Source organism: Elaeis guineensis, chromosome 5 (assembly GCF_000442705.2).
Source record: "Elaeis guineensis isolate ETL-2024a chromosome 5, EG11, whole genome shotgun sequence".
In the NCBI taxonomy this organism is placed as follows: Eukaryota; Viridiplantae; Streptophyta; class Magnoliopsida; order Arecales; family Arecaceae; genus Elaeis; species Elaeis guineensis.
This window is the reverse complement of record NC_025997.2, coordinates 29662278-29734366: the sequence shown is the minus strand read 5'-3', so window position 1 is coordinate 29734366 and position 72089 is coordinate 29662278. Positions and strand designations below refer to the sequence as shown.

Below are 72089 nucleotides of genomic sequence, written 5' to 3'. Positions count from 1 at the left end.
ATACCAATGTCACCACACTCATTGGTTAAGAGGACAACCAACCTATATGGCACACAATGATCTCCACTCGATAAACATCATCATCCTATAATGACATATCATTTGATCACGAACATGTTTAAGAACTATACGATAAATCCTCTTTTTATCGCACACTAGCATAGTTCTAAGGACTTCATCACAGTACAAGAGTTCAAGGAAGATGCAACTTTATGATGAAAAATATCAAAATAATTTTTATTCAATAATCAATAATTCATATACAACGATGAACTCAATCATAACATGATTGATTTTAGGATACAATTCTCAACAACTCTGATAAGTAGTATATTTTTATATTTATTGGAGGTATTTTTGGTAATTTATGGTGCTAACATCTTCTTAAAAATTTTAATTTCATGAATTTATTGAATTTTTCTAAAAAATAAAATGATTTAAAAAAATATATAAATTAGATATATTTATAAAAAAATAGATGTTAATTTAATTGAGTAATTTAAGCACCAAAATGAAGAAAAATTTTTAAAAAATTTAATATATATTTTTTCCAATTTTTCAGGAGAAAATCGGAGCATAAATGGAGCTAAAATACCCTTAAAAATAAAGAAAATAGCCTTCGGTGTACGGTGGAACGGTCGGTCGGTCCACAGATCCAGAGTGCAGTCCACAGGAATAGTTACGCGGTCCACAGGCATGGTTCACAGCGAGAATAAGATCTTGGGCGCGATCCAACGGTTGCGATTCAATCCGACCTAGATCCGACGGTTCAGACTCGATGCCGACTTTGAATAGGACTCTTTTGCGTGATCCGACGGCCCAGAAGCAATCCATCACGCGATCCAACGGCTGTTATCGCTTCCGACTGTGTTAAGGACTCTTTTGCACGATCCGACGGCCAAACTTCATCAGAACCCAGATCGGATGGCTGACATTTGATCCGACCCTGATAAGGATTATAACTCTGATTTTTGAGTAGATCTGGGCGGTCCGAAGCTGATCCGATGGTCAGGAATATTCCTAAGGAGATTTATATGATTTCTAAGGTTTTAGGACTCCTTTTCCTACCAAAAAATATGAAAAATTCATCTATAAATAGGGGTCCGGGAATAAGCTTTGGAGCAGAAAAATTGAGTAGAGAGTAAAAAAAATAGAAAAAAAAATAAAATAGCTTTAGGGACTCAAGGAAAAGAAGGAGAAAAGCCGGTTCACTCTACGGAATACGACGGAAGACGGAGAGGTCATCAACCATCTTCCTGATGAGGCTTGGCTGATCAACTTCAGATCCTTGTTACAGTTTTATTTTTTTTATTTTATTATTCATTTTAAATTTTTGTACTTGAATTTCAATTTTAATTAATGCAAAATTTATTTTCCTGCACTTTAAATTCTGTCTTTTATTTTTTGCACGTAGATACTAGGATCTAATTAGTAGATCTTAGTACCAATTTATTTTTATATTTTTTAAATTTTTATTATTTATTTTTATTGCAAGTAGATGCTAGGATCTAGTTAGTAGATCTTAGTACCCGATTTATTTTTCGTACTTTTAATTTTATTTCCGACTTAAATTACTTTCTTCAAAATTTTATTTTTTTTTATAAAATCAAAGATTTCAAATCAAAATCCTGCTTTCTCTGTGGATTCGACCCGACACACTACTTTCTACATATTTTTAATTTTTATTGAAGTCGAAATTTGATTGATAATCACGGTGTCTTAACGACAGCATCTTGATCCTATCAATATGTAGAAAGTAGTGAGTCAGGTCGAATCCACAGAAAAAGCAGGATTTTGATTTGAAATCTTTGATTTTACAAAAAAAAATAAAATTTTGGAGAAAGCAATTTAAGTCAGAAACAAAAATTAAAAGTGCAAAAAATAAATCGGATACTAAGATCTACTAACTAGATCCTAGCATCTACTTACAATAAAAATAAATAATAAAAATTTAAAAAGTATAAAAATAAATTGATACTAAGATCTACTAATTAGATCCTAGCATCTACGTACAAAAAAATAAAAGACAGGAATTTAAAGTGCAGGAAAATAAATTTTGCATTAATTGAAGTTGAAATTCAAGTACAAAGAATTTAAAAGGAACAATAAAATAAAATAAAAATAAAACTATAACAAAGATCTGAAGTTGATCAGCCAAGCCTCGTCGGGAAGATGGTTGATGATCTCTCCGACTTCCGTCGTACTCCGTAGAGCGAACCGGCTTTTCTCCTTCTTTTCTTGGGTCCCTAAAGCTATTTTATTTTTTTTTCTATTTTTTTCTACACTCTCTACTCAATTTTTCTGCTCTCAAAGCTTATTCTCGGACCTCCTATTTATAGATAAATTTTTCATGATTTTTTGGTAGGAAAAGGAGTCCTAAAACCTTTAGAAATTGTATAAATCTCCTTAGGAATATTCCTGGCCGTCGGATCAGCTTCGGACCACCCAGATCTACTCAAAAATAAGAGTTATAATCCTTATCAGGGTCGGATCAAATGTCAGCCGTCCGATCTGGGTTCTGATGAAGTTCTGACATCGGATCGCGCAAAAGAGTCCTTAACATAGTCGGGAGTGATAACAGTCGTTGGATCGCATGATGGATTGCTCCTGGACCATCAGATCGTGCAAAAGAGTCCTATTCAAAGTCGGCATCGAGTCTGAACCGTCGGATCTAGATCGGATTGAATCTCAGCCGTTGGATCACACCCAAGATCTTATTCTCGCTGTGAACTGCGCTTGTGGACCGCGTAACTATTCTTGTGGACCGCGCCCTGACTCTGTGGACCGACCGATCGGTCCACCGTACATCGGAGGCTATTTTCTTTATTTTTTAGGATATTTTAGCTCTATTTTTGCTCCGATTTTCTCCTAAAAATTGAAAAAAATATGCATTAAATTTTTCAAATTTTTTTTTCATTTTGATGCTTAAATTACATAATTAAATTAACATCCATTTTTTTATAAATATATCTAATTTTATATTTTTTTCAAAATCACTTTATTTTTTAAAAAAATTCAATAAATTCATGAAATTAAGATTTTTAAGAAGATGTTAGCACCATAAATTATCAAAAATACCTCCAATAAATAAAAAAATATACTACTTATCACATTCCCAACTTGAACTTTGCTCGTCCTCGAGTAAAGAAAGAATTTAGAATTAAGTACCGTTTAACTTAAAGTTTTGAATTTCACCAAATAATTTTTAAAAGATCATTGATATTCAGTAGAGTGTAAATGAGATATATCATTGGAGTATTAATACTAGTTAATATGAGAGTTAAACTAAGAACACTAAATTTTTTTGAACTTTTTAAATTATCTCTACCTTTATCTCCAAATTATTAATTTCATATGGACAAGTATATTGTTACTTCTGTCCTTCATTTATTGATTATTTTTTTTATTATTTTTTTTTTAACATTGTACCGCTATTGAGTGTCTTAACCCCTTAAGCTTTCTGTTTGACCCATGTAGCGAGTTTTCAGTCAATGACTCCCAAACCAGATGACTTTAGGGCACTAGGTATAAAATACTCCTTGAACCTACTTGCTCGAATCAAACAGGCTACGAGTTAAAACTAGCTTTACAACAAAGCTTCTTTGCCCTTCATACCTTTTGACGCGAAACTCAATGCTTGTTTAGGCAAAGAGACCTGATTACTCAGCATGAAGTACTAAGAAACTTTTTTTTTAAATATATGAAGAAACATATAGTTACTCTACACAAATCCATAAAAAGTAAACTCTTCTTTGATGCTGGTAAAAAAAAAATTTAGAAATGCTCAAAGAAAACTGTTTAAGTTTTAAACTTAACTCTTTATTGAGTTTTCTTAATACTTGATCCCTCAATATCTCACAAACTCTCTGATCTGTACATCAGAAAAATGCTTGGTTTAACTCAATTCTTAAGTATAATCAGATGCTTAAATACTAAATACTAACTTACTTGAAACTTTAAAAATTTAAAAATTTTTATTATCCCTCCAACTTAATCGATATTGTCCTCAATGGAGTAGAAAAAATGAACGATGCATGTAAAGAGAAAGAAAAGGAGAGATATCACCTGATCCATAAGTCTTTTCAAAACTGATTCTCTCCCCAACTTAGCCAATATTATTTTCAGATCCCTACAAAAGACACAAAGCAAGACTCGATTGTCCTAAACAAAATATAAAAGAAAGCAAAGGCAAAAGCAGAAATTGAAAACTGGGTTGCCTCCTAGGAAGCGCTAAGTTTACCGTCTTCAGCCAGACCATATGAAGATTCTCTCACCTATCCCGTGTCGAATATTGGATTGATAAATTTCAATGGTTTTGGATTGCCAATCTCAGAAAGATGGCCTATAATAAATTTCAGTAGTTTGTTGCCAATCTTAAGAAAGTATTTCACATCTCTATTTTTAATTTTAGAAAGATAATTCACAAACCCATTCACAGACCATTGTTTGTTGAGAATTTCTCCTATTTGTTCTTCTAAAATGCTCATGAATTGAGTTTTTGGGTTAGGAGTTAAGTTTGAAGTAATGGGTGCTGAAAGGGTGTCTTTTGATTTTAAACATGTGTACTCAGATGTGACCAAGGGTAATTTCAGTTCTGGAGGAGATAATTTTAAAGTGGAAGAACCAGCTTCTGGGGCTGAAGGGAATGGAATTTTTGGTGAATATAGCTTGGGTAACTCATCCACTCTCTTCTTTTCTTCAATCAGCATCAGTACTAAGCTCAAGTTCTTCTATTGGGTTAGCTTCAGTACTAATCTTTTCTTCTAAATTTACATTTTGGCTAACATCAATACTAGCCTCACTCACCTAGTCTTGGTATAGGTCATTAAGAATCTTTTCACTTTTAAGCTCAAAAATTGCATTGTCACTTTCAAATTGGAGATTCTTAGGTGGGACATTGCATTGATGACTTGGTCCAGATAGTTGGTGGATGGGTGGGTCATTTCCAAAATTCGGTATTGGTTCATTTGGTAATTGACCTAGTTCTCTCCTCATGGTAGATTCAGTTAATTGATCCATTTGTGCTTCTAGCCTAGCGAGAGATTGCTGTTGGGTTATGATCATTTGTTGAAGTTCGTTCAATCTATCATCAGCTAGATTAGTCTGTTGAGGAGGTGGGTATGACGACTGATTGTAATAGGATGGTTGGATAGGTTGACTAGGCTGACCACTATTATAGGCATAGTTTTGGTATTGAGGCCTACTCTGAAAGTTTTGCAAAGAAAAAATTTGAGTCTGAGCCTGAGTCTGTTGGGATCTCCAAGAAAAATTAGGATGGTTCCTCCAATCTTGGTTATATGTATTTAAGAATGGGTCATTGACAGGATTGGAGTAACCTTGAGCAGTTTGAACTTGTTCTTGAATGAAAGGTGAAACTGTGCAACCGTGGGACATTCGCTCACATGATGGGCCGAACTAGCACAGATAGAACAAATCTCCTGATAATTAGGTGGTGGTGTGTATTGTGCAGGAGATTGTTGATCTAATGCTAGGAACTGATCAAATTTCTGGAAAAGAAGGTCGACTTTATCTAATCTTTGGGCTATTAGGTTCAGATCGGCCTTAGGACTGGAGTTTGAATATTTGATCTCATAGAATGATGGAAACATTGATGGATTATAGGTGGAAGAAATAAAATATTCTTTCATCTGCCTAGATGGTTCTTAAAATTTTTAGCCATTTGATTATCATGTTTAGCATGGATCAGTCGTTCAATTTCAGAATTAGGTTCAACTAGGTCAAAAAAAATTATATCGTGCATGTATTAGTGCAAACCCTATTATGTGTGTTGTTGAGAATTTTTTTTTTTTAAGAAAGAGGAGAAAAAGAAGAGAAAAGAAAGAAAGAGAAATATTTTAAAGGTGAGATCCTTAAGAAAAATCTTAGACCTAAAGACGTAAGATGAGAAGAATTAGTTGTGGTTAAGTGTTAATTGCAATCAAGTTAGCTAATAGTTAAACCTAGACACCTACAGGTTTCTTAGACCTAACAGTTTGATGTAGAGTGGCTTAGTCTAGATACAAATTGGGTTTGTTCTCACTTTTTCAACTAGCCAGGTAAGAGGTGAGATCGTGGGGGTCCCTCCGTTGCTTGTCTTAGACACCAATTGAATTGGCCAGGTAAGCTAATGGACCCAATTAAATAACCACGAGTCCACTTAGGCAGAGCCTTTGTAACCTCTAGCCTTAGACACTAGTTTCAGGGGTGAGTTTGAACTTACTTTGCACTTGACTTCACCACTGTTCTCAAACTGAACTCAATTGATCCTAGGGGTCAATGTCTACTTGATTTTAGTTAGGTTTGGGTTAATGTGGGATGCTGGTTGGTTGTTTTTGGGCCAAAGAAGGGTGATGAAATCTCCACCTTACCTTGTTATGGGTGTTGCCCTTAAATTGATTTGAGATGAATATGCACAACCAATTTCAAACAAGGAGTTCTATGCAACTAAATTAGATGCATGAAGCTAATAAAACTTGAAAGCTTACCTTATCTCCAGCGATCACCAAAAATAAATCTACAATGATGAATGCTCCTAAAATTAAGTTTCTACTCTTGTCATGTAATTTTTATTAAGTTTATGTGGATAAATTTTAAGTTAATTAAAAAAAATAGTAATTAATACTAAAAAAAATTAGTTAAAGCCAGCGTTAGGATTGATCTCACCAAGCAAAATTGAAAGCTTTCTATCTCTTTTTTGAATTTTTTTCTGTACAAAGATAAAAAAAAATAGAAAAATTAGTAAGTTAAATTTATAAGAAAATTAAAGAAATCAAATATTAAAATTGTTGCCTTATCCGACAACGGTGCCAAAAATTGATACGATCAAGATGCTGTCGTTAAGACACCGTGATTATCAATCAAATTTCGACTTCAATAAAAATTAAAAATATGTAAAAAGTAGTGAGTCGGGTCGAATCCACAGAGAAAGCATGATTTTGATTTGAAATCTTTGATTTTACAAAAAGAAAATAAAATTTTGGAGAAAGCAATTTAAGTCGAAAATAAAAATTAAAAGTGCGAAAAATAAATCGGGTACTAAGATCTACTAACTAGATCCTAGCATCTACTTGCAATAAAAATAAATAACAAAAATTTAAAAAGCATAAAAATAAATTGGTACTAAGATCTACTAATTAGATCCTAGCATCTACGTGCAAAAAAAAAAGATAGGAATTTAAAGTACAGGAAAATAAATTTTGCATTAATTGAAGTTGAAATTCAAGTACAAAGAATTTAAAAGAAATAATAAAATAAAATAAAAATAAAACTGTAACAAGGATCTGAAGTTGATCAACCAAGCTTCGTCAGAAAGATGGTTGATGACCTCTCCATCTTCCGTCGTACTCTGTAGAGCGAACCGACTTTTCTCCTTCTTTTTCTTGGGTCCCTAAAGCTATTTTATTTTTTTTTCTATTTTTTTCTACATTTTCTACTCAATTTTTCTGCTCTCAAAGCTTATTCCCGGACCTCCTATTTATAGATAAATTTTTCATGATTTTTTGGTAAGAAAAGGAGTCCTAAAACCCTTAGAAATCGTATAAATCTCCTTAAGAATATTCCTGGCTGTCGGATCAGCTTCAGACCGCCCAGATCTGCTCAAAAATCAGAGTTATAATCCTTATCAGGATCGGATCAAATGTCAGCCATCCGATCTGGGTTCTGATGAAGTTCTGGCCGTCGGATCGCGCAAAAGAGTCCTTAACACAGTCGGGAGCGATAACAGCCGTTGGATCGCGTGATGGATTGCTTCTGGGCCGTCAGATCGCGCAAAAGAGTCCTACTCAAAGTCGGCATCGAGTCTGAACCATCGGATCTGGGTCGGATTGAATCTCAGTCGTTGGATCGCGCCCAAGATCTTATTCTCGCTGTGAACCGTGCCTGTGGACCGCGTAACTATTCCTGTGGACCGTACCCTGGCTCTGTGGACCGACCGACCGGTCCACCGTACACCAGAGGCTATTTTTTTTATTTTTTTAGGATATTTTAGCTCTGTTTTTGCTCCGATTTTCTCCTAAAAAATTGGAAAAAATATGCATTAAATTTCTCAAAAATTTTTCTTCATTTTGGTGCTTAAATTACTCAATTAAATTAACATCTATTTTTTTATAAATATATCTAATTTCATATTTTTTTCAAAATCACTTTATTTTTTAGAAAAATTTAATAAATTCATGAAATTAGAATTTTTAAGAAGATGTTAGAACCATAAATTATCAAAAATACCTCCAATAAATATAAAAATATACTACTTATCAAATTTCTACTTAGACTAAAGCCAATCGGGGCATTATCTTATACCTATCTTTTATTCGAAATCATCGAACTCTTTGATCCCAAGAGCTTTAGTGAAGGGGTCAGGTAGATTCTCCTTTCTATCGATCATCTGAAGTTCAACGTTACCACAGTTCACGATCTCTCACACCAGGTGATAGTGACGCAGAACATGCTTGGTGCAATGGTGCGACTTAGGTTCTTTCACCTGAGCTATAGCACTGGAGCTGTCATAGTACAGCAATACAGGGCCATCAATGGAAGGTGTAACTCCCAGCTCGCTGATAAACTTCCGCAACCACACTGCCTCCTTTGCAGCATCCAATGCAGCAATGTATTCCACTTCGCATACAGAATTGGTCACAGTATGTTGCTTGGAACTCTTTTAGCAAATAGCTCCTCCATTTAGAGTAAATACGTAGCCCAACACGCTTCTGCTATCATCATAATCTGACTAAAAATTGAAATTAGTATATCCCACAAATTTTAGGTCAGTATCTCCATAGATAAGCCATTGATCTTTAGTATTTCTCAAATACTTAAGAATTACTTTCACAATCTTTCAATACTTTTCATCCAGATCAGATTGGTACCTACTCACTACCCCTAGTGAATAGGCCACATCCAGTCTCGTACATGTCATAGCGTACATGATAGATCCCACTATCGAAGCATATGGTATTCTACTCATGTACTCTCTCTCTCCTCAGGAGTTGTCGGACAATCCTTCTTGGAAAGAGTAATTCCATGGCCTATCAAAAAATAGTCTTTCTTAAAATTATCCATATTGAACCGCTTCAACAGGATGTCGATGTACGTGGTTTAGGACAATCCAAGCAACCTTTTAGATCTATCCCTATAAATCTTCATCCTAAAGATATAGGATGCTTCTCCTAAGTCCTTCATAGAGAACTGTGATGATAACCACAGCTTCACACTCTGCAAAGTCGGGATGTTATTTCTTAGTGACAGTATGTCATCCACATACAGCACAAAAAAAATGACTACAGAATCGGAAGCCCACTTATAGACGTAAAGCTTTTCTCCGTTCCTAACGTAGCCAAATATTTTGATCACCTTATCTAAATACATGTTCCAACTCTTAGATGTTTGCTTAAGTCCATAAATAGATCTTTTCAGCTTGCACATTTTCGACTCATCTGTGGATGTAAACCCTTCAGGTTGTATCATATACACCTCTTCTTTCAGCTCTCCGTTAAGAAAGTGGTTTTGATATCCATCACTAGATCTCATAATCTGTGTGCAGCAATAGCAAGTATAATCTGGATAGATTTGAGCATTGCCACAGGAGAGAACGTCCCATCATAGTCAATACCATAACACTGATGATAACCCTTGGCAACTAGACAGGCTTTATAGATCTCTATCTTTCCGTCTGCTCTTCTTTTTCTCTTGAAAATTTATTTACATCCTATGGATTTTATCCCTTCAGGTGGATCAATTAGTGTCCATACACCATTGATCTCCATGGACTCCATCTCGGATTTCATGGCCTCAAGCCATTTTTGGGAGTCGGACCTTTGCATGGCCTCCATATAGGTGATCGGATCCTCATCGTTCTCATCAAGTTTGATAGGATCACCGTCCCAGACTAGAAAATCATAGTATCTATCTGATTGATGCAGTACTCTATCGGATCTCCTTAATGGTGCCTCTACTGGCTCTGGATTCGATTCACCAATCAAATCTAATTCTATATGTGTCGGACCTTCTATCTCATGAACTTCATCAAATTCAATTTTACAAATATTAGCTCCTTCACCAAAGAACTCTTTTTTCAAAAAGACTATCCAGCTGCTGACAAACACTTTTTATTCTGCAGCGAGGTAGAAATAGTATCCTTTAGCTTCTTTTAGGTACCCTACAAATAAGCATTTGTCGGACTTCAGTCCAAACTTATCTGTCTTTAAATGCTTGACATAAACTGGACACCTCCAGATCTTAAGGTGTAAGAGCACCGACTTACGTCTAGTCCATATCTTATATGGAGTTTTATCAACAGACTTGGGGGGCATCTTATTCAGAATGTAGCAGGCAATTTCTAGAGCATATCTCCAAAAAGAGATTGGCAGACTCGCAAAGCCCATCATGGATCTGACCATGTCTAATAAGGTTCGATTTCTTCTCTCCGACACTCTGTTATGTTGCGGTGTTTCAGGAAGGTTCCACTATGAGAGAATCTCATTCTCTTCCAGATATGTTAGGAACTCACTGGTGAGGTATTCACCTCCTCGATTTGACTGAAGGATCTTAATACTCTTCTCAGTTTGTTTCTCTACTTCAGCACGAAATCGTTTGAATATTTCAAATGATTTTGACTTATGCTTCATAAGATAGACATATCCATACCTTGATAAATCGTCTATAAACGTAATAAAGCAGTAGTATTCTCCTCTGACACTTATATTCATAGACCCGCATACATCAGTATTTATTAGACTTAGGACATCGCTGGCTCTTTCATCTTTTTTCTTAAAGGTAACTTAGTCATCTTAGCAAGTAGACAGGACTCACAGGCAGACAATAATTCACAATCATTTATCTCAAAGACATGTTTCTTGATCAACCTGTCAATCCTATTCTTATTCACATGACCAAACCTACAATGCCAAAGATAGGATTCACTGACATTATCTAATTTAGGACACTTACTGGATGTGTACATTATACTAACAGACCGTGATATTATGTATATGTCATGTTTTAATTATCTACGCATAATTGTAGTATCATTCATAATGATATCACAAAAATCATCTTTTATTATAAACTTGTAACCAAGTTTGGCCAAAAGATCTGCAGAGATGACATTCATAAAAAAGGAGAGACAATAATGATAATCATTTAGCATGACACTACTGGACTCGAAGACAAGCTGTAAAGTTTCTAAGGCCATAACTGGAATAAGACTTCCATCTCCAACGTTAAGGAATCGCTCATCCTCTTGAAACTTCCTACTTATCTGCAGTCTCTGCAATGAATTATTTATATTGATAGAACTTTCGGTATCCAATACCCAGATAGTAGTATCACAAACAGAGAAATTACAAGGTGTTATCATATAAGTACCTTGTGAAGCAACTGCTTGCTTTTTTCTCTTGTTTTTAAGTCTGTTTGGGTCAAGGGCGGCTATATAAGCAGGATAATTTTTTTTTCAATAACCCAGCTTCTTACAGAAGAAGCACTCTACTTGACTCTTATCAACTTTTGATAGTTTGCTCTGCTTGGGATCAACGGTATGAAATTTCTACACCTTTTTCTTCTTTTCTCTTCTAGAAGATCGATGCCCTGCAGATGAATCTCTCACTAAATTCACGAGCTCCTTCTGGAGCTGGTGATCCTTCTCAAAAGTCTGCAATAATCCCAACAAATCATGATAGTTTATCACAGGCTTCGTCATTCTATAATGACTGAGAAAGGATAAGTAGGATTTTGATAGCGAATTTAGAATAGCATTCTTGCCTAACTGTACATGCAACGAAAATCCAAGTTTGTTAAAGCATTCAATCTGCTAAATCATGTACAATACATGATCGATGACTGAAGTCTCCCCTTACATACAGACATTGAACACTATATAGGAGATTTTGTATCTCTCTGCATCCTCAGGAGTGTCGAAGGACTCATTCAATATTTGAATGATCTCCTCTGACTGCGCATCCTCGAACTTACGACTAAGTTCATAATTCATGGTTGCCTTCATCATGCAATGTACAGTCATATGGTCATTGAGCCACTTCATGTAAGTGTCTCTCACGGCACGAGGAGCATTGACTGCAGGTTCTTCAGGTGCCTGATCCGTAAGGACGTACAAAATTCTCTCGTGCTCCAAGATGATCTTCAACTTTTGATACCAGCTATCGAAGTTGGGTCTAGTGAACTTGTCGCTGTCCAATAGCGTACGAAGGGATAGTGTGTAGCCATAACTGAAAGAAAAAAATATTAGTCTATTAGTATATGAATTATTTTTGATCCTGAAGATATGGACTTTAGTCTAAAGGTTCTCCCACTATTTTTATGAATTGGTAATCTCTACCTATAACTCAAGAAATTACACTAATTTTTTAGCGGGTACTAGAATCCACACGGATTGCATTCGGGCTCGAGTGCGGTTCAACCAACCCTAGCGCATCCATGGGTAGGTTCATAACCAATTATTTCTTCAAACAACTTCTAGCAATAAGTTTTGCTCCAGACTTTTCTTCAGCAAGCGTGTGGTGCCTCTACTAAAAATCTCGATTAGGTCCAACTATTAACATGACACACCAAGTGCATCCAACAAATGGATGTCCAGACCCGAGTGTGGTTCGACCAATCTGAGCGTTGATCTGAAGGTACATCATGATGGTCATATGATGAATGACAATTTCAATATGTAATAGACACCAGGCATGTAGCACCTCCAATACTTATTTGGAATATTGGATTCATTATCATGCACCTTAATGGGAGGAAATGATTAAGTTATCTCATAACTTTATTACTTTATGGATCTAATAATTTAGAAGATTTGATTTTATTAATCTAAGAATAAGAGAAGAAATCGACCTACAAGCTGCAAATTCTCCCACCGACTTCATCAAGTCATGTAAAAGATTAGACACAAGCTAGTCTAAAGACATCTAAATCAGTTACACTGATTCACCTTAATGGCATGGGTCTACACGAATTGACTAGTGACCTAATCAAAACATAATCTATTATATTGGCCAGATAAGTGAGATCAGTGGGAGGGATATGTCCTTAACTCACCGTAGATGCATCTAGGTGAATAGCTCCCAATTAAAAATTACTTGATCGAATCTGCCAAACTTATCTTAGACACCAACTGATTAATTAGTTTCAATTTGATTTATCAAAAGATTCGGGCTCAACCACGGAGCCATGATCATGATCCATTTATTAGGGTCAAACGCATAGATTTGATCAAACTATAACTATTAAGATTAATTTAGAGAAATACTGACCTGATTTAATTCAACACTTGATTAGATTTAATCAATTTTTTTATATAGTCCATATGTATTTCTAACCCTAGGTCTAACACATTAGAAGGACCTGATTCATGCTAACCCTTTGCCCATCGTGTTATGTGGTGTCTTAATGATCTTTAATTCTCAAATCTAGATTATTCAAAAACTTAATTCATAATTAAGTGTGTGAAACGTATGTTTCAATCTGTAAAACTATTCTACAAAAGTTTCAGATAAAGCATACCATATATTTCAACATATAAAAATAAATTTTTATAATATGTTTAATAATTAAACATGCATAGGTATGATCTAAACTTCATACATACATCTCATGTATCATGACAACCTTTAGATCAATACCGATTACATCATATGTAATATACAATTTAGATCTAAAATAATTTTATATCTAAATTTTATCTTATTATAATGAATCATAAATCACTTTAGATCTAATCTAAATATATTTATAATCAAAATAATATATAAAAATCTGTTTGCTTTTCTTCTTCATAAAATCGGATCACAATAACACCCCTACATGTCATAAGAAAATCCATCGAATAGGCAAAAGAGAGATTAATCTCTTCAATCTCCTATAACCGAATGATCTGGTGATCTCATCAATCTGAGTACTGAGTTACTAAGATCTGAAATTTAATTTCATATATAATTACATCAACATATAATTATTGATAAAACTATTTTATGTCATGAATATATCCTTGATCTTATCAATTATATTCTTCATCTAATCTAATTAGATTTAATATATCATATATATCATATCAAATCTGAAATATATCTTATACTGATTATAAAACATCAATTTTAAATTTGATATCATATAGAAAATTAATTAGATGCAAATATGAATGCATAAGGAATAAATTTTTGATAAAATTTGTTTTCCCGCAGTGCTGAATTCTAATAGGATTCAGATCTAAATATTCATCAAAATAGATTCAATTTAAATCTAAAATAAATCTCACTTTATAAGAGAAATAATAATATTAAAATTTTATTAAAATAAATTTAAAATAAATTTTAATTCATATTGTTATTCTATCAAAAATTCAACAACAGCAGAATTTTGTTATAACAGACTTATAACAACCTCAATCAATCATTGATTAGGCATCTCTAATCCAATCAAAATCAGATAAAAATTTTATATAAATAAATTTAAATTAGATTTAATGTCACATAAAAAATTTTAATTATATCTTATATAATTAATCTTAAAAAATTTTATTATGCATGCATATATTTCAGGCCTGCTCTGATACCAATTAAAGGGAAAGAAACTGTTTCTCCTCAAAAGGCCCAGGTTGCATCTAAAAATTTTTTTATTTATCTATATGATTAAGAATCAAATTCTTACTTGATTAGCAGTAGAATCAAAGATCAAATCTTAAATTATCTAATATAAACCTTCACGGAGATTTGGATGTACAAACTCTCTACTTCGTATGCACGTCAGATGCCACAGGAAAGCAAGATGAACTCCAATCCAATTGCCTTCGCAATCCAATCAAATGAGAGAGGAGATATACTGGTATGACACCTCACACCAACAGGTGGGATGCCCAAGATGGATCCACGCCCAAGAAAAGAGGGGTGGCAATAAGAGGAGATGGCAAAGGAGAAGAAGGGACCTCTCTCTCTTCTCATGCCTCTCTCTTTTTCTCTCTTCTCTCAATTTGATTTGTTTGCTATGCATCTATAGGTAGAGACCATCTCTATTTATAGATGATTCTCATGACCCAATAAGTATAAAAGTCCTAACTCAAATCTGATTTGAATCAGTCCAATACTCATGAAAGAAAGATTCCTATATGAGATACAATTGACATCACAAATGACAATCAATTTGCACCCACTCTCTCACCCACATAGGATGCCCCAAATGAGCAAAGATCTAGGTGTTGGTCGGCCCATAATAGAGGGAAATCCCAATGCAAGTGGGAATACTCATATCTCATCAAAAAATGAGTCTGATTCGAATCCGATTTGAAGCTGGTTCGAAACAATTTTGAAAGGCTGTCAATCCCAAACTCTTTAAGATTTTTGTACCAAGTCTAACTTAGATTTTAGATCCAATTAAGACTAATTAATTTAGATCTAATCTAAAATTAGTTAGCACTTAAATTCAATCTTTCATATGCTCCATGGATCATAGATCAGAAACTGTTCACCTCTAGGATCGAACCTGAACCTCATGTATAGTACTAGCTAGACATAGTCAACTCTTCAATTTCGTTTAATCCATAACTTAATTCTCAATAAAGTTAGCTTGTATGTTCAATTAAGTCAAGTACTTTCAAATTAAACATATAAATATAGGCCAATTCCTTCCTACTTTGTCTGACTTGTATTCGTGACTCCATAGGTTCAAACACTAAGTCAGTAGTACAGAAATCAATTCCTGTACTAATCGAGATATCATCTAATAATGGTTCTTGATGTCTAGATAGATCGAAGTATCGTAAAAGAATATTTCAGAACCCATACACATGATTACTACATAACTCATCCTTTTGATCCTGAATGCTCTAGGATGGTCTCAGGTTAACTGTCAATCGAGATTGCTTCATCCGCATTGTATTTCAATCTTTCAAATCTATCTCATGGATTATCCTGACCAAGGCTTTGCTAAATTGAAATACAGTGATACATCAACTTCAATAATCTGGAGAGGTCAATCCCATCTTGATTCTCACACAGACTTCGTAAGTACTTGACTATATCCAGTAGCCTTCCATCACTGTATTAGAAATCCAGATAGTCCGACACCAAAGCACAGTAAGTTGCTTGCAAGTTATTATGGTGATCTCATATCTGAAGGACACTTATACCCATTGTTTCGTGAGCAACTTTTGACAGCAAAATACTCTGCAGGTGAGTCACTTATTTAGTGACAATGTACCCTTACATCTCATCTGTATGCTATACCAGTGTCACCTCACTCTTTGGTTAAGAGGACAATCAATCCATATAACACATAATGACCTACACTCAATAAACGTCATCATCCTGTAATGACGTATCATTTGATCGCGAACATGTTTAAGAACTATACGATAAATTCTCTCTTTATCGCACACTAGCATAGTTCTAAGGACTTCATCACAGTACAAGAGTTCAAAGAAGATGTAACTTTGTGATAAAAAATATCATAATAACTTTTATTCAATAATCAATAATTTATATACAAAGATGAACTCAATTATCACATGATTGATTTTAGGACACAATTTCCAACAGTTGGGGCCGAAAGCTAGGATAGGCTCGAGAACTGTTTCTGACGGAATGTCGGATTCCCTCGTCAGTACCGATGGAGTAGCGAACCGACTCTTCTTCGATGGTCGGAAAGATCCAGCTTCAGCTGCTGCCTTCTTCTTGACAGTGTGCAAGCGGATGTCGGTCGTTGAAACTCGAGCCCTTGTCTACATAGCTGCAATAAAAAAGAAAGATCAGTATAGAATTCAAAAATAAACAAAAAGAAAAAGTGAAATGGCCGACTATGTTATACCTAAGAAGGTTACCGAACTAAGTCCGACATCATAGAGAGCTTGTTCGGTCATCAACTCTCGTTGTGGTGGAATTTTCATATCTTTCAGTCGGATGAAGTCTTTTCGATCATCGGCATCCATCCGACTATTCTCGTTGGGGTCAGTTCTTGGATCGCCCCAGCACGAAGAAAAGCCCCAAGGAGAAGAAGAAGAGGCAAAGAAAAATTGGTTCTTCCATCCATGAATGGACGATAGAAGATCGGAGATGAAAGAAAGACCTTTTCTCGGGTTGAAGAACCACCAACCCTTGATCTTGGGATGAGGACGAAGAACAAAAAAAGATCGAAAGAGAGAAGGACGAGATTCGGTCTGGATAAACAGACATAATAAAGCAAAACTAATGATCAGTCGGATGAAATTTAGAGCTATTGAGTAGGACAAAGATCATAGTAATCAAGAAGATTCCGGACGAACTCTGGAATCAAAAATTGAAGACCGATCCGAAGATCCTCGACATAAAATATGACCTGATCCGGAGGAGGAGAATTCATCCGACCGTCTGGATCAGGGGTGGAAAGTTGATACTACTCTGGGATACAATACTATTCCCGGAACCGTTCAACATTGGGCCCAGATAAGAAAAAAAATTTTATTTTCGGATCCGAAAGAGAGTCATCGACCGGATTCTCCGACCGACTATCTCGAGAAGATGAAGTCTTCTCACTGGCCATCGAAAATGAAAAACTAGAAAAGAGGAGAAAAAATCCTAAGAGAAAAATCTTAAGAGAAGGAAGGGAAACTCGACTTGGAGCTAAAGATGGTGCGAAAGACAACCTAGAAAGCTCCTAGTACTAGGACAGCAAAATCTTCTATTGTAGAGAGGCGACAAATGCAAAAGTCAAGCCTAGATGAAAGCGACTTTATATATATAGGACCCCTCAACAGTCCAAATGAAATCAGTTAAATCAAGATCTCTTCAAATGTCGATACGTGGCAACATCAAGACCGACTGTTGGTCGGACGGTTCGACGCATCTGCTTCCAGATTATGCCACCTCACTATTATCCACATGAATGACATAGAGCCAATGGTATTTGGACACGTAGCTAAGACCTATTAGTCAGAATCAAATCGTTCAGATTTTCTAGGCACCGAATTATCTTCTTGAAACGACAGTCCAATGATACTTTCACAGTTATCGAAATAATAAAATAGCTGGAAATCTCTCATATTTCAAAAAATCATTAATGCCAGCAGCCGAATCGGGATCGAGGCAGCACGTGACAACTCCCTACGTCCAATGCGATAAACCACGTGACAGCATGCACGTCAGTCCACCTTGAACTTGGGAGTGGGGGGCAACTGTTGGAATAATTCAACCAACCCCCGATTCCAACTATAGATCGGCCTCATAAACACAATATGCCAACTGACAATCAGTTGACTGACCGATGGTCAGCTATTTTCAACCATCAACGAACAATCATGATAACTCAATTAATATCTGATCGATGACCATCGACATATCAGAGTTACCGACCGATACTCATTCGAATCTCTACGACTACCGACATATAGTTGGCTTATCTTTCCACGATCACATAATGCCGAAATGTATGGAACCTACATATCTAACCATTATAAATGGTTATCAACTATGTGTCGCGATTATTAGTGGACATAAACAGTCCATTAACTCCATAATTATGGCCTGATAATTGGGGTAATTGCCTTTTAGTACCATAAAAAATGGGACCACGTGCTCGACGGTTATATCTGAATCATCTATAAAAGGAAGATAAATGAACAACATTAATAAGACAATTCTGGACTGAGACTCTGTCATTTCAAATATTCTTCATCTGCTGTTCACCACTCCCCACTGACTTAAGCATCGGAGAATCTCCGTTGGATACAATTTCGATCAGTGTGGACTTCATTTTGCAGATATTCTTCACCGACGACAAGTGCAACAGGAGATTGACTGTAACACCACCATAACACTTCCCAACATCGATCTCTTGATAAATGGCAAGGAGGGCTTGATTCTGGACTTCTGAAGATGGGATAGTCATGGTCTCAGAATAGGTCAGCCTTCTGTCTCTCGATGAGAAATCAGCATAAGGGAAGAAGCGATGGAATTAGATCAGGAGGAAGCCCCAACAATCGTGATACTCATATGGCGAAGGTGGCAGCCATTTCAGCCAACTTGAAGTGGGCCAGAAGGTTGGGCACCCCCAAGGCCCAGCCACATTAGTTCAACGCGAGTCTGCCGCCTGATCCAAGCACTCTTGGGCTACTGGGCCCAAGCCCAAGCAATGCAGTTTCCCCTCCCAGTAATAGCCTCGGTCTGGTGCCTAGCCGATGGAGACGGACAAGTGACATGAGATACCAGATGTACTTGCTGAGGGCGTTTCAAATCTCCCAACGTGCCGGTCTGATACAGAGGATGGTGTGGCAACCAAAGTACAAGAGCCTAAGACCTCAAATACAAAGGAGAAGCACATTGTCAGGTTGCCACCTTGGCCGTCAAGGGAGCTATCCAAGCGTGAGAAGGTGGCCTAGCTTGTGAGGAGCACCACTGGCTTTAATAAAGACCAGTTGAGCATTTTTAAAAGAGGGGTCTAGGTGAATGGGTGGAGGCAGACGACAATAAGCGAGGCCACCAACTAGACTAAGGTAAATAAAAGGAATCTGTTGTAAGAGAAGGGCATCTTTAATCCCACATTGATTATGAGTCAAGAAAAACTTTAGCTTATATAGAATGAAACTTTTTCTCTCCCATGAGGTATCTTTTAAACGACAAAATCGTGAGGCTCAAAATGGCCAAGACCTGAGTGGCCCAAGACAGCCTAAGTTGAAGCGGACAATATCTCATGTATGTAGGAGCGGAGATCGACTCAGCTATCCGAGCCATCCGACTCTTGACACCAACAGAATGGTGCAACAGAGACTTATATGAAATGGGACCTTCTCTTCCCCATGAGGTGTCTTTTAAAGGGCAAAACCGTGAGGCTAAAAATGATCAAGATTTGAGTGGCCTAAAATAGCCTAAACCGAAGCGAACAATACCTCATGCATGTGGGCTTCACTTGTCCTAGAGAAAGATGAATATGCTATTGTGGAACTATAGATGGGCTGGTAAATCCTCCTTTATATCTAAATTCAAAAGACTTGCTCAGCTTCACAAACCAGTCGTCCGTGTGTTGTTTGAAACAAGATTCTCTGGAAGAAGCCTTCAACAAGCCTGACGGTGTCTCTTGAGTAGGTGGGGGTTTTATGCTATTGAATCACAAGGACTGTCAGGTGAGATCATTGCTCTTTGGACGGGAGAGTTAGTGAATGTGGATGACTTTCACAATTGTTATCAAGAACTCTTATCAACCATTTCTGAATGTAATATGAATCCTTGGGCTTTTGGAGCTATCCATGCAAATACTCAATATGTGCAACGAAGGCAGCTTTAAATGAAGCAATGACTGTAATCCAAATTGGTATCCCCACCCTCATTGCTGGAGATTTCAATTGTATTGAGGGGCTAATGACAAGAGGTGGTAAACCCTTCTCCTTTAACAAGATTGAAGTTAGGGAGCTCAAAAATTTTGTCCTCTAAGGGATTCCAAGACTTGCGGTTCATTGGCTCTAGGTATATGTGGTACAACAATCGAATGGGTTAAGTCAGGGTACAGGAGAGGATTGATGGAGCATATGCTCTGGGGAACTAGATCTTGCGATTTCCTAATTATCAAGTGCGCCATCTCCCTCACATAGCTTCAAGCCACTATACTATCCTGATCTTTACTGATGTTCTATGTGATTGCAAGTCCCCATTTCGATTCAAGGAGATTTGGCTAAATTATCCATACATAATCTTGGAATGTGGTGAGGGATGCTTGGAACACCCTTGTATGAGGTGGTGTCTGTATCACATGATTTATACGTTGGAGTTAACCAGGAGATGGCTCAAGAGGTGGAACAGAGAGGTTGTGGAGAACATTTTTAGAAGGATGAAAGAAATTGAAAAATTTATCCATGAACTTCAGTTGAAGAAAGAGAACTAAGGAAGTCTTTCGAATGATGAGATGGTGTCCTTACGGCCTTGCTTTGAAAAGCACCATGAACTTGACACTATAACATTTTTTGGAGGCAAAAATCAAGGATTATATGGATCCAGGATGGCTATAGTCACACAAAGTTCTTCCACCAGTCCACCATTGTCAAAAGACATAAGAATTGCATCAGACTTTTGAAGGATAGTGCCTTGACAATGACAGATGATACCCAGATTATTAGAAGAGAGCTTCTTTAGTTCTTCAAGGCCAAGTGGACAGATGATGTGGGGAGGACTACCCCCTCTTTCATACCACCAGACAAAATTCTTTCAACCTATGAGAATGCAACCCTCATTGAACAAATAAAGGATGTACAAATTGTGCAAGATATCAAGTGATTGGCACCTGACAAGGCTCCTTGATTGAATTGATTTTGTCCGGTGTTTTTCAAAATGTATTGGGGAATCATTCATCGTGAGGTTATACTAGCTATCTATTAAACAATTTTTTCTCACCTTTGCTATGCCTCTTTCTTTGAAGGATACAGTCATCATGTTGATTTTGAAGAGACCTGATGCAACTGAGCGGAGCCATTGTCACCCCATCAGTCTCTGTACCACCTTTTACGAAGTCATTGCTAAGATTTTGATAAGTAGAATGCAACCTATTTTGCCCACTTTGGTTAGTCCAGAATAGGGTGCTCTATTAGAGGCTGAAGCATATTAGATAATATATCCTTGTTGCTGCAAGAGTTGCAGAGGCCCCTGGCTCGATGAGGACTAATTGCGATCAAGATTGATTTGGAGATGGCTTATGATCAAGTGCGTAGGGAGTTTCTTGATTACACCATGAGACAATTTGGGTTCTATATGAGATCTGGATTTGCTGGTTTATAGGATGTATGCGGCTATCTTTCTTCACTATCTTAGTCAATGGTACCCCCATCGAGTCCTTTTCCTTGACTGTGGGCCTTCATCAGGTCTGCCCTTTTTCTCCCTGTATGTTTATATTGTGTGTTGATGTTTTATCCAGAGCTCCAAGGGTGGGGGTCCTGAATCATTTGTTTGTTGCATATCAGCCAACTGCAGAGTCTCCAGCCATTTCTCTTTTATTCCTAGCCGATGATTGCCTCCTTTGTGTCGATGCCATGATACAAAATGCAGGTTCGATAGAGGCTTCTAGAGAGGTATTGCATGGTATTTGGTCAGAGGGTCAATTTGCATAAATCTTTCATCCGTTTTAGCCCCAAATTAAAGCCACTTGTGAAGAACTCTATTAAAGAGCGTTTGGATATAAGCAATAGAAAAATTCTTTCTATACCGCATGCGGCATAAAAAAAATATACCATGCTATCTGATTGGACCATATATCTATCGCTTTTCAATGCGCATTTAATGCCAGCAGTTCCATTTTTTTGTTTAAAATTTTGAACGATAAAATGCTTCTCTTTTTCTGAAAAAATTATGGCATCCTATGTCGATATTATGATATCTTGTATCGATATTATGACATCCTGCACAAGATGTCATAATTTTTTCACAGGATGTCATAAATAGAAAAGGATATTTTAGTCATTGAAAAATTTATAAAAATTTTAAAGGATGAAAATATTCTTATCAAAACTATGATATCCTATGAAAAAATTATGACGTCTTGTGTAGAATGTCATAATATTGACACGGGATATCATAATTTTTTTAGAAAGAAAAATATTTTCGTCATTCAAAATTTTAAATAAAAAAGTGGAACAGTGAGCATTAAATATGCATTGGAAAGTGATGGTTATGTGACCCGATCAGATGGCATGGCGTATTTTTTCTACACGGAATGTGGTGTACAAAGAATTTCTCATGAGCGGTATGGTAATTGGATCTATTTGGATGTTCCCTTGACCAGCAAAAGGCCAAGTCTGAGTGCAAACCTTTGGGGCAGAGCATCATGAAGAGGCTTTAGGGCTGAAAATCTAAATCGCTGTCCATATTGGGGAGGGTTATTTTGATCAAATCGGTATTAAGTGCAATGTCCACCTTCCTTATGGCAAACATGATCACTCCAAAGGGGATGGTGGCATGGATGGAGCCACCAATGAGGAGCTTCTTTTGGGGCACAGCTGACGAAACTTGGAGGGTCCATCTTCTGGCCTGGGATAAGGCATTTCAGCCGATCTAGGATGGTGGTTTGGGAATACAATCTTTCAAAACAAGAAGAGATACATTAATGGCTAGAACGCAGTGAAGTTCATGGCTGAACTGGATAACCTGTGGTGTGTGATCTTGAAAGCGAAGTATGGAGCATGGGATGTATGCTCCACACTATCAGCCCCTCACAACATCTCCTCCCTTTGGAAAGTTTTATCCAATCATGCTCCTATCGTTTTGTCTAATGTCAGATTGGAGATTAGAAATGGGAGGCAAATTGACAGGATGAATGCCCATGGCTGTCCTCGGTTCCTTTGTCTTGCTGGATAGCACCTATCAACTATGAAGTGCTTGTGAATCTAAATGTGAATAACCTACTTCTTCATGATGGTAGAATATGGAATGTTGAGCTTCTTCATAGTGCTTTTGATGACACATGGGCTGAGAGGGTGTGTGCCATCGCCATGCCAGGCAGCGATACTCCGGGTAGACGAAGCTGGGGGCTTTCATGCGATCATAGAGTTAGGACTAGTGGTCTCCATGAAGCATGCTGTAGAGAGGTTTTGATGAGGCGGGATGTTGCATGGGTGTGGAAAGTAGGGTAGCACCCTGGAATGGCACTGTTTTTTTGGAAAGTAGCCTGGGGAAGAATGACTCTCCAACACATACTATTAAGGTGGTATGAGATTGAGTTGTCCTTCACTAGCAAACTGCTTGACTACCAAATAAAATAACTCAATGAAGAAGAATTTTACTCTAATTTTCTTATTTTGCTTGAGAGAACAAGTTTACCTTGGTTAAAAACAAAATTTGAGCACATCTAAACATTTTTTCACTTTCAACCAGAAGTGAAATGTTTCATACTTCCCAACACACTAGCCAAAAACCAATTTTTAGCAGAACAGGAAACTCAATTGCTACTAGATCAAGTCCTATCAGATGAATTCATCTTCATTTAGAAAGCTTTTCAAATCGAGGATCTAACAATACTGCTTTCACTCTGCAAACTTCACCTTCCCCCCTTGATATCCTGCCATCATTGGTGACTTCAACATTATCACCTCTAATTCTTGTTATGAAATCAAAGTTCATACTGATCGGATGAACATACATGAAGATGTCATTCTCTCCAAATTTATGCAATTGATCAGGGTGATGAAAAGGGCTCACCATGTCTTGAAATATGTGACATACTATGGGATGACCAGGCTCAATTATAGTTACTTCTTCAGTCACAGAGTCATAAAGAAATTCTTCTTTGAATCTTGGAAAAAGATCTCGTTCTTGTTCTCAAAGCCACAACAACCATCCAGCAATTCCAGCAATAGGCATTAGCCAGGGTATCTAGTAGAGTATGCTTATCACCGACACGGCATAAACTTATCTATATGGTCGGAGGGATAATGCGGTGTACGATGAAGGTGGTGCAATCTTTAGAAGTAAGAAGAGATGAGAATGTGTAGAGATGACCAATAACATCTGTTTTTGGATACTTTGGGAGTCCGATTATCTCCAAAGAGAAAGGATTGTAGAAGAAAAGTATACCGTTTCGATGAGCAAGTAGCATCCTGACTAAGATTCTAGGCAGGCAGCTCCTTGGAGATGGGGAAATCGAACACTGCAACAGTTGGGATGGGAATGGTCGCACAAGTAGCATGTACTGTTCTCATTGTTGTTGGCTCTGTACAGCATCAACCATGGCTTGTCCTTGGAAAATTTGGTTATATCAAGCAGCTTGACAGAGCTAAGCACCATCTTTTGCAAGTGTCACGAAGTGCAGGGTAACATTTGAGAGGTAGGTGGTCGATGGATTGCAGGAGATCTGGTTGCAAATCGGTTCATCTTCTTTCGAATTCCTCCGATGTCTTCCAACGTTTTGAAGATCTCATCCTCCAATGTGCAGTTGTTCTTCTCGAATTCCTCCTCTAACTAGTCGAAGACTCATGCATTACACAGGGTCGGATGTACGAAAATAATTTTTCAGATATTACTGTATTTTTATTATTATTCAAATTATTATTAATAATAAATTAATATTTTAAAAATAATATTTTTATTATTATTTTAAAAATAATATTTTTAAAATAATATTTTATTATTAATTTTTAAAATTAATTTTTTAAAAATAATATATTATTATACAAATAGTATTTTTAAATTAATAATAAAAAAATTATTTTTAAAAATAATATTTTAAAAAAATAATATTTTATTATTATTCTAAAATTAATATTTTTTTCTTCAAATTATTATTAATAATAAAATAATAATATTTTTTTTCCTCCCTCTCTCCAAATATTTTTTTTTCTTCTTTTTACTTTCTCCCGCTGCCCCTGCCCCCCAGGTCATGGCCATCTGTGCCGCCCTCGCCCTAGCCCCACCCTACCATGGTCCGCACCGAATGCACGAAAATAATTTTTCTGATATTGTTGTATTCTTATTATTATTTAAATTATTATTAATAATAAATTAATATTTTAAAAATAATATACTTATTATTATTTAAAAAATAATATTTTTTAAAATAATATTTTATTATTAATTTTTTAAAATAAAATTTTTTAAAATAATATATTATTATTATTAATAGTATTTTTAAAATAATATTTTAAAAAAATAATATTTTTATTATTATTTTAAAATTAATATTTTTCTTTCTACTTCAAATTAATAATAATAATAATAATAATATTTTTTTATTTTTTCTTTTTTCCTCTCCTCCCCAAATATTTTTTTTAAATTAATATCCTAAGAAAATAATATTTTAAATTATTATTAGTAATAAAATAATAATACTTTTTCTCCTCCTCTCCAAATATTTTTTCTCCTTCCTTTTCTCCCGCTGTCTCCCCTCCCCCCACCCCCACTGCGTCCCTCGGCTCTGACGCCATCAATCCCCCTCCTCTCCCCTCTACGGCCCCGCCCCGTCGCCGTCCCTTCTTGTTCCCTCCCTCGGCCTCGTTGAATCCGATCCTCCGCGGCTCCGCACGAGAACCGACGACCACCCCTCCCCTCTCCTAACTTCGACACCACCAACTTGGCCCCACCCCACCACCGTCTATGCCGCACCCGTCGTCCGTGCGGCATCTAGCTCCGTGCGACCACTAAACCCCCTCCCCTCCCCTCCCACGGCTCCGATGCCACCAACCCCCCTCCCCTCCCCTCCCCTCTGCGGCCCTGCTTCGTCGCCGTCCCCTCCTATACCCTCCTCCGACCCCAGTAAATCCGAGCCCTCACAGCTCCACACGAGCACCGACAACCACTCCTCCCCTCCTCTGGCGCGACGTCGCCAACCCCCCTCCCCTTAGCACCACCAACCCCCCTCTCCGGCCTCGGCCGCGAGCGATCGTCAGTGCTCGCATGGTCGCCAACTTGGAGCGGCCGAATAGAGAAGCTTGGACGGTGGCTGGGGTTCACCAGTGCTCGCATGGAACCGCGAGGGCTGGGGTCGCGGCAATTCGTAGGGGGTTTCCTTAAATTGGTGGAGGTTTTCAATATTTTTCTATTCAGGTGGTACAATCAAACTCATTTGAGGAGCTAAGTTGGCAACATCCCAACACTTTTTCTTTGAATATATATATATATATATATATATATATATATATATATATATATATATATATATATATATATATATATATATATATTTCTTAAATTGATGGAGGTTTTCAATATTTTTTTGTTCAGGCTGCACAACCAAATTCATTTGAGGAGCTAAGTTGGCAACATCTCAACACTCTTTCACAGAATATATATATATATATATATATATATATATATATATATATATATATATATATATATATATATATATATATATATATATATATATATGATGTCTTGCAACGTTTTGAAGATCTCATCCTCAAGTCTGCTGTAATTCCCCGGCAAAGAGTGAAAGAAAGGAACAAAGAGAAAATTAAGTGATTGTAGAATATATTTTTTCTCTACATTATGTAGCACATGCTATCTGTATATTATTATTATTATATTGAGGACAATCTCTTCTATATATTTACTTGGATTAACCTGATACCTTCAGTTTGTTGAATATTGATCTAGTTGTATCATGTTACTTCTTTTTTGTCTCTGATAAGAAAAACAGTGTTATATAATCTCAATTATATGATTTATGAAAGAGGTTTGGATAATCTAGCATCAGAGATGTTGTAAAAGGAATCGATAGATACGCTTGCTGGGATTCTCTGATGGTTTTAAACATTTAGAATGGATTTAATTAGTGATGAAAATATACATGTCTCCATGGAGTCTTAGACAGTATCATGGTAGAGGGTGCTAACTAGTTTAGTCGGTGAAATCATTGGGATTGGCATCCATAACATTGATAGGAGTACTGCGCTCACCAGCATCTTGATGCCAGTAATCTAACAGGTCTGATATACATCAGAAATTCTCAGTGTAGGTCATCATGCCATCCAGCGAATATGTTGTCATTTATATAACAATGTATAAAATGATCTGCATTAATGCTTCATGCTTTTCTTTTCCTTTTTTTTTTTTTTAATTTTGGTAATTTGCGTGGTTTATGCTTCAAATCATAATAGTGAGAGCATAATGCCCAAAGTTATTCCGGTCCTTTCTTGTTGCTGTATCTGGACTGTTGAGGAACCAAGAAGACATAGATATCCTGTGCATTTGAAAGATTATAAATATATTAGAAATATTAATTGTATTAGGATGTTTCAAAATATAGAAACAAAATTAGTCGAGGGTTGGTGTGGTTCTTTTTATAGAGAAGGCATGTGGATGAGAAAAGCAGCCCCAGTTGTGAGATAAGCAAGCAAAATTTATCATTTGATTCACAACATAAAATTGCCCCTTTGAGCAGAATGGCTTTTGATTGGTACGAGTTCTCTCCTGTGACAGAAAGAATAGGTTTCTATCACTTCAACCTGATGGAAATCTTCGGTCCAATTATAAGAGGCTACATATGAACCATCATTTACCATACAATGTTAGACTTTAAGTTTTCATTCAAAAGTTTTAATATCTTTGTAGATTCTGTACCCAGCCATAAGATGCAATCAACTCTTTGCTCAAAAAGTTATATTTGATTTTCTCAAAAAAAAAAAAGAAAAAAGAAAAAAAAAAAACCCTCCTCTTATCTCATTTTCTTATGTATATACCACATGGCTTCATTCCTAGAGGAATTAAAAGAATACAAACAAAAGAAATAGAGTGTACAAAGCATCCCTTACTTAAAATATATATTATATAAAGTGAAGGGGAGAAAATTACTCCAAATGTGAGTTCCATGCAAGGTTTTCATCTTGACATATATCTCGGCTTATAAACTTCATTTGTATTGATACTGGGTACTAGTTGATGCTATACAAAAAAAATTTCATCCCTTGCTATCTTGCATGGAACTGAAATTTTCTCATATGATTAGCATGGCGCACTCCCATATGATGCATATGATACAGAGTCATGCCATAAGTGCCACCATTAATTTGCTATAAATTCCAAGAAGAGCACCAACAGAGCTAAATAACAAACAATAGCCAGTGTCATGTGCAACGTACATACATGCGCATCATGTGGACTTGGACCTTTTCTACCTACCCACCAGTACATGACCGACCAATTACTCATCCATTGTAATGTAGGCCATGCGATCTCTGTGATTTGTGGTGCAATCAAGAAAAGGCTTTTGCAGTTAATGTTGGGTCCTGATGAGCTTACATCAAGCAAAAGTTTCCAAAGGTACACTCTGTGGGGTCAATGTTCAATACTCATCCACAACAGCCGTACCAACTTACTTGGAGCTTAAACTATCCTGGTTTAGGCCAGCACTAGCATGGTTTAAATTACCAGAAAAAAAAAAAAAAAAGAATATAAATGAAATGAAATAAACTACTCTAATTTTGATTTTCCAAGAAAATGATGAACAATATACTTTAGCATAATGCAAATATCCTTCCACTTCAACATTGGTAAAACATTTATGCTAATGACTGGAGGACAAATGTAGGTCTTTTGGGACAAACCATACTAGAACAAATAACCCCAAATGAACTATTCTTGACTTAGAAAGCTTTTCTGAATCGAGGATCGAGCCATACTGCTTTCACGTTGCAAAATTCAGTTGTTGTCCCGCCATCACCAGCTGAAACTGCTTACATATTCTCGTGAATCGAATTTTCCAATGAAAGAACATGAAAACACGATGAAGCCCTTCTCTCCAAATTTATGAAACCATTCATTTTGATGGAACCTCTTCATCTCCTTAAACGTCTCGGATTTTTTCCACTTAACCAAATCCTACCTCGGCAAGCTCCTTCACAACTACTTCCTCCTTCACAAAATCACAACACAATAACTTGTTACGATCCCACATAAAGATCATGCTCTCGCAACCACAGCTACATTGACCATCACCACAATTGCAACGACTGACGACATGAAAGGTACCGAGCGAAGCATCGACACTGTTAAAAAAGCATCCTTGAGGCCCACTTCTGGTCACCTACACAGCGTAAACTTACCTTTTATGGTCGAAGAGTAAACACGGGACACGGCAAAGATGGTGCAATCAGGAGAGGTGGGAACACTTGAGAATGTGTATAGACCTGATTGGCAATATCTACTTTCTTCTTGTTGCTTCAATGATATATCCATGCGTCTTTTTTTTTTTTCTTGCTTCAGTGATCCATCTGTCCATCTTCTTTCTTCAAGTGCCATACCTACCTAACAAAATAGTTAAAAAGTGAAAAAGAGAGAATTTAAATGATTGTTAGATGATATCTTAATTAGCAAACATGATTGTGTTCTGTTGTCTGAGAATAATGCATGTCGGGTATGTATATCTATTGGATAGCAAACATGTCGCTGTTCTTCACCTTCGTCCTCGACCTCCCAATCTCCCCCCATGGCGATTTCTGAGCTCTGGCGACCCTGCTGGCGGCGGCTGCGGAGGGGGAGGAGGTGGTGGAGCAGAGGAGCCGGTTGGGAAGCTCGGGGTTCTCCTCCAGAGCGGGCGATTCCAGGCCTCTCTAACCCTCGCCAAAGCCCTAATTTGCTCCCACAAAACGCTATTCCCCTCTCCTTTCCACCTCTACCAAGCCCTCTCCCTCTCCTTCCCTTCTCCAATCCCCTCCGCCGCCAGTCTCCTCGTCGCTGCCTGCGCCCACCTCAAATTGCCCGACGACGGCCTCCATCTCGTCTCGCACGTCGCCGAGAGCCACCACCCCTTCCCCTCTCTCACCTCCTGTAATCTTCTTCTCGAAACCGTCGTTTCTCTGGGAAGATACTCCGATGCCCAATCCCTCTTCTCCCAGATCGTGGCCTCCGGGACTAGTCCCGATACTTTCACCTATAACAAGCTTATACAATCGAAGGTCAAATCGGGCGATCTCAATGGAGCATTGGCATTGTTGGAGCAGATGGAGAGGAAACATCAGCTAAAGCCCAACGCTTTCACATACAATGTCTTGATCTCTGGTATGTGGAAGGAGCGTCGAGGGAAGGATGCCGTCAAGCTGTTTGACGAAATGCTTGAGAGAAGAATTTCGCCGACCCGAGTCACGTATAACACTATGGTCGATGGATACTGCAAAGCTGGAAATTTGGATGCTGCTTTTGGTTTTCGTGACCAAATGTTGAATGCAGGATTCAAGCTGAACATGATAACCTGCAATGCTTTGATTTCTGGGCTCTGTCTTGCCGACCGTATGGAGGAGTGCAGAAAGGTGTTGGAAGAGATGGAGGCAAATGGGCTCGTGCCGGATGGGTTTACTCATAGTATTTTATTCAACGAGCATGCAAAGTGTGGGAGTTCAGAAGCCTCTCTGGCGCTCTCTGAAGAAATAGCAGGGAAAGGTGTCAAGATAGGGGACTACACATGTAGCATTCTATTGAATAGGCTTTGCAAGGATGGGAAGGTTTCAAAGGCAGAAGAGATCTTGGAGAGGCTGGTGGAGAAGGGGATGGTTCCAACAACGGTGATATACAATACCATTGTCGATGGACACTGTCGGGTTGGCAACCTGGAGGCAGCATTCTCAGTGGTGAGGAGGATGGAATTGCATGGACTGAAAACAAATTGTATAACTTACAATTCACTCGTGAATGGTTTGTGTAAATTGCAGAGGATGGCTGAGGCGGAGGAATTGGTGATGGAGATGGGAAAGAATGGAGTGTCCCCAAGTGTGGAGACGTACAATATCCTCATTGATGCCTATGGACGGGCTGGCCGGTTCGAGAGGTGTTTAGAAATTCTTGATGAGATGCAAGAGAAGATGGGGCTTAAGCCAAACGTGGTATCTTATGGCTCTCTCGTGAATCGCTTGTGCAAGAAGGGAAAGGTCCTTGAAGCAGAAGCGATCTTCCATGACATGGCAAATAGAGAAATTTCACCCAATGTGCAGGTCTATAACATGCTTATCGATGCATATTGTGCGGTAGGTAGGATCCAGAAAGCTCGTACGCTGATTGAGGACATGAAGAGAAGAGGGACCTCTCCGAGTATCGTAACTTATAATGCTCTCATAAAAGGTCTCTGTAAAGAAGGGCGTATATCTGAAGCTGAAGAACTGACACTTTGTTTAGAAGATGAAGATCTAATGCCAGATGTAGTTACGTGCAATATAATGATCTCTGCGCACTGCAATATTGGCGATACGCATAGAGCTTTGGAGGTATATGAAGAGATGGAGAAGTTAGGAATCAAACCAACTCCAATCACATATCATGCATTAATAAGCGCAGTGTGTAATGAAGGAAGGATGGAAGAAGTTGATAAGTTACATCAACAGATGTTGCAGAGGAATATGGCTCCTAATAGGGGCATTTATAACTTACTTTTACATGGGTATGCAAAATGTGGAGATGAATGCAAGGTTCTTTCTTTACAGAAGGAGATGGCAGAGAGGGGCATATTAGCTGAAGAGATGACCAAAAATAATTTGGTAATGGATTAATTTGCAGTTCAGATGTGAGTGGCATCTTGCTCGATATAGAAATGGAAACTTAAACCATCAGTGTTGCTGGTAATTTGCTGTTCGAAGGGGGATCCGAAGCTACATGATGGCCTTCAAGACCTTCTCCCTTTTTATGGTTGCTTGCCAAATTATAAGATGGACAGAAAAACAAAGAAATAAAAACAGTGAAGCCGCCTTGTAAAGGAGTTAAGTATGCTGTGTATGGAAGAACCGTAAATTAAAAGAGAAAAGAGAGCACGAATCTTTTACTCATGACCAAGCAATAAACTGGATGCTTGGTAAGGGATCCAAGCAGAAAAGGAAATGCAAACAGAGAACAAGAATACAAGGGAACAGAAACAGCGGCAAAGTGCTGTAATTCTTTTACACGGTGAAAGGCGTCTCTTCTATAGACAGCTGCTGAATACTACTTTCCTGTGAACTGAGGACACTTGAATAATAGTTGAATGGACCTGGGAGCTCCTTTTGGTTGAAACTAAATGCCGACGTACGGGACTTCCTGATTTTATAGTGGAGATATGCTTCCAACTCTGCATATCATTCTTCAGATTATGTTTGAAATGTTGGTTAAATAATAATAATAATAATAACAATAATAATAATAATAATAATAATAAGAGCATGACCTATGGTAGACCTATTCTACGTTTTACTCCATTATATGGGAATCAGGGTACTGATAACTAATGCCTTTTATGGGGTTAGATAAGTAAAATCTTCTTGTAATCTCTTTGAACTTTGAATTCTGTTCCTCTGAGTCTTATACTTGCTGGGGTTATTTATTTCTGGTTATCTTTGTTGCGTTTGCATATTTGGAGCAAATGCATAAATCATTAAATTGTGATTAGCATCTTTCTTTTTCTTATCATCCTTTATTGTACTGTACCAAACAATGAAATTTGAAGCACCTTCATTGAGGCTTTCTTTCAATTGTTGATAGAGCAAAGTTTGCAGGACCATCTCGAACTATCCTTCTTGGAGCATACGGAGCCATGCCAGCAATGGATGGGGATGGTTCCAGCAATCAAAATGAAAAATCAGAAATTGATAAAAGAGGAGGAAAGGGAGAAGAAAAGTGAGGAAGAATAGAGGGGTGGAGGGAAAAAGAGGACAGGGGAGAGAAGGCCGTTGGAGACTTTCGGAGGGAGAGGCTCCATCCTCCTCCCAATCTGCTAATTTTAATTGAAAATCTAAAAAAAAAATGATGAAATCCACAACAACGTTGTGGAATTCATCCGATAAAAGAAAAATAAAAAATGCAATAAGGATCGAAGCCTCTATTTCGATCGGAAGGAGGTCAGAGCTCCTCTTCCAATTTTCCATCAGTTTCGACAGTGGTGTGACGATCTCTAGATACCCCCCCTCTCCTCTCTCTCCTCCTCCAACTTCTTTCTCTCTACTATGTCGGTTCGGATTCGATATAGAACAGTAAGAGGGCATTCTGAACTATGCCGCCAGTCGATCGGTCCAGGCCTTGGTTTTGGGTCTTTTGGCACAAGAAATCTTGTGACGGAGTATTGTTAGTTCTATCGTGTATACTATACCAGATAGATGTAGGATTTCTGTATATGTAGTAAAGATTCTGTGTTATGTGAGCATGAAAAATCAATTATTATTGTGCAATTTTCACCCTCTATAAACAATTGTACATGTAGAATTATCGAACTCCAAATACCTAGTCGATGGATGCCCACTTTCTGATACTACAGATTGAGAAATACTTTGTGCACCGCAGACGGTGCAGCTCGTGCACATCACCCACGGTGATTGGCTCACGCGCGGGGTCAGATGCAGCTTGTATGCACCGTCCGCGGTGATTGGCTCACGCACAAAGCCGGATGCAGTGCAGGAAAAAAAAAAAAAAAATTTCGCCAGCCTCACACAGGAGCCAACCACCATGGGCGGTGCGCATGAAGCTGCACCGCCCATGGTGCATGAAATATTTCTCCTACAGATTCTTTTGATGTCTGATGCTTCTAATTTTTAAAATGTTTAGACAAAGCAGTTCCGAATTACTCTCATAACGCAAGCTCTGGATTAGTTGTGCATCCTCCTCTTTTAGTGGATGTCGGGTTCCCATCTCTAACATCCAATGTGATTGTCTGGAAACAGAAGACCGATGTGTTTGAAATGGCGCACCATCCAACAGACTGCAAGTCCTTAAACTGTGTACTGTGCAATCTTACTCATCTTGGGGTAGCAGGACTAGCTGCCTCTTCTAGTCCTTATCATATTCTCCCTTCCTTCTTTGTTCAGTTGAATACATGGATTCATCGTGTTTAGGGGGTGCTTCATAGGGAGGAATAGTGAGTTCAGGGAAATTTTATGTGAGATGATAAGAGCATTGCCACACCTCTTCTAGTTCTAATTCTAAACCAAATGCCATTTCATTTGTCCTCTTTCCACTTCCTGATTCTCCATGTGTTATACAAAAAATATTCTTTATTAAACAGACTCTTGCTTTAGTTCTTCCTCTTGATGAGAAACATGATAAGCTACAGTAGCCAAGAATGAGGATGCAAATATATCGAGAGAAACAGGAGAGAGAACCAAGCCTAAATACTTGAAGCTGCATCAACCAAATCTTGTAACTCTCATTGTCGGATGAAGGAAGAAAGCGGCAGACTAAATCATTTCTTATATTGCTGAATATACTAGAAATTAGACCTAACGATACGATGAGATATGCCTAAGATCTTGCAAGATCTTTTATTTTCTAACTCCATGGATTGTATTCACACTAAAGTCGTGATCATCTGTCTGTATCAAGAAGATGAAAAAAAAAAAGAGAGAGAGGATGCATTGAAGACCTATTTTGCATGTGTATGTGAATTGTGCACACATCTATGCACGCATGTATGTGCACATGTTCCCATGCATGCATGTGCGCATGTGTATGGGTGCATGCATGTGTGTGCGTACGTGGACAATATCAAATATATGCCAACAGATATAATATTATAGTCACAGCCAATATGACATGACCCATATCAGTTCTAGTTACTCCTTGGGGATCATCTTTCACATTCTCCAACATTCATCCCATGCACCGAAAGCCAGTCCCGTCAAATACTAGCGACATGCCAAACCTTGCATCTCCGGTACAGCAATTCGATAGCAAGGCTCAGCACATTGGCCAAAGCTGCTTATAGTTCCCAGCTGGGTTAAGAAAGACAAACTGTAAATCCGGACATCTTGGAAAATATTCGAGTAAAACTAGTGCAGGCTGGATTGGTAAAAGAATGCTTAACCTGTAATTATGATGGTATAAATGACAAAAGAAAACCTGCACTGTCGCAACAAGATATTTGGGTTTCTATTCTTTATTCATCTGACCAATTATCATGGAAAGTTGGGCACTAAAATGAATAGGGCTTCAAACACCATTTGATGCAAGAGATCAAATTAGACAGAAGTCAACAAGGTTAAAATTGCTCCAACGATCTCTAGATTGCACAAAAAAATCAAGCTAGACAGAACGCTCTTTATCATTACCAGAAGACAAAACGGATTGTCTTCGGCTTGAAAAAGATATTAACAGCGTCTGAACAGAAGAGAAGATTTATACCCACAGATTTAGTTTGTGGCCAAAATGGTATTTAAAAAATCTCCTAAGTTCTAAACACTCATGTCTTGCATGGAAAGAAGGGTCTTAGATTTACAAACTTGAGATATTTATATTAAATCTTCCTAATTTTCAGCTTGCCTTATATTTAGCAGATGTCAATCAGATAGATCATGCAAGCAGGACATAAACTATGATCTGTGAGCTGATTTGTGATGATTCTTTCATACAATTCCTAAACTGGTCATTTTTAAGCTGCATGCATAAATTGACATGACATTTACCATTTTGTGGTTAGCAGCAGTGCTGCATGTCAAGCATGCTAAGCATTTTCTCTTGTCAGAAAAGTCACCACAACAGAGACTCAAAATTTCCATCTTCCCTCAAGCAGTCAGCCATCTCCTGTTTGCAATACAATGACCAGAGCATCATTGAGATTAATAATTATTCATGTTGACACAGTAGATTAACAACTGAAAACATGGCCTTCAATCTAAAAGCTCTCTTAGCAAGCAATCCTAGTTCTTTCTTACATTTCGATAACTGAAAAATGAGACCATTTCTTCTTTTTCAAAAGGTTTCTAATCAAGCAAGCCACCATACCCAGCTTCACTCATGAGCAGTTCGCACATAAAAATGCCAGTCTTTTTTCCAACAGAGCATAGTCTCTCCATGCCCCCTTTGCTGAGAAACATTGGTTTGTTTATCCCCACACTGATGAGCTATACTTCTGACCACAGCCTGGGAACCACAGTAGCTTGATGAGCAATTTGTGGCGACCGAGACAGGGTTTATAAAAAAACTTACCAATGCGATTAATTTGCCACATCTAACCACAGCAAACTACATGGAGCACACACTATCAACTAAGTTACAATTCCCTAGGTATCATGTCAAAAACTGGAACGCTTGCACAAGTTACATGCATGGCCACACATAACCATGTCAAGTCCTTTATATTGATTTTGTTACAATTCCCGGAGTAAAATAAATTACTAAATACAGATACAGTTTAAAGACTTCCAGGACAAAAGAAAAGAAAAGAACAGAAAAGATGCCCCAAAGCTGAAATTTAACTACCTGAATAGCTTACCTTCCTCTGCTGCCATGCAAAAAAGAGATTGATGAGATAAGGAGCACCCAGCTACACATAGTAGATCATACCCACTTCAATAAGGCTGATGTGAGGGATGTTTAAGGCCACCGCTGGGCCCCTGCAGTTCTTTCGAAGGAAAGAGTAGGCAACATTGATGACAAACTTCTTTAAAAATGATGAAGTTCTCCTGGCCTTTATATAAGAGTGACCCATGATATATGCAACTCCTGCCTGTTTTGCTTCCACAAGGGCCATTAGCTCTTCTCTAACCTGTGGGTCCATAGAATCTGCTTCTGACACCTCAAATCGAACCCGCCGTCTTCGGCTCACAGTTGGTGATTCTTGCTCATATAGTGATTGCAAGCTTCGAAGTGTTTCTGATTTGCTGCTCCTCACAATGGTAGAGTCACCCACATTCTCATCAGCATCCCTCACTACCAGCCTTGAGCCAGATGTCTCGGAAGTTCGTATAACAGCCATTCTTCCTTCAGGAGATGTGTCATAACTCCCTGACGATGTTTCCTCAGCTTCCATCTGAATGAACTTGGCAATGCTCATCACTAACTGGTTTTCGAAGTTGTCATCATCCCTCTGCACATCTTTGTACCCATATCTCACAATGCACCTGTACATCCTGTAGGCTCTGGGACCAATCCTACCTATAAGATACCGTTCGTCCACTGGAACATATGGGACTGGCACAGACTTCACACAAACAAAGACAAGAACTTGATGGAAAGCAGGAAGGTTGGTGACAAAGTGAGAGAAGATAGCAGGTACTCCTGTAACCAGCTCTGTGTAGATAAGTCCGATTCCAGGTACACGAACAATTCCAAGGCTGGGACCAAGAGTGAGGATCCATTTCATAGAGACCTTGTTTTGTAGGTCAAATTGATATTTCCTTCTAGTGCCATAGTGCCAGACATACATGATGACCATAAAAACAAACGAGAGCACAAGAGGTGCCCATCCTCCCTGGGGAACTTTCATAATTGAAGATGAAAGATAAACAGCCTCAATTGATCCAAAAAATATAAGGAACAACAAAGCAAATAAGACATTCTTTTGCCATACAAAGATGATAATCAATGCCATCAACCATGTGGTCACGAACATTACAGTTATGCATGCAATACCTGAAATTACAAAACAAGTATCCAGCTTCAAAATTAATATATGAAGGTGGCTGGTGATATTAGTTTGCATTAAGTATACAGAAGAGCTAATACTGATTCACAAAAATTAAGAGCAGAGGGAAGCATAAATTTATGCAAAGATATGTAAGCATTATTTCTGGGACAACCATGAAAATATGTAGTAATAAGAGAGAAAAATTTTTGAGCTTTTGCTTTATAATATTTATCAAGTTGATATAGTCAGTTACCATAGGCATTTCCAATAAGAGTTGTGTCATGAAAACCCACAGTGACAGCCAGACAAAGGACCATGAGAATCCAGTTTATTTCGGGTATGTAAATCTGACCGTAGATCCACCTTGATGTGTGGACAACCTTGACACGTGGAAAACAACCCAAAGCATGACACTGCTTGACAATTGAAAATGTTGCTGAGATGATGGCTTGGCTAGCAACTATAGCAGCAAGAGTGGCAAGCACAAAAATAGGCCAAAACACAGGTTCTGCAAGAGTATTGAGGCATGTGTATTGAGGCAAGCACAAAAATAACCCAAAGCATGTGTATGTTGCATATCCGAGAGTATTGAGGCATACCTGGAATGGATTCGTAGAAGCTTGTAGATACATCAGAAAAATTTTTAGAAAGAAATGCTGCCTGCCCCATATACTGCAACACCAGACAAGGGTAAATGACAGCAACAAAAGCGACCTGCACATAACAACAATGTCATTGACTTTCACAGTATAAACCACATGAATCGGGTAAGAAAGTGTACATGCAAAGATTATAGGAAAAATGCAAGTAGGTAAGACTGCATACATGACCATTCTGGCAGAAGCAAAAAAAAAAAAAAAAACAGTGCCCACCTGGCCACCAAAACAAAATCTGAGTGCTCCTTCAATCAGAGAGTGAATTCTTTATGGTACAAACTTCAGACAAGCAAGGAAATTCCTTGTAGGGTTCAAAGAAATGAAAAGGAGAATGAGGTAGAGAGGAGAGGCAGAGCAGGAAAAAAAGCTTCTTTGGGGGAAGGGAGGGTGTGGAGTGACTTGAACAAACGGTAGGAAAGGTAAATGAGTATGCAAAAGGAGCCATCCGGAGCAGCAGTGAGGAACTTCCACTTACATAGTAAAGCATCATGAAAAAGCCTATGCATTTCTTCAACTTTCTTAAATCTGATTCATAGAAAAAGCATAACAACTAAATAACCGCACCCCCCCCCCCCCCCAAAAAAAAAGGACCAATAATGCAGGTTCTCATCAGTTGTCTTCATTCTGTCTCTCGGCCGATTTTGCATGCCATCCTCTCTTTTGCTTGGCATACCACTCCTATCCGAGTCACTTGCTGCACTTGCAGCCTTCAATTAGTAATTTGACACGACCCAAATACTTCAAACTTTTCAATTGCTATTTCAGTTGTCCTTCTTTCATGATATAAACATCTATGGACAATCAACAGCTGTTAGCTCAGTTGGTTGGCACCTCTCTCTTTGGATCTTTTGCTCTTGGGAAACGTTCAAGGTTCAAACTGTGGTGGGAGCACATGACCACCGTGATACTCAAAAAATACATCACATATGCCACACAAGCAGAGGTTTATGAAGAACTAATTTTTCATGCGCATTACATTTTTCTATGTTCTCTACATCTATGCTTCATTATCTTGATTTTTCTTGCTCTAAGACGCAATGGTCATTCTCTCCTTCCTTGGTTGTTATTGGCAACTCATCTCCAATTTGCACTAGAGTGCTGCTATATTTGCCCAATAACCTCCAAAAAAAGGCAGTACACCTGGTTTTAAGTGGCAAACAAGGTGTACATGGGGGTTTGGTTGTTAATTTGGGGCCACAAAGCCAACTCTGGCCTTGGCAGTTGAAGAAAAATCATGAGTTGCAGCTATTTGGGGGAGTTCTTGGGGGAATGCCAAGCATTTCCCATTGTATTAATCATTGCTAATTTTGAAATCAACTAGTTGCAATGTCGAAAAGCCTTCAGAAAAAGATTTTGAGCAATCAACACCCATATTGAGATTGCACAAAAGCACCATCCAAACTAGTAAACCAGCCAAAAAAAAATAGAAAGATGTCATTTAGATATATGGATGCCCAAGTCAAGAAAAAAAGTTACAAGCTCATGTTGTTTAGGTGCAAAATAGGATGATCACGCTTTGCCAAACCTCTTTAACCTTTTATTAATGTAACCAAACCTCTATAACCTAAAATTCCATATCTATCAAATTGTTTTACCCATGGCTTTCCTCCAAGCTTAGAGTACATTTAAATGTCTCCCTTAAGTCACTATCATCATGCAAAGAAATCTCACACTTACCAATCATGCTTCATGTGGTTTTGTTGAATAACTCAGCTTGTTTAGCATCTGTTATTTTTCACAAAATTGCTCTTACAACCTTTGTTCAACTACTGCAAAGGTCCTGCCCAAGGTTAGCCAAACCATCTTGAACCATGTGGTTCGGGCCATACCAAAATGAACCGGGATGGTTTAGTCCCTTAAAAACCACCGAGCCCCCCACCCCCCTGCGTTGGCACCATTGAGGTCTCAAACTCTTTGATCTCTCCCTCTCCCTCTCTCACACACACACACAATTGATCTCTCCCTCTCCCTCTCTCTCATTTGATCTCCCCCCCCCCCTTCTTTCCTTCTGCCATGATGGAGCTCAAAGCTCCACAATACCCATCGCCGAAGACCACCGGTGAAGGTGACTCCAATGCTCCCCTCAATCATCTCCGACAGCAACTCAGATATCCTATCTTTCTTGCGCCCTCTCCTTCTCCTTCTCCCTCTCCCCCCTATATCCATCCCTCTGTCTCTTCTTCTTCTCTCTCACCCCCGGTTCTCCTAAGGTTAGGGTTAGAGTTTTCTCTCCCTCTCTCCCCCTCCCTCTCTACCCCTCCCACCTTCATCTCTCTCACTATCTCCCTCTTCCTCCCTCTCCTTCTTCCTCTCCCCCTCCCTCTCCCTTCTTGGCATGCCTAGACATGATATGGTACAGACTAATAGTGTATTGAACCAGTCACTAGCTGATACAAGCCTCAATACCAATTCGACCAACTTTGGTTCTGCTTATTACTCATCTCCTGGTAATGGTCATAAATACACGAACATTGCCTTAACTTCATTATAAATATAGCAAACCTTAAGCATTTAGTGTCTAGTCATTCTCATCTTTATATACCACTGCTCTCACACCCTCCTTTCTCATTGTTTGGCTATTTTATTTTATTGTCACTCAGTAACATTTCAAATATGTTATCAAAACAAATTGTAAAAAAAAATCAAGAACTCAAAAAAAATAAAAGAACAAAGAGAGAGCCAAACTATAAGAGACACCTCAATAAATAATCACAATATGATAAATATGAATGATCTCAAAAAATTACTCATTTGCATGAGACCATGAATTACTCACAAAAATCATCAAATTTCTCAAACACTTTGTCTGAAAATGGACTGAAAGTCATCTACGAAATCAATATTAACCAAAAAAACATCTCTATAAGTCTGATGATCTTCAAAACAGTGCATGATCTACCTTAAGATGGAAAAGGGGCATAGACAAAGTAGGTCTATTAGCAAGTACATGCTTATTATACTACCAAAACTCAAGGTTTTGCCTGTATACACCATTTCAATATTATGTATAAGTTCTAGCATGGGAATTCCAAATTATAGTCTACTGATGAATTCTGTACATGATTTCTTGAATGTGGTGTCATTGCTCATAAAGTGTGGTTTAATTCTGTTATTGGCTTAATGTCCTCAAGCATGTAAGTATTTACTCTTATCACTTTGCCTCTTGAATTTCAATATTACATATGATATATCACTGCTATGCATTATCAGAAACTAGGCACTGTGATATATCTTAACATTTGAGGAAAATGGAAAAGAAAGAGGTAATGGGCATCCACTGGTGTTTACTATAGCAATGTGACTCAAGGGAGGCAGTAATATGAATGATCACAAGCACAACTCTATATTTAGTCATGACAAGTAATAAAAAAGGACAAGTTTGCTTTTGCATCAGTTAATATGCGTTTGAAAGAAAAGATATTTTGCTTTCATATCATCATATTCATGATGGCGCTTTCTTCTTTTAGACAATTTCTACTTGATCACTTCACGAAGACTGAAACAGATATGTTTAGCTACCACACCTTAATGGATGAATCAGTGAAGTGGCCAAGATCTGCAAACATAGCTTCAGTACCTGCAGATATCATGAAAATTTGACATAAGATGCTACTAATATATTAAAGCAACAGGAGTCTTGGGCTAGGTTCTGCAAAATAACCTGTAATACAAAGGAGTATTCCCCCTAAAGAAATCCAGCCATCTCTTCCTGTCCTTCTGAAGAACTTAATAATATAGTGTGGAGAAAGAGAATGATAAATTGTGGGGTTCCAGTGAATGACATTGTACAGACCAATCACACCAATGCACAAGAGCCAAATGATGACAACAGGTGCAAATAGAAAGGCTACCCTGTGAGTACCTCTATGTTGTAAAGCGAAGAGACCAACCAGCACAATGCAGGCAATAATAATCACCTCAGCTGTGCATTAGATAATATAGCGTTCTCAGAAATTAAGCAAGACAATAATGACAATTATCAAGAAAAAAGTTTCGAAAATCTAGATGGTAAACATATCAATGAATGATATTTTACATTTTGTTATATAAACGGCTAATATAGATGTCATGACAATCAAGCATTTTCTAATGCAGCAAAACTTAGAATTACTTCTGCACAAAATGAAACTAGGGTATTTTCTCTGTAACAGGTATAAAGATATAAAGGTTGTTATTAAGCAAGTATTATTAAAAATGCTAATTAAATAATAGAACATCATGTTTGCAACCAACCACAACTGGCATATTTGCTTTAAAAAATAATTTTATTTATCTCAGCAATAATAACTCTTGCTAAGAAATGAAACTATGTAGAATTCCTGAGTTTTCATGAATGATTAGATCCAATAACAGGTGGCAAACTAGAACCAAAAAGGTAAGAATAATGGACGCAAGGATATCTAAGATGGTATCACAAAAGCCAAGAGAATTGCATGCAAAAAGAAAAGAAATGATAACAAAGATCAAAAACCACAGGAGAAAAAAGGTTTTCTTTAATTTGTGAGGTGGCAATAGATCAGGTCAGGCCTAGCTTAGCTCAGATCAAATTCAGGTCATCTCAAGAAACCTTTAACCTATAATTGACCAATTTACAATTGGGTTAAAAAGAATAAACCATGTCCGACTCATTTACTAAGGGTGACAATCGGGTAGAATGCAAGTCAAGTTAGATATAGATCAGGTCAAAAATCTGTCAACTCAAACTGAACTACTAATTAAACAAGTCAAAAATCCAAAACCAAAGCTGGCTTTAGTGATCTGACCAGACCTGCATAACCCATTTAAAGAAAGGTTGAATCTGGTTAAATGAGTTGAGCAATTCTTAAATAAGTTAAGCAAGTCCTAAACTAGTGAAATGGGTCGAGTCATGACCCAACTTAATTATTAAATGGTCAAAATGGGTTTAGCAAGTCACAATTCTAATCCTGAACCCAACCTATTGAATGAACGGGTTAGGTCGGTCGACTCATTTATGATCCAGACCCATTCATGCCAAACCTGAACCTAGTTGCAGATTGAGTTGGCAGGTCAGGTCATAAATTGTCATTTTATGACGACTCACACCCAACCTGTCAACCTAATTTAAGCCGTGGCTTGTCAATTATATACCTTAAAAAAAAAAAAAGAAACTTAACCAAGGAACCAAGAGGCATCCAGACGTGGGCATCCAAATAAAGTGAGAGTAGGGTTATCAGGCGGTCGCGTTCAAGTTGGATTTGGCCATATCCATATGTAACCCAAAATATATTTGTTAAATTCAAACAAACCCAAACCCCATTAAACTCTATATCCATACACAACGTTGGACCCAAAAAATGATGAATATTAGGTCGGGTTTCAGATAGAAATTGATACTATTTTCTCAAATTATTTAATGCATTCAAAATGCTACCTCATGAACTATGAAACACAAAAAAAAATATAATGATATAAAAATGTAAAAATTGAATCTCGAAGACATCCATTCAACCATTATTTTTGTTTGTAAACATCCATGTCATAGAAACATTATAAGAATACTACCACAAATGACATAGATAGGAATTTGGTGGAACCAGATCATACAATTTTTCTACACTATTTGATTAATCTTATGATTAGAAAGAAAAAATAATAGTTACACACATGAATGTATTTATATATGTATCTATGTATTTATGTGTGTATGTATATACATATGTCTACATGTATGCATATGGTCAGGTCAGATTTCAGGTTTCGAGTATGGATCTACCTAAATCCAAACCAGACCTAATAACCAGACCTAATAAGACTTGGATCTAATTTCAGAATTCAAACCCATCCCAATGCTTATTGGGCTAGTTTTTCATATCTAACCCTATGTTTTGGGTCAGTTTTGGCTCAGGTTAGTGGGTTATTGACCTCCATTGACACCCCTACCTGAGAGAGATAAAGAAGAGAGGAGCAAATTCGAAATAGAGAAAAAAACATAGTAAACCCAAAAGCATTTTCTGCTCCACTTCTTTCTCCAATAATGTTTAATGTCTCTTAACCATGAACCTCATGACTTCCTAATCAACCGATCTATTCCTTGACTAGCCCATAATTCTGTGAGCTGTTAGCACTATCCTAGGGGCCAACGAGTGCTTCAAGGGCTAGTCCACTTTATTGTTACCCAGGGCATGCTAGCATGCTTCTAGCATACTTGTTGATGCCATCCTAAATGTCTCTGTGCCAAACATCGCAAGTGTTGACACCATATGGTTAGTAAAGTACACAGTGCCAGAAATATTTAGCTTGCTTCAAGCCAACCATATGGTTCAACCTTTCCCACCCTTACTCCTCAACACTGAAAGCCTAAGCCAATTTGATCAAGGTTATAAAGTAGCCAAAATGAGGCCTTATATTCTACCAATAACTTCCATATCATTACCAGTGCAAAAAAGCCACTTCATATTGCAAATGAATTAAACAAAGCCAATTAGTTTGATCTATATTACGGATGACAATATGATTAAAGACGTTTATATTGTGATTCACTTTGGATGGCCACAAATTATGCTCTTTTGGCTAAAGAAAGAGAGCTGCCTTACATACTATTATTTATTGCACTTCATAGAAGTATAAAGACAAATTCTACTATATAGGTGAAAGACTCGTAAATAAAGTGTTTAATGGTGGTGAAATGACTGAAGAATGCTTTATCGGACATGATGTGGGAACCACTAGGGGATTTTTGAATCATACAACCCATACATACATTAAATGCATTTAGTAACTTCCATAAATAAAATGATCACAATTTTCTGAGGCTCTTCCGGGTACCTGCTGATAAAGCTAAATGGTGTATTAGTAAATTCACTACTATGTATATACAATACCAATAAACCCTAAATACCCAAACTCACATATACATCCATGCAAAATGGATGGACCAATATTATACAATCACAAATGGCTTCAAACACACACACACACACACACACGAGGAATGACTCAAAAGCGAATATTTAAAATTCAAGATTTAAGTAACACTTTAAGCTTTAGTAGTAAAGCATACTTAAAATTTAAAATTAAAAAAAAAGTGGCAGGATGGGAGGAACCCTGGCCAAAATTGAAAGAGGGTGGGATTCAAACACAGGTCATTGGTACCACCATCATAATACCTCCCAGTTTACAAGTAACAACAGCTGTTAGACTATTGGATTAGAAGAAAGGTAGCCAGTCCATGCATCAAAGTTCTCTCTCAGGACCTTTTCTTCTTTCTTGTCTTTTTAGCAAAAGAGATAAAAAACCAGCACATGGAATTACCTAAGTTCAATACTTAGAGAAACACCTCCAAGCTTCAAATTGAATCTATTTATTCAAAAGGGAAAAGTGATGCTATAGTTTTCGCAACAATAAGTTTAACATTAAGATATTAAGTAAATTTACAAAAATCATAGTTACAAAATAAACTCTTGGAATTATTGAAAATTTCTCCAATTGTTCTCATTTTGTCTCTTGACCAAATGGTTTTCCAAATAATTCTCCAGAATGAGTCAATCCAAAACTATTCAATTATTCTGGAATTACACACAGATTTGTGATTTATTGATGAATTATTTTATAACTTTTTTGAGAAATTTTATGTGGCACAAATTAATGATACCATATATCATTGCTAATAGCAATGTTTTCTGCTATCATTTGTTATTTTGCCTCCTATACTTATTTTTTAGTTAACAAACCTTAGTAAGTCCATATTTTTTAGTTTTATTATTGTTCTAATTCTTTGTTACCTGATATCTTTTTGAATTTTTGAAAATTTTTTTTGGATATTTTCCAAATTCCAAATAATTACATCTAACTGAATTGTTCCCGAATGTCGAATTTGTGACTATGCTAAAAACAACCAGCAATTTTAAATTGGCATATATCCATATATATTTGGAGGGAGGTGGGGCTGATATTTCAAAATTCATGCATACCATCATGTAATTTCTTCGCACGAACTTGCAACCCAGAAATGGATGACAACACTGCAAAAAATAAAAGAAAAGAAAAGAAAACTTAAAATTGAGGTGTAGCATCAGACAAAAATGACAATGAAATAATTATCTTGTACAAAAAGCCAACGTGTATCAAAATTAGTAAGCATCATGCAGAAAATAATAAAATAGAGAAAAAACTGCAAATCTATGGCATTGTTACCAGAAATTGCTGGTGTAAGAACACCATCACCTATCACCATGCAAGCGCCAAATAGAACTATAAGAAGTAAGCAAGTTCTCAGCCTTTTATGCTTCTCTAGAAACCTTTTCAATGGAGAGGTAATCATATTACGAGACATTTGTCCATGCCTATAGTAAGTAGAAAGCTCCTCATCCGCTGCCTGCTGATTAGGAAGCAAACTAAACTTTGCATGTCTGCAAAGGAGAGAGTATAGAGCAAATGGTCCTCCTATACAAAAAACCACAAATTATCAGTGCAAATTGAATAAGAAAACAAAATAAAAAATAAATAAATGGATAGTCAAAGGAAGCCTCCATGCACCTTCACCATTATCATTAGCACTCAAGACAATGATGACATACTTCAGCAATGGGATCAGAGTGAACGTCCAAAAAATCAAGGAAAATTACACCAAATATTGTCTCTTCATCTTGATGATTGCGTAGCTTCCCAGAAAATGCACTTCGATACACATAAAGAGGAGATGTACTCAAGTCACCATACACCACCCCAAAACTTTGATATGCTAAAGAAACAGGTTTTTGTAGTAAGCCTTCCAGTGAATCTGCAAGTTGATGGACCAACAGATTCTCCGTTATTGAAGGATAATGTTGCATTTTATTAGATACAGTAACCATATAACTGAGAGCTTCCTATGAACATCTTGAAGGTAAATTATGGTTCAAACCTAAAAGACAGTCATCATATACTACTATCAATAGTTGATTTGTATTACAAACAGTAAATTTCTATTATGCAGCCAAAGGTAGGTTACTGATTAGCCACAGACCTGAGGCTTGCATCTTGCCAACAAAAAAAAAACAAAAAAAGAAAGAAGAAGGCAATTGAATTGCTTTTTTTGCTTATATGACACTTCAAAGAAGTGTTTTCCTTTGTTAAATACCTCCTATGTAACAACCCCCTCAACTCTTTCTCTAGGACACCAGAAGCAGAAACCAAATACTAATGTTCAATTGCAGGGATAAAGAATTCTACAAATCCAGGTGTAATATCTAAAAAGCAAGAGCCTTTTCATATATATATATATATCTGTTTTCTTATAGCATTTCTTTTTAAGGAGGATTGTTTCAAGTCATATGATCATAGGCATCTCCCTGATACAGGTTCCAATGAAAAATTATGGACAACAAATAAAAGTATTGATTATTAGGTTTTGGTCATGAAGGACTGGCAACTGCAGAACATTAAGGTGATATATCAAATTCATGGATCTCAGCCAGCTGTGCTAATTTGTTATCTTCTAATCAACTGAGATAGTTGATGGTACAAGCATACCACATAAGATCTCCCTTACTATAAGTGAACATTGATAATATCTTTGTCACCATTTTTAATACAAAAAAAACACATAGTGCCAACAACTGTTAGCATGATTGATTAATTGACTGACACCTCACCCCTAAGGGGCTGCACTTCAGGAGGTCCAAGGTGCAAAACATGAGGATTGCTTTAAGGGGGGAAAAATCAGATAATAAGTACTGCTTTGGAAACAAAAATCAGATAGCAATTTGTAGCAACTATCAAAACATCGAATTCCTCAACTCAAGTAGATAGGTTGTAAGTTGCAATTATTTAAACTAATATTAGCACAAAATTATGCATGTAAGCTTCGCTGCTAAATCATTTCTACAGTACTTCTAAAATAGAAAACATACTTTTAAGCAAGGTTTTAAATCCATGGGGTTCGGTGGCGTCCTTGTTTCTCCTTGGAATGGACATACCAACGTCCTAACCCATCCCAATGGCAATCCCTCTAGACAACCTCTGTCTCTCCTTCCTTTTTCTTTCCTTTCTGTCTTTTTTTATTTCTTTTTTCTTTCTTTTTTTCTACCTTTTCTTTCTTTTCTTTTTCTTCTTCTTTTGTTTCCTTATCCCTTCTTTTCTTTCTCTTTTTTGTTTCTATTTTTCTTCCTCTTTTCTTTCTTCCTTCATTCCTTCCTTTCATTTTCTACCTTCCTTTCTTTCTTCCTTTTTTCTTCTTCTTCTTTGATTTCCTTATTTCTTTTCTCCATCTTCCTTCCTTTCTTTCTTGTGTGGATGGGTTACCTAACCTTCATCTTAGTCCCATTTTCTCACAAGAATGGGGTAGGGCGGCCGGATACTTCCCTTCCACCGGTGCTTAAAACCTTGCTTTTGAGTATTGAAAGTTACATACTAACAAAAGTCTGATTTCCATATATTTATAGGAAGTATATACTTGACTTGTGTGTTATTTGACAAATGTTCAATTTCCTTCTTGATTCTTTTCCATTTTTTTAAGTGAAAATTCTCTGGAATCTCACATCTTGAGTTGGAAGGAAGGCCGTACAGACTAACAAGTTCCATGCACATGACCATGCATCTGATTGTGATGATGATGTATTTCTCACTCTTACCATTGAGTATAACTAAATAGATAAAGAACAATAGATAAAATATAAACTATATCTGCATAATCTATATCTGGTTGTCGTATTAATATAATTTATGTCTGTGTAATCTATACTATGAAGATTGACATGCCCTGTCACAAGTAATGCAATGCACTCAAATTAGCAAGAGGGTCAATCATATTATTCCCTACTTTTCTATTTTGTTTGGTAGCATTTTTGCCAATTTCCACTGGCCACAACGTCCCCTGAGCCACCTCCTCAGAATTATCCTTCAACCATACAAGAGGTTGTTCTAATCAGACTCATCATATATTTTGTCATAGACAACGGTGGTGCAATTCACCAGTCATATGTTCTTCCAGCCCTCTCCGACAAAAGCCTCGACACCTACTTTTTCGCTACCCCACCATCCGCACCCAACCCTTTTCCTCTTTATATCCTCCAAGCTACGGGATTAAACATACAAACACAAGGTACCAAATTCCAGTTGCGCTAGAAATCCCAACTTTAACTAAATTTCAAGACCTCATCCAAAATCTAAACTATTTCACAGACGACCAAAACAAAGAAATACATCGTTAAAACCATTACTTACAAATTCCCAATTAGATAAGCTCCTTTTATTTCCAAATATCTATATAATCTAGCTTTAACCATCTTAGAAAGCAATTTTTTTAACTTCAATCCCATGATATACCATGTCAAAAGAAAGTTATTAAACAGAAATATCATATAATAATAAAAGTAGAGAGAGTAAAACTCCGCATATCTATGAATAAATATTAAGAGCGATAAAGTTTTGGAAAATTGGATAGCTACAGTAACACCAACACTAAACCTAACCCTAGATTAATCGGGAAAAAAACAATACACAGTGCTCACCCTCTGGTTGTCGGAAGCCATCCCTCTCTCCTGATCCATTGCGAGCGATTCCACCGCCGCCGCCGCTGCTATTATCTACCGCGGACGAGAGCGAATCAAGACGATTAGAGAGAAATCTCCATTTCAAATCGTAGGTCGCAGCAAAACGAGAAAAAAACAAAAAAAAAAAAAAAATCTAGAGAGAGAGAGGAATTTGTTGGTAAAATAGAATGGAGTGGGACGGACGATTTGAGCACGACGACACTCGGCAAATACCCACCGCTGAGCTGGATGGATGCGTCACCTCCCCATGAGTGAAAGGTACTCTTACCGCAATCTTGGTGGGCGACTTTGCGCACTCTCTCACGCACTCAGCCTAAGCCTAACCAAATTCTACGCGATGATACAACTTCGATCAAAATAGATAAAAAAATATAAAAACTTGACATGCTTCCTCCTCATCCTTTGATTTCAATGAGAAAAAATACAAGCAATAACAAGAAATTTATAGAAGACTTGACCAAATGACATGGCTAAGCTTGATCTCCCATTAATCCCATGATATTCTATAAAATAAACCAAATTTCAGATCCGCGAAGCTCGATGTTTTGGAAACTCCTTCTCATGTTACAAGTCATATTCTGGCTAGGAGTTTTTTCTTTTTTTCTTTTTTTTGCATATTTGTGTCAACCTATAAAATAATCAGACCACAGATAAGGCAATTTGGTTGCTGTCTAAAAATATATTTATCGTGCTGCATGTGAAAATAAATTACAAGATACTGATGCTATTCATATGTGGTCATCGAATTTAATCCATAGCTTGTATTACAATCACAATTAGATTAAAATATTATAAATTTCATGATTTAGTGGTCTTTTTCTTAAAAATCTAGAGGGAAAAAAAGCTTTGTTCAAAATTACTATAAAATATAGTACTCGAGCCAAACAAGTTTGCCCACGATCTAGATTAAGATTGAATCAAATATTACATTCCATAATCATAACTATCATATATCACATGGCATCTCCTGATTATAGAGTCCTACATGACGCACAGATATTATACTTCACGTATTCACAAAACTCATACAAAATCATGGACCATCATTTGATGCATAAATAGCCGTGGTTGTAAAATAGATCTCATTTGTTCAACCGAGCTGGTGTGAAGCTCGAGTCAAATATGGTCCCAGAGGATCTAGGTGCAAGTAAGCCGAGGGCGGTGAGGGATCCCTATCATCCGTCCCAGATAAGTAGGTAGGAAGGGGGCCGATAACACCGCGGGGAACCGCGTGCCACTGTGTATAATCCATTCACTGAATGGCTGACCAGATGGGCCCACAGATCTTGTTGCTTTTCGCGCATAGAGCAAGTTCGCGTGGACAACGTACGGACGAACGAGATTTTAAACGAATAAATAAAAGAAAGCGGTCTGTATCAAAAATTAAAAAGAATAATTACTTGCAGGTCTGAGATTATAATAGCATATATGTCATTATGATTAAGTTAAACGTAAAATCAAATCCATTAGGAGTTTTAATTCCCAAAAGAGACCTCAGTGCGGAGAAATTGATGCATACTTATCTCATTTATAAACAAAAATTCTTTTTGTACGAAAGGTTGACCGTTGATTGGGTTTGGATTGTTCTGAAACTCACCTGATTCTTTTCTGATTTTAGAGCAACCATTATCTTCTACCTTCCTATTGAAGATAGCTACTGGTGAGAGCTCTATCAAACCAATAGCATAATTAACTACTTAAATCTGAAGACCGAATGTAAAGATAAGAGAGACATATTCATCCTGCAGGATATTTTATAATTTAATTTTAGACTATACTCACATCAAAGTGAATGGTCATTCACTTGTATCAAAAAAATAATAATAAAATAAAATTAATTAAACTAATCATTAGTAAAAAATTAATTTCAATATTAAAAAAATTTAGTGATAAAAAAAATCATCATAATACTTATTATGAAAAGTGCATAACTAAAGGTATAAAATGACGATAAAAATATGTCATTACTAAATATATATTAATTATGATGAAAATATATTCATCATCATAGAATTAAAAAAAATATTAGTAATGATCATTTCTATCACAATATGGTATTTTTCATCACTAAAAATTAATCTCTAGTTGTCTTAACAAATTTATCATCAAGAAGGTTATATTTTTATAACAAAATTATTTGTAATGAAAGTTTTAAAAATTTTATCATCAAAAGGTACACTATCATCACTAAAATATTTAATAATTAATCTTCTATAAAATTATATAATGCAATATAGATTTGATGATAATATATTTTATTATTGAGTATTATTGTTATTTTATGACAATTACGTTCATCATAAATTATTGAATGTGATGACGAACAAAATTCATCCATAAAATATTATTTGATCGTGTTATAATATGATAATATTTTTTTTATAAAAGAATTATAGTAATTTTATGATGAATAAAATTACATCACTTTAAATATTGAATTTAGCTACAAAAAAACTTTATCCTATATATACTATACTACATTTCTGATGAACATATAATAATAAAAAATATTTTATCACTGAATATGATGATAATTTATGATGCATTAAATTTCATCACCAATTATTATATTTTTTGAGATAAAAATTTATCACCAAAGTATCAAATTTATGACAAAATAATGATAAAAAAAATTTTATTATCAATATTAATATAAATTTGTTGAGTTAAATTTTATTGTAAATAAATATATATTGCCTATACAAATAAAGCTTATAAATATTCATAACATCTATTATTGTTCTAAACTTATCATCCATAAGAAAAAGATAATATTCCATATAAAAATCAACTCACAAACAACAAAAAAAATAATTTCGAGTCATAATTTGAAGAATCTTCAAAAATATCAGAATCATAATGAACCATAATATCATCATCAATCTGCATGCAAAATATAAAAGTAGTTAAAGAATTATAGTATAAGAGTTACATAAATTTTATTATTTTTTACAAAAAAATTTATTAAATTTTTATTAAATAATATTTAAAAAATATATTACCTATATTATCATGTACTAGGAGAGGCATGTGAAATGGAAGTATTAGCCACTATAGATGTAAGCATACAGCCATACTAGTCATTGATGGTAATAATAGTTTTATCATGAAAAAAAATCATAGACAATAATAGATGATGAGAAATGTAAATAACCAAAAACATGAATAATCAATAATCCAACATATTTCATCATAAAAATTAAGAATTTTAGTGACCGTAAGATATTTGTGATGCTATTATTTTCATCATAAAAAATATTTATAGATAACTACTAATTTTTATAAATAAAAGAAGAATACGTGAGAAAAAAATTATGCTACCAAGATTACAAATATTTAGTGACCCAAGATATTTTGTCATAAAATTTATAAAATTTTTATGAATGTAAATTTTGTCATGATATTGTAAATATTATGATAAAAATTTCTCACCGTATGATAGAAATTGATGTCAAATACTTATTGACACTTATTTTTGTCATAAAAAATGGTCAAGATAAGTTCTAATAAAAAAAAATAAGAATATATGATGAAAAATTTAAGTCACTAAAAATATAATATTTAATGATAAAATATATTTTATCATAAAATTTATGAATTATTAATGATGCTAAATTTATAACTGTATAGTAAATATTGTAAAAAAATCTCTCCATATGGTGAAAATTGGTGCCAGATATTCATTGATGCTATTATTTTTATCATAAAAAATGATCTTAGATAAGTTTTAACTCTTAAAAATAAAATAAGAATAGATAATGAGAAATTAAAATCATAAAAAATATAAATATTTAGTGATCCAAAATATTTTATCACGAAATTGTTAATGATACTAACTTTGTCATAATATAATAAATATCATCACAAAAAAAAAATTTCCAAATGATGAAAATTAGCACCAGATATTCATTGATGCTATTATTTTTATCATAGAAAGAAGTTATAAAAATTTCTAATTTTTAAAAATAAAATAAAAATATATGGTGAGAAATTCAAATCACCAAAAATATAAATATTTATGATACAAGATATTTCATCATGAAATTTATGAATTATTAATGATACTAAATTTTATCATGATATAGTGTATATTCTCATAAAAATTTTCTTCATACGATGAAAATTAGGGCCTTATATTTGGTGACATAGTTTTCTAACAAAATTAATTTTTATCATGAAAGAAATCACTAACTTTAGTAGTGTTGGGTATAAAATACCCCCAGCCGAAGTTTGTAAAAGACCGATCCTTCGGGGCTCTTCCGGCTCCCGACCTTGTATGTGGCACCTCTCCGAACTCCCTCGGCCGTCCGAACTTCTTCGACAATGGACTTCTGCGTTCACCCACCGGGCCGCCCCAAAGGCCCTCTGGGCCTCACTAATAGTCGACCTCCTACAGTAGCCAACCATTCCCGAGTCTCTCCCAGACTTCTTTCGGCCACGGACGACCCTACTCCGAACTTCTTCCGAGCTTCGTCAGCATCCAGCTTCTCCGACAATGAGATTTCTACAGTAACCAGACTCCTTCCAAGTTTCTACGGCGGTCAATCGCCTCCCGGATCCTAGTCGAGCTCCCACGAGAGCCGAACTTCTGCTACGAACGGTCTATTCCGAACTCCTACAGCGGGCTGTCTACCCCAGATATCTACTGTAAGCAAATTTCTTCCAAACTTCTGTTACAGGTAGACTCCAGCCGAGCTACTCCATAGCGAGTGGGCTCTGGACAAACTTCTACAGCGAGATACTACTCCGAGCTTCCACGACAACTGGTCCTCGCCCGAGATCCTACAATAAACGGCCCCCTTTCGACCTCTCGCGAGAACCGAAGTCCGTCCGAACTTCTCCAGCGGATGGATTCCAGACGAGCTTCTATGACGGACGAGCTCCAGCAACTGGGTCTCTGCGATAGTCGATCTCCGATGTCTGCCGAGCCTCCCCAGCGCTATCTGAAGTCCATCGCCGGCCGACCTCCTACCAGGCTCCCCATAAAATCGGACTTCCCCGACGGACGATCTTCTGGTGAGCTTCCCCATCAGATAAATCCCAGACGAACTTCCATAGCGATCGGACTTCTCCGGACTTCGTCAACAAAAAATCTCCATCCGAGCTTCTACAGCAGGTGACTCCCGCCTGACAGGCATCCTAGCCGAGCTTCAGCCATGACAAGAGCCACAAACCCTACTCCACTCGCTGCAATGGATTCCATGCGGTTCCCACTCTCTAACAAGCCACAACAAGAGCCACCATCCTGCTCCACTCTCTGCAACGGGTTCCATGCAGCTCCACCACTCTCTGGCAAGTCCCGATAATGGACACCACTCCACTCTCCGCAACAAGCTCCACGTGGCCTGAACGACCCCTGACGCCACTACTCTCTATAACAAACTCCACGCGGCTTCCCCTTCTTCTACTAGATCTTCACCCGATGCTTCCCCGCAAAGCATCCACCAGGCGATCCACGGTCTCCGCGGCAGATCTCAAGCTCCGGCCTCACCTCCAGTTTTCCAGGCTCCTCTCCTCCCAATGGTGATCGGGCGGAGCCAATTGACCTGCTGGTTCAGCAGATCAGAGGCCTCACTGAAGCAGTGCAGCCATGCAACACAACAACAGCGCAGGCGTTGGTGCGTTGGAGAGAACATCCGAAATTCCAAAATCCGACGTAGAGGGCCACTTGGGCCAGTCGCCCGTCTTTCCTGAAAGACAAATCCGAGGGTGGAGAGCCCTCAGTCCGATCACGATTCTACTCCGGAGGATCTCTACCTCCATTCTGTCCCGAAGACCCTCGAAACCCACAATCGAGAGGACTTCCTGGATCGAAGGCTCCAAGAGATGAACCGGCGGATCGAAGAACTCCACCATGCTCCCCCTGCTTATGGTGAGGATATCTGTACTGACCCTCCCTTTTCTCAAATGATCATGAAGGAACGATCCCACCAAACTTCAAGCTCCCCCAATTCGAAAGCTATGACAGAACCTCCGGATCCGAGCAACCACCTGAGGCCTTCCGAACAATGATGCTGCTCCATGGCGTGCCAGACGCCATTCTGGTCGAGCTTTTCATCCACCCTGAAGGGAGCAGCAAGGAACTGATACTCGACGTTGAAGTCGGGTACCATCTTTTTCTTTGGATCAGATGAGCCACCATTCGTGGCTCATTTTGTTAGCAGCCGGCATCCCGGAGAGGTTCGGAGTCCCTCATCAACATCAAGCAAAGGAGGGGGAATCTATCCGGCTTACGTCAACCGTTTCAACGTCGCTGCATTGGAGGTCTGGAACTTGACCAATCGATCGCGGATGGCCATCTGAAAGGCGGCCTTCAGAAGAACGACCTTCTGTTCTCCTTGAAAAAGAAGTACCCCAGATTTTGTCGATTTGCTGGTTCGGGCCGAAGGACATGCCCGAGCAGAAGAAGCTTCAAGATGAAGGATGAGGAGACCGGAGAGAGCGGCAGCGGGAGACTCGAGCAAGCCCGCAGTTAAAAAATGGCCGAGTGAAGCTCGCCACGCTCTCGAACTCCTCCCGGGCACAGGCGCATCCGGACTCCTCTCCGAGCTCGTAAACAGAGAAGCCCAGACCGTCAAGTTCGACGAAGCTCTCCTCCCGAGAGATTCCACAGCTACGCCCCTCTCAATGCATTGAAAACTCAAGTGCTATGGAGGTTAGAGAGCAGCTCCCAAGTCGGAGAGGATACGTCGCACCTCAAAAGCGCAACCCGAACAAATCTACCTCTATCATCGTGACCACGGCCACATACGAGGAGTGTATTCAGCTCCAAGATGAGATCGAGGAGCTCATCAGACGAGGTCAGCTCGACAGATTCATTCGACCACCGACCTGAAGGAAGGGAAGATCGACCTAGGGCCCTGCCGCAGTCGAACCGCAAGGAGGGAGGAGCAGCCAGAAGATCACCTCCAATTGAGATTATCAACTCCGTCTCGGCGGACTCGGGGGGAGCAGACCTTCCGCGGTTATAGGGTTCGAAAAATTACGAATGTATTACCAATAACTTTGTCCTAAATAAAAATTCTCTTCATATTTCCGCATTCTTTCTTTTGGTATGAGCTTATAACGACGGGAGATAACTCCCCCATACAAATGAAATTAAGCGTTAGAACAGGAGGAGAACCTCGTCCTAACATGAGCAAAGCGAAGGCCGATTCTTAAAGACGGATGGGGGAAGAGGGCCTTACAACGTCCTTATGTGCCCCCATAGCTTGTTAGGAAAGGAGAGAACTCTCCTAAATGAGAAAGCGAAGGCCCCATTTTTAAAGACTGGATGGGGGAGAGGCCCTTACAACGCCCTTATGTGCCCCCACAGCTTGTTAGGAACAAGAGAGAACCTCGTCCTAACATAGAAAGCCGAAGGTCCGATTTCTAAAGATCGGTGGGAAAGCCCTTACAATAGGCCCTATGTGCCTCCACAGCCTTGTAGGAACAGGAGGAAACCTCGTCCTAACACGAGCAAAAGCCGAAAGGGCCCCGATTTCTTAAAGACGATGGGGGAGAGGCCCTTACAACGATGCCCTTATGTGCCCCCACAGTCTTGTTAGGAACAGGAGGAGAACCTTGTCTAACACGAGCAAAGCCGAAGGCCCAGTTTCTTAAGACCGGATGAGGAGAGAGGTCCTTACAGACGACCTATTGCCCCAAGCCTTGTTAGGAACAGAAGGAGAACCCATCCTAACATGAGCAAAATCGAAAGCTGATTTCTAAAGACGGATGGGGGGAGAGGCCCTCACAACGGCCCTTATGTGCCCCCACAGCCTTGTTAGGAACAGGAGGAGAATCTCATCCTGACACGAGCTGAAACCGACTGTGGGACAAGGGGAGGACCTCGTCCCGATGCAAACAAAGACTCGATGATCGATAAGGAGGAAAGCTTCCTCAATGACTCCTCTACACTCTCACGATCCCTCAAGAGCAGAGGAAGACCCTCACTCAAACACAGAAGAAAAGAGAGAGAAAAAGAAAAAGCGATGAACTACACCAATGATAGGTGAAAAATGAACTACGTCAAAGGCACAAGAGACCTCATCTCGATGAGAGAGAAACCCTTATCGAAAATCTCTAGTCCCTAAGGGCAAATCGACACCGGCGACGATCAGGAACCTTCAAACTACATCGACGCCAAACAAGACGGAAGACAAATGGAGTTTGATAAACAACCATTTAATACCAGAATGGACAAGGTAATAGACAATTTCATTTTATTTGTTGGTGAATACACGTTACAAAGCCTTAAAAGCCAAAAAAAAAAAAAAAAAAGAAAGAAGAAAAAAGAGGCTCTAAGGAAGCCCAGTTTCTTCTGACTTCGAGCTCTCAGTTCTGGCCCTTGCTATGGATTGCCTTAAATTTTCACTTCCTCTTCTAGTTCCATCTTTTTCAGCAGCATATCCTGAACATCTGGTGGAACCACCGGTCTCGCCTCTGACTCTCAAGCCTCCTCTCAAGACTCGAACTCCGCCTCAGCTTGACTGCCTGCTGCTCGTGGACCAGCTAAACTTTCAGCCATCGTAATTCAGCTTCCTCCCGCCAAGGGCTATAGACAATTCCCATAGTCCCCTCAAGGAGCAAAGCTCGTCAGAACCTTGTGCAGGGACAGGTGGACTCTCTCAGACAGCCACCTCTGAAGGCGGGCAACTTCGTCAGTCGTCGTTTGGAGCCTCCTTCGATAGTCCTCTACTTGTCTGCTCCAGTCGACTCAATAGGCATCGTAAGTCGCCTCGGTGTCCTGCAGTTATTTTGAAGGTCGGAGAACCTCTTCGACCAGTCTTGGTCGCGGTCAGTCTGACTGTGAGCCGGGACGAGCTCCCTTCCAGTCGATCGATCTTCTCCCGTGTGGCCGCCAGCTCGACTTTAAGGGAGCTGATCTTGGAAGCCTGAGTCCAAGATCGGTCGCTGGCACATTTTCGGAGTTCCTCAAGTTTCGTAATGAAGTCGGCTTTCTTTTGGTGTATTCCATGAAACTTTTCTTGTGGAGGTCCCGAAAGCGAGTAGCCTCCACAGTGGCCTCTGAATGGCTCTCCTTCAGCCGGTGAAGTTCGTCTTCCAGCTTCTTAGATTTTCTTGTCAACTGACGAACTTTTCTTTGGAGGTCTCGCATCATCGACTTCAAGGGAATATCCTCCGGCAGGGGAAGAGCTTCGGCAGGACACTGTCGTTGGAGGACAAGAGCGTCACGACTCAAATTAATGCAAGAAGACAAAAAGAAGAAAAAGAATACAAAAAAAAGGGGAGAGGGACCCTCCGTAAAGACGAATTTGGCTTCATTGATCAAATAAATTTCAAGTACAAGAGAATGAAAAAAAAATCACCACAAAGGAAAAAATATAAAACTAGAGGTTCCGGACCTCTGGGGCAGAAGTAGAGGGGGTCGGTGTCCCCGAAAGATCGTCAGTGGCAGCCACGGCAGTCGATGAGGTCCCGGCTGGAAGGAGACCGGCAGCGACTTCGGATGGTCTGGCTTCATCATTGGACGCCTCGTCCAGGAAGCCGAGATCCAACTCGGAAAAACCTCCCAGCCACCTTCTCTTGGCAGAGCTCGAATCCCTTGATGAAGGTGTCCTGGCCGAACTGGACCTTCAGATCCTCCATCTCGGGGAGGCTTTGAACTCCTCCACTGCTCGAACCCTTGCCTCCGAGACAGAGACGAAATCCGCACTTTCAATCTGCAAGAAGGGTCGAGGAGTCGACATAAGGGCTGAAGAATAAATTAAAGAAGCAGGAAGAAGGAAAAGGATGAGTTAACTTACTTCGAGGAAATATTCCAGAGAGTCCCAGACCCGCAGCTCGGATCGGCGAGGACGATCCTCTCAACTATCTCGGACAGAATGTATCTTTCGACCAGCCTCTTTATTAAGTCCCTATTATTGAAGGAATTTCCCCCCGGTCTTCCTCGGACCGCCGGCCCCCTCGGCGGCAACCCTGCGACTTCGACTCCTCCGGGCCAGGGTCTTCTTTCTCCTCCTCCCTTCGGTCCCGGGTGCCCCTCGGGACGAACCTTCGAAATGGGACCCTCGGTCGGGGGGCTCTGTGAAGGAGCTCGGGGGACTTCGGGTTCGGCGTCGGAAGGAGCTTCGACAGAGACGGGCATCGGAGCAGGCGCAGCCGAGCTTGTCCCTTCTGTCCTGGCTTTCTTCACCGACCCCGAAGTTGAGGCGTCTTTTCTCTTGTGGGTCTTGAGACCCTGGACTAACCTCCGAGCCACGCTTGCATCCATGTTTGCGATAAAAGAAAATCAGCATGGCTCTGAAATGGAACAAGAAGAAGGGGAAGCAAAAAAAAAGAAGAAAAAAAAAGGAGAGGGAGAGATACCGGCAGGTTAAGGGGGCTCAGGCCGACGTTAAACAAAAGTTGTTCCCTCAGAAGGTCGGGGAGGAGGGGGGCTTGATAGGCCTCGAGCTTTTTGGAGGCCTCGAGGTCGTCCCTTTCCAGGGTAGAAGCCCGACGGACGGAATCCCTCAGGGAGCCCCAAGGGGGTAATCCTAGCTCCAAGATCGGGCATCGGATATAGAAGAACTTCTCCTTCCAGTTATGGATAGAAGAGAGGGCGCCTTTCAGCAACTCCTTTCTACCGAACTGAGGGGAGAAGTACCACCAATCCTTTACCGAGGGATGACGCTTGAAGTGTAGAAGTTCCTAAACAAAGAAAGAGTCGGCCAAACTTCGGCTAAACTACAAAGAGAAAGAAACCCTATCAAAAATCTAAAGGAGTTCGGCACGATGAAAACTAGAGAAATATTCAGAAAACGAAAGAGAGCAACGACAAAGGACGGCAGCGGAAGTCGAAGTCCGGCATGGAAGGTCTCCTGGTACAAGCAGAAGCGGCCGGGAGGAGGGGTGCTAGTCCGGTCGATGGCCCGGGAAGCTCCAGCTCGTACTCCGAAGGAACTCCATATTGAATCCTTATCAGTGAGAGTTCATCCGGAGTCAAGGAGCCGGCGATGGTGTCCGACGTAAAGGCCAGACAGGGTTCGGTCCTAGCTACGGGTTTGTCTACGGTACCAGTACTATGGGGAACTGGGGCTGACAAACTCCTAGAACTGCTAGAAGATGAGATATCATAGGACATTTTAGATCAAATGGAAGCCACAAAAATCCCAAAAAATTGAGAAAATAGCAAATAGGTCCCCAAGAAAGCTAAACGAATAGAATACAAAGAAAAAAAGATGGAAAAACGTCAGGAAGTTTCGAAACTGACCTAGATTGATCCAAGAGTGCAGGGAGACGGCAAGGATGATGGAGGTCGACCCGGAGGACGTCTAAGGCCGGAAAGGATGCTAGAGAAAGCTGGAGCTCTCGAAGAAGAAGAGGAAAATCGAGGGATTCTCTCAAGCAAGGTGGAACCCCTGAAGGAGGAGAACGTGTTTAAATAGACCCCGGGATCCGGCGCAATAATGATTGCGGATCTTCTCTGGCCAGTCTGCACTCGCCGCGTATCCCACTCACCTCGACAGACTGTTGAAAATGGCTGGCAGCTGACAGAGTTATTATTACGCCATACCTAGAGCCACGCTTCGACGGAAATTCCAAAAAGAAAAAACCTTTTCCGAAAAGGCTCTAGTACCAGCGTGCCGAACGTCAAAATACCTAGCAACCATCGAGTGCGAAAATCGAGGAGAGCAGCTTCGATCGTGAGAATTTTTCTGTACTTCATTCGAAACCCGAACTCGAAAGTAGGAAAACTGGTGTTGGGTATAAAATACCCCCCCGGTCGAAGTTTGTAAAAGACCAATCCTTCGGGGCTCTTCCGGTTCCCGACCTTGTATGTGGCGCCTCTCCGAACTCCCTCGGCTGTCCGGACTTCTTCGACAATGGACTTCTGCGTTCACCCATCGGGCCGCCCCAAAGGCCCTCTAGGCCTCACTGACAGTCGACCTCCTACAACAGCAAACCATTCCCCGAGTCTCTCCCGGACTTCTTTCGGCCACGGACGACCCTACTCCGAACTTCTTTCGGGCTTCGTCAGCATCCGAGCTTCCCCGACAATGAGATTTCTACAGTAACCAGACTCCTTCCAAATTTTTACGACGGTCGACCGCCTTCCAGATCCTAGTTGAGCTCCCACGAGAGCCGAACTTCTGCTACGAACGGTCTACTCCGAACTCTTACAGCGGACTGTCTACTCCAGATATCTACTGTAAGCAAATTTCTTTCGAACTTCTGTTACAGGTAGACTCCAGCCGAGCTACTCTGTAGCGAGTGGGCTCTGGACAAACTTCTACGGTGGGACACTACTCCGAGCTTCCACGACAACTGATCCTCGTCTGAGCTCCTACAATAAACGGCCCCCTTTCGACCTCTCACCAGAACCGAAGCCCGTCCGAACTTCTCCAGCAGATGGATTCCAGACGAGCTTCTATGACGGACGAGCTCCAGCAACTGGGTCCCTGCGATAGCCGATCGCCTCTGATGTCTGTCGAGCCCCCCAGCGCTATCCGAAGTCCATCACCGGCCGACCTCCTACCAGGCTCCCCATAAAATCAGACTTCCCTGGTGGACGATCTTCGGGTGAGCTTCCACATCAGATAAATCCTAGATGGACTTTCCTAGCGATCGGACTTCTCCAGACTTCGTCAACAAAAAATCTCCATCCGAGCTTCTACAGCAGGTGACTCCCGCCTGACAGGCATCCCAGTCGAGCTTCAGCCAACGGTTCCACCACTCTCTGACAAGCCACGACAAGAGCCGCCATCCTGCTCCACTCTCTGCAATGGATTCCATGCAGCTCCACCACTCTCTGGCAAGTCCGACAATGGACACCACTCCACTCTCCGCAACAAGCTCCACGTGGCCCTGAACGACCCCTGACGCCACTACTCTCCGTAACAAACTCCACACGGCTCTGAGCGATCCACGACCAGACAGTTACAGACGTCGCTGTCAGTCAGTTACGCCTCCGTCTATAAATAAGGACCCCAGATACGTTCTTCTCTAAGCTGGTAACTCTATCTCGAAACTCTGCCAAAATTTCGCTCGAGCACTCCATTTCTGTTGAAGCAGAATACTGACTTGAGCATCAGAGGGTCTTGCCGAGCACCCCCAACTCTGGTTTAGACTTTCTTTGCAGGTCTCGATGGCGGCCGCGGTCATCCCAGCTCCAGCTTCTCCGACTTCGATAGAATTCTGCACCAACAGAATTGCTAGAAGAAGGATGTGTGTCTTTGCAGTACCCTTGTTCTAAAGGAGTGCTCAACGGGACTGATTCCGGTCATCTTCTCCGACATCCTCTTCTCCTTCTTCTACTAGATCTTCACCTGATGCCTCCCTGCAAAGCATCCACTAGGCGATCCACGGCCTTCGCGGCCAGATCTCAGGCTCCGATCACCTCCAGTTTCCAGGCAGGCTCCTCCTCCGACAACGACGGTCGGCGCGGAGCAATTCGACCTGCTGGTTCAGCAGGTCAGAGGCTCACTGAAGCGGTGCAGGCCATGCAACAGCAACAACAGCCGCAGGCATCGTGCGGTTGGAGAGAACATCGTCAGAATTCCAAAATCCGGCGGTAGGGCGGGCCACTTGGGCCAGTCGCCCCGTCTTTCCCGAAAAGACAAATCCGAGGGTGGAGAGCCCTCAGTCCGATCACGATTCTACTCCCGAGGATCTCTACCTCCATTCTGCCGAAGACCCTCGAGACCCGCAATCGAGAGGACTTCCTGATCGAAGGCTCCAAGAGATGAACCGACGGATCGAAGAACTCCGCCACGCTCCCCCTGCTTATGGTGAGGACATCTGTACTGACCCTCCCTTTTCTCAAATGATCATGCAGGAACCGATCCCGTCAAACTTCAAGCTCCCAATTCGAAAGCTATGACGGGACCTCGACCGGTCGACCACCTGGAGGCCTTCCGGACAATGATGCTGCTCCATGGTGCGCCAGACATCATTCTGTGCTGAGCTTTTCCATCCACCCTAAGGGAGCAGCAAGAAACTGGTACTTTGCGTTGAAGTCGGGTACCATCTTTTTCTTTGATCAGATGAGCCACCAGTTCGCGGCTCATTTTGTTAGTAGTCGACATCCCCGGAGAGGTTCGGAGTCCCTCATCAACATCAAGCAAAGGGAAGGAGAATCCATCCGGGCTTACGTCAACCGTTTCAATGTCGCTGCATTGGAGGTCCGAAACTTGGACCAATCGGTCGTGATGGCCGCTCTGAAAGGCGGCCTTCAGAAGAACGACCTTTCTGTTCTCCTTGGAAAAGAAGTACCCCAGAAATTTTGCTGATTTGCTGGCTCGGGCCGAAGGATATGCCCGAGCAGAAGAAGCCTTCAAGATGAAGGACGAGGAGACCGCGAGAGAGCGACAGGCGGGAGACTCGAGCAAGCCCAGTTGAAAAAGGGTCGAGTGAAGCTCGGCCACGCTCTCGAACTCCTCCCGGACAGGCACGTCGGACTCCTCCCGAGCTCGTAAACAGAGAAGCCCAGACCGTCGAGTTCGGTGAGGCTCTCCTCCCGAGAGATTCCACAGCTACGCCCTCTCCACGCATCGAAAACTCAAGTGCTGATGGAAGTTAGGAGCAGCTCCCAAGGCCGGAGAGGATGCGCTCGCACCAAAAAGCGCAACCGAACAAATTCTGCTCTATCATCGTGACCACGGCCACGATATGGAGGAGTGTATTCAGCTCCAAGATGAGATCGAGGAGCTCATCAGACGAGGTCGGCTCGACAGATTCATTCGATGCCGACCTGAAGGAAGGAAGATCGGCCTAGGGCCCTGCCGCAGCCGAACCGCCAAAGAGAGGAGGAGCAGCCAGAAGATCGACCTCCAATTGGGATTATCAACTCCATCTCGGGGGACCCGGTGGGGAGCAGACCTTTCCGCAGTTATAGGGTTCGAAAAATCTACAATGTATTACCAATAACTTTGCCCTGAATAAAATTCTCTTCATATTTGCGCATTCTTTCTTTTGGTATGAGCTTATAACGATGGGATAACTCCCATACAAACGAAATTAAGCGCATTAGGAACAGGAGGAGAACCTCGTCCTAACATGAGCAAAGCCGAAGGCCCGATTTCTTAAAGATCGGATGGGGGGAGAGGCCCTTACAACGGCCCTTATGTGCCCCCACAGCCTTGTTAGGAACAGGAGAGAACCTCGTCCTAACATGAGCAAAGTCGAAGGTCCGTTTCTTAAGATCGGATGGGGGAGAGGCCCACATCGATCCTTATGTGCCCCACAGCCTTGTTAGGAACAGGAGGAGAACCTCATCCTAACATGAGCAAAGTCGAAGGCCGATTTCTTAAAGACCGGATGGAGGAAGACCCTCTACAACGGCCCTTATGTGCCCCCACAGCCTTGTTAGGAACAGGAGGAGAACCTCGTCCTAACATGAGCAAAGTCGAAGGCCCGATTTCTTAAAGATCGGATGGGGGAGAGGCCCTTACAACGGCCCTTATGTGCCCCCACAGCCTTGTTAGGAACAGGAGGAGAACCTCGTCCTAACATGAGCAAAGCGAAGGTCCGATTTCTTAAAGATCGGATGGGGGAGAGGCCCTTACAACGGCCCTTATGTGCCCCACAGCTTGTTAGGAACAGGAGGAGAACCCGTCCTAACATGAGCAAAGTCGAAGGTCCGATTTTCTAAAGATCGATGGAGGGAGAGGCCCTCACAACGGCCCTTATGTGCCCCCACAGCCTTGTTAGGAATAGGAGGAGAACCTCGTCCTGACACGAGCTGAAACGACTGTCGGGAATAAGGGAGGACCTCGTCCTGACTCAAACAAAGACTCGATTGATCGACAAGGAGGAAAGCTTCCTCAATGACTCCTCTACACTCTCACGATCCCGTCAAGAGCAGAGGGAAGACCCTGACTCAAACACAAAGAAAAGAGAGACGAAAAGAAAAAGCGACGAACTACACCGACGATAGGTGAAAAACGAACTACATCAAAGGCACAAGGAACCTCGTCTCGACGAGAGAGAAAATCCTTATCGAAAATCTCTAGTCCCTAAGGGCAAATCGACATGGCGACGATCAGGAACCTTCAAACTACGTCGATGCCAAACAAGATGGAAGATAAATAGGTTTGGTAAACAACCATTTAATACCAGAATGGACAAGGTAATAGACATTTTCATTTTCATTTTGTTGGTGAAGTACACGTTACAAAGCCTTAAAGGCCAAAAAAAAAAAAAAAGAAAGAAGAAAAAGAGGCTCTAAGAAGTCCAGTTTTTCGACTCGACTCTCAGTTCGGTCCTTGCTATGGATTGCCTTAATTTTCACTTCCTCTTTTAGTTCATCTTTTCAGCAGCATATCCTGAAACATCCAGTGGAACACCGGCGCTCGTCCTCTGACCTCGAAGTCTCCTCCTCAAGACCTCAGACTCCGCCTCACATCCTTGACTGCCTGCTGCTCGTGACCAGCTGAACTTTCAACCACTGTAATTCGGCTTCTCCCACCCAAGGGCTACAGACAGTTCCGCCATAGTCCCCCTCAAGGAGCAAAGCTCGTCAGAACCTTATGCAGGGACAGGCTGGACTCTCTCGGACAGCCGCCTCTGAAGGCGGGCAACTTTGTCAGTCTATCTGGAGCCTCCTTCGGTAGTCCTCTATTGTCTGCTCAGCCGACTCGATAGGCATCGTAAGTCGCCTCAGCGTCCTGCAGCTATTTTTGAAGGTCGAGAACCTCTTCGACCAGTCTTGGTCGCTGGTCAGTCTGGACTGTGAGCCGGGACGAGCTCCCTTCCAGCCGGTCGATCTTCTCCGTGCGGCCGCTAGCTCGACTTTAAGGGAGCTGATCTTGGAAGCCTGAGTCCAATACCGATCGCTGGCACGTTTCGAGTTCTCAAGCTCCGTAATGAAGTCGGCTTTCCTTTTGGTGTATTCCATGAAACTTTTCTTGTGGAGGTTCCGAAAGCGAGTAGCCTCCGCGGTGGCCTCTGAATGGCTCTCCTTCAGCGATGAAGTTTGTCTTCCAGCTTCTTGGATTTTCTTGTCAACTGACGAACTTTCTTTGGAGGTCTCGCATCATCGACTTCAAGGAATAACTCCGGCAGGGGAAGAGCTTCGGCAGGACACTGTCGTTGGAGGACAAGAGTGCCACGACTCAATTAATGCAGAAGACAAAAAGAAGGAAAAGAATACAAAAAAATGGGGAGGGACCCTCCATAAAGATGAATCTGGCTTCATTGATCAAATAAATTTTAAGTACAAGAGAATGAAGAAAAAATCACCACAAAGGGAAAAATACAAAACTAGAGGTTCCGGACCTCTGGGGCAGAAGTAGAGGGGGTCGGTGTCCCGAAAGATCATCAGCGATGGCCACGGCAATCGACGAGGTCCCGACTGGAAGGGGACCGGCAGCGACTTCGGATGGTCTGGCTTCATCATCGGACGCCTCGTCAGGAAGCCGAGATTCAACTCGGGAAACCTTCCAGCCACTTCTCTTGGCAGAGCTCGAATCTCTGATGAAGGCGTCCTGGCCGAACTGGACCTTCAGATCCTCCATCTCGGGGGAGGCTTTGAACTCCCCATTGCTCGAGCCCTTGCCTCCGAGACCAGAGACGGAATCCGCACTTTCAACTCGAAAACCTACTCCTTCAACCTCGAGACTGTGCCCTTAATGCGGAGTACACAACAGCATTTACTTGCCAAGAAACATGTCCAATATTCTTTCACAGCATCAACTAATGGATCACATCTTGCATAGATCCAAGGGACTTCAATCTCTTCCTTCACCTATTTTGCATAGATCCACCAGTTGATGTCGTGAATCATTTTTTTTCGCATGAAGATACAATCTGAACCCATCTATTGGATGTATTGTGTTACTCACAGCCCAATTATGTTATTATTATTGTTATTATCTTTATTTTCCTAGTAATCCAAAATGGAGTGGTCACCTTTTATTTATGCTCTTTAGATCGTTTGAAGAGCATCATTAAGCTTTTGCAAGAAGAGAGGTTTTAACATACCTGGCTCTATTGGAAGCATAAGTGAGATATATTATTAAGTAGATACTATCGACAGCGCATGTAATAGAATTGATGGAGAGCAGCAGCACGTCCTTTGGTGAGGAGACCATAATACACCACATCAGGGTACTGAATAGTGCAATCACGTATGGCACTGATTGGAGGACTCTGTCGATTTCTTCTTGAGCACCTTATAAAATGTTGGCCTTCCAAAAAGAAGGGTAGAGAGAAAAAAAGATTGTGTCATAACATGATCATGTGATGATAAAAATAAACCAAAAACCTAATAAATAGTGAACATCAAGAAGAACATACACTGGGGCCAGGACCACTAAGAATGATACGATATTACCTGTGAAAAAAAAAACAAAATTTAGTCTCGAGGGACTTAGGAGGTTGTATTGCAACATATCTTGATTTTAGGATTATGTGCATTAGAAGTTGAATAGTGAATATTGAAGCGTGATATATAATGCTGAACTTTTCCAGATCCCACATTGGCAGGATGGGTCATATCCTTTTTATTAATTTATCAACATCAAGATGAAGGCTAAAAGTTTTTGAAATATTCCAAGATAACCTAATATTAAGCCAATATATAACAATAGAGTGATCAAAATATTGACTAAATATTCAATAATTTAAAACAAGGTTAGCCATTCCCTTAACATATAGCATAGAGCTTGCATCCACCAACAAAAACCAAATTTGCCAAATAATGGTACCAATAATGTTGTTAGTGGTGATAGTGCGAGGTGTGGGTGGGTGAGCAATTGAGAGAGAGAGAGAGAGAGAGAGAGAGAGGGAGGGAGAGAGAGAGGACACAAAGACCAGCTCCAAAAGCCAATGGGTTTTCAATAGTAATAACTATCATCTTTGGGCCGGGTGGGGGGGTATTCTCTTGATCTTCCAAGACAATATTGAAAGAACCAAGAGAATCTAATGACTCAATGCCAATATCATGGCTGCTTGAGTGCAACTTGAACCTAACCTCGCTCTCTTATATATAGCCCCAATGCAACCATAATGGTACACCTGAAGTCTTGGTACGTGTCCCTTGATTGTCACCGCAGCGAAATCAATCATAAATAACTTTTATCATCAGCCATCGATCTGTGTTTGTGATATCATGTCATTTATGGCTGTGGTATGATGGGTCACATGCATTGCATTACAATCCTAATTTGTATCTCGAGTTAATTCGGATGCAAGCTACTTTAGGTTACGTAAGTCCATCAATCTTGCACCTTATTGGTGAGTCAATCGATCACTGCCAGGGAGATGTCATGCATCATCACATGAATGAACATTCCCACCAATCCCCGTCTAACATACGAAAGCCACCCAATCAATGGACCCTCCCATAGTCCATGGGCCAGGCCATAAGTTGTAGATATATAAATGCTAATTAGGTGCACCACCATAATCTTCTCTCCATTTCCCAGTCTGATGTGGTGCGTATTAACTGGTCAATATTTTTATGATACATGCCTATCCTCACGTATTGCACCAAACCTTGACTGCAGATAGGATAGGAATTTAGTGGAGGTAGGAGAGGCGAAGGCAATAGCTTCAGGACTCTCTCTATATAATTACGTTACTTTAGGCAGGTATATGTCCTTCCTGTAGGTCTGTGATTGGACTTGAAGTCTATCATACCGTTTAGCTAGAGTCCAACGAGAAAAAGCCGTGAAGATATATTATACTTCGATTTAGGCTTAGGTCTGCAGGTACTGTTCTAGCATCAGTTGAGTATGATTGTTTCAGGCACTACAGAAAGCCCCGGCAAGTGATCCGGTCTAAGGATGCCACCTCATGAAGCAATGTGATCTGGGCATCCACTAAGATTATTTTCCTGAAAACTAGTGAAGAAAATGGATTATAGTGCGGCAAGATAAGTCAAAGAACTCTTTCGATAGCAATTTCGTTATACGAAAGCACCACTTAGATCGGGTGATCACACTTATTGTATCTAATTCATACCGGGATAAGGATCATGGACATCAGGATCATACCTACAGTATCCATATCGCATCTTTGATTTCATGTCGATGCATGGATCATGCACTCACATCAATCCGTACGGGATCCAAAAAATCTCATCCCAACCATCAGAGGTTGACAGCGACACGGCTGCATATTTTATGAGGTATAGCCCAGAGAACCGGCAATATCTGCTGGATAATTTTCACAACGAACTCATCTTTCCAAGCTATGTAGACCCAGCAAAATAGTACTACCGATAATTTTTTTTTCTCTATCAAAAAAAATATATATATATATAAAATGGTCCATATTAATAGACATTATTGGTCATCTAGTGGGCATCAAAGAGTTTCTTTTTTTCCTTCTTCTATCACAACTCCCATCATACTCTATGCATCTTAAGGCTCTGAAAAGTCAACAAATAACTAGTATGAGCTATTGTGGTGTAAGATGGCATCTTTAGTTCCATATCGATTGTGAGTCAAAAAAGAGTATGTTTTATATAGATTGGAACATTCTCTCTTCTATGAGACGCCTTTTAAAGGACAAAACCGTGAAACCTCGTGCGATAGCGCCAGAAGTCAAAGCAGACAATACCTCATACATACGGACGCGGAGGCATAAGCCAACATCCAACTATCTGACCTTTTGACCCATGACCACCAACATTGGTGCGTCTATGAGAATGCCTCTTGCCCACACATATTCTCTCTTGACTGGGAGGCTATGTTGTGATGTAGAGGACATCTTTAGTTCTATATCGGTTGTGAGTCAAAAGAAAGTATCATTTATATGGATTGGAACCTTCTCTTTCCTGTGAGGCATCTTTTAAAGGACAAAATTGTGAAATCCCGTGCACAACGGCAAAGCTAAAGCAGACAATACCTATGCATGCGGATACGGAGGTATAAGCCAACCATCCGAGCTATCCGACTTTTGACCCATGACCGCAACAGGAGCTTATCAGCTTAGTAAAAAATCACAACATGTACACACACATATAAAAAAATCACAATATTGAGATACAATATTTTTCATCATAACATCTTAACTATATGATACTCATGTAACAATTAAAGCAAAAGGAAATTATTCTCATGCTTTATGCTTCAGACTAGTGTAGTTCTTGCAAGATGCAGGATAACGTTAGAAGATTTTTTGAAGAACAAAGATAGTTGCTTCAATGCTAAGCTAATCCATGTTCTACTTCACTTCATAGTAGCAGGTGTCCCTATGTTAGGGAATGTTTATATTAGCTAAGCTTACATCTAAATACTCTAACCTGATTTAAGAGTAGGCTGAGCTTGCGACAGCACTAAAAAGCCTGATAGAATGCCTTAGCTAGGTCTAATTGACATATATGTTGTATATTATATCATATGAAGGTCATGGTGAAAAATGTACAGCCTGAGTGCAATTCATTGAACCTTGGACCAACCTCAGCAAAATATATCAAGCTGAGGACTAAATAGACTCGAGACAACATTTTGATAATATTGGGATTCATATGAGCTGAACTATAACCTACCTAGGTTGCTATCCAACAGAGCACATAATTAGTGGTAGCTATGCAAGTTGACTAACACTACAGGATTGTTTGGAGTTCAATAAGTAGAGCTGTATGCAGTTTAAGTTGAAAGTTTTGGTCAATTTACTTATTGGGATGCCTGCAACTCAAGTTGCATTCTAAGTTTAGTGATCATTGGGGCTTAAGGTATTTTTAAGAGTCATTCTTGTAATTAGACAAGTCGAATCACTGAAGTAGATCCAATGTAATTAAAAGGATTTTTTTTTTCTCCTCCCCTGCCTCTTCTACCACTGCCATCTCCTCACCTCTACACTCCATGCACTCCTATATGCTCATGGAAAGTAAATTCAACATATATGAGTCTCCAATTCTAAGAACAAAATGCCAATTGAGTCCATACCTTTTCTGGGCCTAATCACATGCTCACACACAATCAACATAATATTTGGAGTATGGTGACAAACCTAACAACTTCCAGTAATAAAATGCAAATTGGGTTGGTTGTCCTCCTAAATCTAAACGTTATATAGGCATAACAGTTAATATATAATCTGGAGCACAGCAAAAATTCTCATGTTTTTCTAAACATCCAATTCCTTTAAAGGTCGATGGTGTTTTAAATCCAAAGAGTCGTGAATTTTTTCTACTATTTTATAAAAACTTTAGTCATAAACACATAAATTACCATAATCGGCATATTGTTTTCCATGGTTTACAATGTGGTATGATTTTACAATGAGGACAAGAATTAGTCTCTTCAGTGTTGCAAAGTATGTCACTGAATACACAGTT

The 72089-nt window shown here is 39.5% G+C and overlaps 2 protein-coding genes across 3 annotated transcripts; one reads left to right on the top strand and one right to left on the bottom strand.

The window, feature by feature from the left end:
- Positions 1 to 28976: 28976 nt before the first annotated feature.
- On the top strand, positions 28977 to 32834 carry LOC140858137 (uncharacterized). Of its 2 annotated transcripts, XM_073257822.1 has the most exons (2): positions 28977 to 31003; positions 31085 to 32834. In XM_073257822.1, exons 1-2 carry the CDS (start codon positions 29756 to 29758, stop codon positions 31913 to 31915), a joined length of 2079 nt encoding a protein of 692 aa, XP_073113923.1. In that variant the 5' UTR covers positions 28977 to 29755; the 3' UTR covers positions 31916 to 32834. The 2 variants fall into 2 exon arrangements, with proteins under 2 accessions (XP_073113923.1, XP_073113922.1); XM_073257821.1 differs by having other exon boundaries at positions 28979 to 32833.
- A 3534-nt stretch (positions 32835 to 36368) lies between these two features.
- On the bottom strand, positions 36369 to 50041 carry LOC105045246 (potassium transporter 7). The gene is given in 11 exon segments (XM_010923458.4): positions 36369 to 37733; positions 37982 to 38236; positions 38328 to 38442; positions 41909 to 41961; positions 42046 to 42306; positions 46316 to 46366; positions 46539 to 46787; positions 46881 to 46965; positions 46967 to 47091; positions 47094 to 47124; positions 49835 to 50041. Coding segments are annotated over 11 exon segments (2352 nt in total). The 5' UTR covers positions 49874 to 50041; the 3' UTR covers positions 36369 to 36645.
- Positions 50042 to 72089: the final 22048 nt, after the last annotated feature.

Excerpts from the sequence above, each read along its gene's own strand:
- LOC140858137 (XM_073257821.1), top strand. The coding sequence starts at position 29,756 with ATGATTGTGTTCTGTTGTCTGAGAATAATGCATGTCGGGTATGTATAT.